The 72,089-nt window shown below is 45.4% G+C and overlaps 1 protein-coding gene across 1 annotated transcript; it reads right to left on the bottom strand.

The window, feature by feature from the left end:
* Positions 1-11,798: 11,798 nt before the first annotated feature.
* On the bottom strand, positions 11,799-16,195 carry LOC123071463 (cell division control protein 6 homolog). The gene is made up of 17 exons (XM_044495028.1): positions 15,901-16,195; positions 15,697-15,796; positions 15,387-15,610; positions 15,228-15,302; positions 15,032-15,138; positions 14,837-14,943; positions 14,653-14,712; positions 14,445-14,518; positions 14,294-14,344; positions 13,915-13,964; positions 13,688-13,748; positions 13,001-13,090; positions 12,843-12,908; positions 12,651-12,746; positions 12,466-12,555; positions 12,259-12,377; positions 11,799-12,154 (listed from the first exon to the last, which is right to left on the bottom strand). The coding sequence occupies exons 1-16, from the start codon at positions 16,102-16,104 to the stop codon at positions 12,333-12,335; spliced, it is 1,500 nt and encodes a 499-aa protein (XP_044350963.1). The 5' UTR covers positions 16,105-16,195; the 3' UTR covers positions 11,799-12,154; positions 12,259-12,332.
* Between the last annotated feature and the right edge of the window lie 55,894 nt (positions 16,196-72,089).

Here is a 72,089-nt window from a genome sequence, read left to right on the forward strand (position 1 = left end):
ATTTTGTTGAATTCTTCGAGGCACAATCCGTTGAAGAGGATATCACAAGCTTGAGTGTTGTATTGCAGCATCTTCAACTCTTCCGCGGTAGCTTCACGGTTCGGTTCTCTCCCATCAAAGAATTCACCTTGCAAGTCAATACACATAATAGCCCAAACAGCGGGGTTATGTCCAAGAATATGCATTTTCATCTTATGCTTCCAACTAGCAAAATTAGTACCATCAAAGTAAGGACCTCTACGGTGGTAATTTCCCTTGCTAGACGCCATACTCTCCTAGGTTGTGAAACCAAGGCTATGATCACCAAAAGCTATGGAAATCAAGGCAAATGGAGACCAAAGCTCTGATACCAATTGTAGGATCGAAAGTATGTATAGAGGGGGGTGATTAGACTACTTGACCAAATAAAAACTTAACCATTTAACAACTTAGCACAAGTCAAGCAATCTTAACACAATTCAAGCAAGCATGCAATGAGTATATAAGCAGCGGAAAGTAAAGCATGCAACTTGCAAGAATGTAAAGGGAAGGGTTTGGAGAGTGCAAACGCAATAGGAGACACGGATGTTTTTGGCGTGGTTCCGATAGGTGGTGCTATCGTACATCCACGTTGATGGAGACTTCAACCCACGAAGGGTAACGGCTGCGCGAGTCCACGGAGGGCTCCACCCATGAAGGGTCCACGAAGAAGCAACCTTGTCTATCCCACCATGGCCATCACCCACGAAGGACTTGCCTCACTAGGGTAGATCTTCACGAAGTAGGCGATCTCCTTGCCCTTACAAACTCCTTGGTTCAACTCCACAATCTTGTCGGAGGCTCCCAAGTGACACCTAACCAATCTTGGAGACACCACTCTCCAAAAGGTAATAGATGGTGTGTTGTTGATGAACTCCTTGCTCTTGTGCTTCAAATGATAGTCTCCCCAACACTCAACTCACTCTCGTAGGATTGGATTTGGTGGAAAGATGATTTGAGTGGAAAGCAACTTGGGGAAGGCTAGAGATCAAGATTCATATGGTAGGAATGGAATATCTTGGTCTCAACACATGAGTAGCTGGCTCTCTCTCAGAAAATGGCTAGTGGAAGTGTAGGCAAAATCTGATGGCTTCCCTCAAGAATGAGGAGAGGGTGGAGGGGTATATATAGCCTCCACACAAAATCTAACTGTTACACACATTACACCAAACTCGGTTGGACCGGATCAGAAATCTCGGTCGAACCGATTCAGTTCATATGTGACCGTTAGACAACTTCGATGGGACCGACATGTCATCTCGGTGGGACCGATATCACTAGGGTTAAGGCATAACATAATCTCAGTTGGACCGATTACACAAACTTGGTTGCACCAACTTTGGTAATAAACAAACCAGAGAATTGGTCACGCAAACTCGGTGGGACCAATTCGCTCGTCTCGGTGGGACCGAAGCATTACAAAAAGGAAACAGAGAGTTTGCATTGCAGACTCGGTGGGACCGATTGCTCATCTTGGTTGGACCGAAATGTTACGAAGGGAAATAGAGAGTTTGCAATCCCATCTCGGTTAGACCGAGATCCCTATCGGTGAGACCGAGAAGACTAGGGTTTCTGGCAGTGGCTATGTCAAAAGAACTCGATGGCGCCGGATGGATCAAATTGGTGGGGTCGAGTTTGACTTTAGGTTTGGGACATATGTGGATATGAGAAAGTGGTTGAGGGCTTTGGAGCATATCACTAAACATTTTGAGCAAGCAAGCAATTAAGCAACACCTGATCCCCTTTTAATAGTATTGGCTTTCCTATAGACTCAATGTGATCTTGGATCACTAAAATGGAAAATGTAGAGTCTTGGAGTTTAGAGCTTGAGCCAATCTTTTATCCTTAGCATTTTGAGGGGTCCACAATCCTTATCCGTGCCATGCCAATCATTAAACTTTCATAAAATATGTATCTTGAAATAGCATTAGTTGAATGAGTTATATGTTGTAAATCATTACCAAAACCACCCAGGGATAGTTTCACTTTCACAGCTCAATGACGTCCCTCGTACTCTTCATCCAGTTGAGGCCGAGGGTGAGTTCCATCAGCACGACGATGTGGCGACGATGATGACGATGCTACCGGCACAGGGCTTTGCCTAAGCTCCGCAACGGTATGATCGAGGTGTGTAACTGTGGAGGGGGAACCGCACACGGCTAAAAGAATAATTTTTGTGTCCTAGGGTGCCCCCCTGCCCTCGTATATAAAGGAGGGAGGAGGAGGAGGCCGGCCCTAGAGGGGCGTGCCAAGGGGGGGAGTCCTACTTGGACTCCCGGTCCAAGTAGGATTCGCCCCCCCCCCCCACCCCCCTTTCCATTCCAACTAGGAGAAGTGTGAATGGGGAAGAGGGAAGAAGGAAGGGGGCGCCGCCCCCTCCTAGTACAATTCGGACCAGCCCATGGGGGGGCACGGCCAACCCTTGAGGCTCTTCTCTCCTTTGCCGTATGGCCCATTAAGGCCCAATACTTCTCCCGGCGAATTCCCGTAACTCTCCGGTACTCCGAAAAATACCCAAATCACTCGGAACATTCTGATGTCCGAATATAGCCTTCCAATATATCAATCTTTATGTCTCAACCATTTCGAGACTCCTCGTCACGTCCATGATCTCATCCCGGACTTCGAACAAACTTCGGTCAACAAAATCACATAACTCATAATACATATCGTCATCGAACGTTAAGCGTGCGGACCCTACGAGTTCGAGAACTATTTAAACATGACCGAGACACGTCTCCGGTCAATAACAAATAGCGGAACCTGGATGTTCATATTGGTTCCTACATATTCTATGAAGATATTTATCAGTCAAACCGCATAACAACATACGTTGTTCCCTTTGTCATCGGTATGTTACTTGCCCGAGATTCGATCGTCGGTATCATCATACCTAGTTCAATCTCGTTACCGGCAAGTCTCTTTACTCGTTCCGTAATACTTCTTCTTGCAACTAACTCATTAGTCTCTATGCTTGCAAGGCTTATAGTGATGAGTATTACCAAGAGGGCCCAGGGATACCTCTCCAAAACACAGAGTGACAAATCCTAATCTCGATATATGCCAACCCAACAAACACCTTCGGAGACACCTGTAGAGCGCCTTTATAATCACCCTTTTACGTTGTGACGTTTGGCAGCACACAAAGTGTTCCTCCGGTATTTGGGAGTTGCATAATCTCATAGTATGAGGAACTTGTATAAGTCATGAAGAAAGCAGTAGCAATGGAACTGACACGATCATAATGCTAAGCTAACGGATGGGTCATGTCCATCACATTCTCCTAATGATGTGATCCTGTTCATCAAATGACAACACATGTCTATGGTTAGGAAACATAACCATCTTTGATTAATGAGCTAGTCAAGTAGAGGCATACTAGGGACTATAAGTTTGTCTATGTATTCACACATGTACTAAGTTTCTGGTTAATACAATTCTAGCATGAATAATAAACATTTATCTTGAATGAAGGAAATAAATAATAACTTTATTATTACCTCTAGGGCATATTTCCTTCAGTCTCCCACTTGCACTAGAGTCAATAATCTAGTTCACATTGTCATGTGATTTAACACGAATAGTTCACATCTGTATGTGATTAACACCCATGGTTCACATCGCCATGTGACCAACACCCAAAGGGTTTACTAGAGTCAATAATCTAGTTCACATCGCTATGTGATTAACACCCAAAGAGTACTAAGGTGTGATCTTGTTTTGCTTGTGAGAGAAGTTTAGTCAACGGGTTTGTCAAATTCAGAGCCGTGTGTATTTTGCAAATATTTTATGTCTACAATGCTCTGCATGGAGCTACTCTAGCTAATTGCTCCCACTTTCAATATGTATCCAGATTGAGACTTAGAGTCATCTGGATCGGTGTAAAAGCTTGCATCGATGTAACTCTTTACGACGAGCTCTTTTATCACCTCCATAATCGAGAAATATTTCCTTAGTCCTCACTAAGGATAATCTTGACTGTTGTCCAGTGATCTACTCCTGGATCAAAATTGTACTCCCTTGCCAATCTCAGGGCGGGGTACACAATAGGTCTGGTACACAGCACATCATACTTTATAGAACCTATGACTGTAGCATAGGGAATGACTTTCATTCTCTTTCTATTTTCTGTCGTGGTTGGGCTTTGAGTCTTGCTCAACTTTACACCTTGTAATACAACCAAGAACTTCTTCTTTGACTGGTCCATTTTGAACTCTTTCAAAATATTGTCAAGGTATTTACTCATTGAAAAATCTTATCAAGCGGCTTGATCTATCTCTATAGATCTTGATGCCCAATATGTAAGCAGCTTCACCGAGGTCTTTTATTGAAAATCTCTTTATTCAAGTATCCCTTTATAATATCCAAAAATTCTATATCATTTCCAATCAACAATATGTCATCCACATATAATATTAGAAATTCTATAGAGCTCCCACTCACTTTCTTGTAAATACAGACTTCACCACAAGTCTGTATAAAACCATATGCTTTGATCAAAAGCGTATATTCCAACTCCGAGATGCTTGCGCCAGTCCATTGATGGATTGCTGGAGCTTGCACATTTTGTTAGCACCCTTTGAATCGACAAAACCTTCTGGTTGTATCATATACAACACTTCTTCCAGAATTCCATTCAGGAATGCAGTTTTGACGTCCATCTGTCAAATTTCATAATCATAAAATGCGGCAAATGCTAACATGATTCGGACAGACTTAAGCATCGCTACAGTTGAGAAAATCTCATTGTAGTCAACACCTTGAACTTGTCGAAAACCTTTTGCGACAAGTTGAGCTTTGTAGATAGTAACACTACTATCAGCGTCCGTCTTCCTCTTGAAGATCCATTTATTTAATATGGCTTGCTGATCATCGAGCAAGTCAACCAAAGTCCACACTTTGTTCTCATACATGGATCCCATCTCAGATTTCATGGCCTTAATCCATTTCGCGGAATCTGGGCTCATCATCGCTTCCTCATAGTTCGTAGGTTCATCATGGTCTAGTAACATGACTTCCAGAATAGGATTACCGTACCACTCTAGTGTGGATCTTACTCTAGAAGACCTATGAAGTTTGGTAGTAACTTAATCTGTAGTTTAATGATCATCATCATTAACTTCCTCACTAATTGGTGTAGGAATCACTAGAACTGATTTCTGTGATGAACTACTTTCCAATAAGGGAGAAGGTACAATTACCTCATCAAGTTCTACTTTCCTCCCACTCACTTCTTTCGAGAGAAACTCCTTCTCTAGAAAGGATCCATTCTTAGCAACAAAGATTTTTGCCTTCAGATCTGTGATAGAAGGTGTACCCAACAGTTTCCTTTGGGTATCCTATGAAGTCGCACTTCTCCGATTTGGGTTTGAGCTTATCAGGTTGAAAAACTTTTTCACATAAGCATCGCAGCTCCAAATTTTAAGAAACGACAACTTTGGTTTCTTGCCAAACCATAGTTTATAAGGCGTCGTCTCAACGGATTTTGAGTGTGCCCTATTTAATGTGAATGCAGCTCTCTCTAATGCATAGCCCCAAAACAATATTGGTAAATCGGTAAGAGACATCATAAATCGCACCATATCCAATGAAGTTCGGTTATGACGTTCGGACACACCTCTACGATGTGGTGTTCTAGGTGGCGTGAGTTGTGAAACTATTCCACATTGTTTTAAATGAAGGCCAAACTCGTAACTCAAATATTTTCCTCCACGATCAGATCGCAGAAACTTTATTTTCTTGTTACGATGATTCTCCACTTCACTCTGAAATTCTTTGAACTTTTCAAATGTTTCAGACTTGTGCTTCATTAAGTAGATATACTCATATCTGCTCAAATCATCTTGTGAAGGTTAGAAAATAACGATACCCTCCATGAGCATCAACACTCACTGGACCGCATACATCGGTATGTATTATTTCCAATAAGTCACTAGCTCGTTCCATTGTTCCGGAGAACGGGGTTTCAGTCATCTTGCCCATAAGGCACGGTTCGCAAGCATCAAATGATTCATAATCAAGTGGTTCTAAAAGTCCATCTTTATGGAGTTTCTTCATGCACTTCACACCGATATGACCCAAACGGCAGTGCCACAAATATGTTGCACTATCATTATCAACTTTGCATCTTTTGGCATCAATATTATGAATATGTGTATTACTACGATCAAGATTCAATGAACCATCAACATTGGGTGTATGACCATAGAAGGTTTTATTCATGTAAACAGAATAACAATTTATTCTCCGTCTTAGATGAATAATCATATCGGAATAAACATGATCTAATCATATTTATGCTCAACGCAATCACCAAATAACATTTATTTAGGTTCTACACTAATCTCAAAAGTATAGGGGGTGTGCGATGATGATCATATCAATCTTGGAACCACTTCCAACACACATCGTCACTTCACCCTCAACTAGTCTCTGTTTATTCTGTAACTCCTGTTTCGAGTTACTAATCTTAGCAACTGAACAAGTTTTTTCAGGGGCTGCTATAAACACTAGTAAGGTACACATCAATAACTTGTATATCAAATATACCCTTGTTCACTTTGCCATCCTTCTTATCCACCAAAATATTCTGGGCATTTCCGCTTCCAGTGACCATTTCCATTGCAGTAGAAGCACTCACTTTTAGGCTTTGGTCCAGCTTTGGGCTTTTTCATGGGAGTGACAACTTGCTCGCCATTCTACTTGAAGTTCCCTTTCTTTCCCTTTGCCCTTTTCTTGAAACTAGTGGTCTTGTCAATCATCAACACTTGATGCTCTTTCTTCATTTCTACCTTCGTCGATTTCAGCATCACAAAGAGCTCGGGAATCGTTTTCGTCATCCCTTGCATACTATAGTTCATCACGAAGTTCTAGTAACTTGGTGATGGCGACTAGAGAACTCTGTCAATCACTGTCTTATCTGGAAGATTAACTCCCACTTGATTCAAGCGATTGTAGTACCCAGACAATCTGAGCACATGATCACTGCTTGAGCTATTCTCCTCCATCTTTTAGCTATAGGACTTGTTGGGGACTTCATATCTCTCAACTCGGGTATTTGCTTGAAATATTAACTTCAACTCTTGGAACATCTCATATGGTCCATGATGTTCAAAACGTCTTTGAAGTCCCGATTCTAAGCCTTAAAGCATGGTGCACTAAACTATCAAGTAGTCATCATATTGAGCTAGCCAAACCTTCATAACGTCTGCATCTGCTCTTGCAATAGGTCTATCACCTAGCGGTGCTTCAAGGACATAATTCTTCTGTGCAGCAATGAGGATAAACCTCAGATCACGGACCCAGTCCGCATCATTGCTACTATAATCTTTCAACATAGTTTTCTCTAGGAAAATATAAAAAACATAGGGAAACTATAACGCGAGCTATTGATCTACAACATAATTTGCAAAATACTATCAGGACTAAGTTCATGATAAATTAGAGTTCAACTAATCATATTACTTAAGAACTCCCACTTAGATAGACATCCCTCTAGTCATCTAAATGATCACGTGATCCAAATCAACTAAACCATGTCCAATCATCATGTGAGATGGAGTAGTTTTCAATGGTGAACATCACTATGTTGATCATATCTACTATATGATTCACGCTCGACCTTTCGGTCTCCAGTGTTCCGAGGCCATATCTGCATATGCTAGGCTCGTCAAGTTTAACCTGAGTATTCTGCGTGTGCAAAACTGGCTTGCACCCGTTGTATGTGAACGTAGAGCCTATCACACCCGATCATCACATGGTGTCTCAACACGAAGAACTATCGCAACAGTGCATACTCAGGGAGAACACTTATACCTTGAAATTTTAGAAAGGGATCATCTTATAACGCTACTGCCGAAGTAAGCAAAATAAGAAGCATAAAAGATAAACATCACATGTAATCAAAATGTGTGACATGATATGGCCATCATCATCTTGTGCCTTTGATATCCATCTCCAAAGTACCATCATGATCTCCATCATCTTGATCTTTATCAATGTGTCATCACATGGTTGTCTCGCCAACTATTGCTTTTGCAACTGTTGCTATCGCATAGCGATAAAGTAAAGCAATTATATGGCGCTTGCATCTTATGCAATAAAGAGACAACCATAAGGATCCTGCCAGTTGCCGATAACTTTAACAAAACATGATCATCTCATACAACAATTTATATATCATCACGTCTTGACCATATCACATCACAACATGCCCTACAAAAACAAGTTAGACGTCCTCTACTTGTTGTTTCAAGTTTTACGTGGCTGCTACGGGCTTAGCAAGAATCATTCTTACCTACGCATCAAAACCACAACGATTTTTCGTCAAGTGTGCTATTTTAACCTTCAACAAGGACCGGTCATAGCCACACTTGATTCAACTAAAGTTGGATAAACGGACACTCACCATCCACCTATGTGCAAAGCACGTCGGTAGAACCAGTCTCGTGTAAGCGTAAGCGTAATGTTGGTCTGAGCCGCTTCATCCAACAATACCGCCGAATCAAAGTATGACATGCTGGTAAGCAGTATGACTATTATCGCCCACAACTCTTTGTGTTCTACTCTTGCATATAACATCTAAGCATAGATCTGGCTTGGATGCCACTGTTGGGGAATGCGGTAATTTTAGAAAAAATCCTACGATCACGCAAGATCTATATATGTGATGCATAGAAACGAGAGGGGAGAGTGTGTCCACGTACCCCCGTAGACCGAAAGCGGAAGCGTTTAGTAAAGCGGTTGATGTAGTCGAACTTCTTCTTGATCCAACCGATCAAGCACCAAACGTACGGCACCTCCGCGTTCAGCACACGTTCAGCTCGATGACGTCCCTCATACTCTTGATCCAGTTTAGGCCGAGGGTGAGTTCTGTCAGCACGACGGTGTGGCGACTATGATGATGATGCTACCGGCGCAGGGCTTTGCCTAAGCTCCGCAACGGTATGATCGAGGTGTGTAACTATGGAGGGGGGCACCGCACACGGCTAAAAGAATAACTTGTGTGTCCTAGGGTGCCCCTGTCCCCGTATATAAAGGAGGGAGGAGGAGGAGGCCGGCCCTAGAGGGGGTGCGCCAAGGGGGGGAGTCCTACTTGGACTCTTGGTCCAAGTAGGATTCGCCCCCCCCCCTTCCTATTCCAACTAGGAGAAGTGGGAAGGGGGGAAGAGGGGAGAAGGAAGGGGGCGCTGCCCCCTCCTATTCCAATTCGGACCAGCCCATGGGGGGCGCACGGCCACCCCTTGAGGCTCTTCTCTCCTTTCCCGTATGGCCCATTAAGGCCGAATACTTCCCCCGGCGAATTCCCGTAACTCTCCGGTACTCTAAAAAATACCCGAATCACTCAGAACCTTTCGGATGTCCGAATATAGCCTTCCAATATATCAATCTTTATGTCTCGACCATTTCGAGACTCCTCGTCACGTCCATGATCTCATTCGGGACTCCAAACAAACTTCGGTCATCAAAATCACATAACTCATAATACATATCTTCATCGAACGTTAAGCGTGCGGACCCTACGGGTTTGAGAACTATGTAGACATGACCGAGACACGTCTCCGGTCAATAACCAATAGCGGAACCTGTATGCTCATATTGGTTTCTACGTATTCTACAAAGATCTTTATCGGTCAAACCGCATACGTTGTTCCCTTTGTCATCGGTATGTTACTTGCCCGAGATTAAATCGTCGGTATCATCATACCTAGTTCAACCTCGTTACCGGCAAGTCTCTTTACTCGTTACGTAATACTTCATCTCGCAACTAACTCATTAGTCACAATGCTTGCAAGGCTTATAGTGATGAGTATTACCGAGAGGGCCCAGGGATACCTCTCCGAAACACGGAGTGACAAATCCTAATCTCGATATATGCCAACCCAACAAACACCTTCGGAGACGCCTGTAGAGCACCTTTTTAATCACCCTTTTACGTTGTGACGTTTGGTAGCACACAAAGTGTTCCTCCGGTATTCGGGAGTTGCATAATCTCATAGTATGAGGAACTTGTATAAGTCATGAAGAAAGCAGTAGCAATGAAACTCACACGATCATAATGCTAAGCTAACGGGTGGGTCATGTCCATCACATCATTCTCCTAATGATGTGATCCCGTTCATCAAATGACAACACATGTCTATGGTTAGGAAACATAACCATCTTTGATTAACGAGCTAGTCAAGTAGAGGCATACTAGGGACTATAAGTTTTGTCTATGTATTCACACATGTACTAAGTTTCCGGTTAATACAATTCTAGCATGAATAATAAATATTTATCATGAATTAAGGAAATAAATAATAACTTTATTATTGCCTCTAGGGCATATTTCCTTCAACTATTGCTAGCAGCGTAGCATGTCGACCCGATCAACGATGAGTTGATGATTATCCCCCTCCCCCCCCCCCCTCCTATTAACTTGTGTTTCACTACAACAACACCCATATTGTTTGATTTAGCCATAGATGCCTTGGCTATGCTTTTGTATAATGCAAGAGTGGGATAATTTAAGGTCCATCTAGAGAAGAAATGGAAGGTGTTGTTTGCTGCAAAATGTTGATGACACCGTATTTTTATCCCAAGATGATTTTAGAAATAGTCCTAATTTAAAGTTCATATGGTATGCCTTTGAGTAAATATCCGGACTTAAAATCAACTTCCATAAGAGTGGCATGTATCTTTTTGGAAATGTTAAGCCTTCTGAATATACCAGAATTTTTACATGTCCACTGGGGAAATTCCTAATGAAATGTCTTGGTGCTCCTATAGATGAATCTAGAAAGAAACATGGAAATAAAATTGAGAATGTATTTGGATGCTAGCAACGGAAAGTGCTCTATATAGGAGTGAGATTAATCATCATTCGGTCTTATCTCTCTAACATGCCTTAAATATTATCCATTTCTATATATTACATGTTGGGCCTATAAAAAGAATTGATCTTGTAGAGACAAGCTTCTTTGGCACAAAGATCAGCAAAAAAGTATCATCTAGCTAGGTGGACAGAAAATTGGCAACATAAAGAACAGGGTGGTCTTAGGGTTGTAAATTTGAATATTATGATCAAGGCTTTGCTAGATAGTTGGATATGGAAGCTTGAGACTTTTTTACGAGGTGTGTCAAACTATCCTGCAAACAAAATCATTAAGAAAAAAATGCATTTCAAGGATTAAGACAAGGGAAATGGGGAGACTTATACAGCTCTAGTGGAAACTAGGAAATGGTTTTATCCCATTTGCACGTGTACTTTTGTTGATAGGAAAAGTACTCGATTTTGGGAGATTGGTGGACAGATGACATGCCTATCATAGAAACATATCCTAGATTATATTGGATTTGTTATAACAAAAATGCTTTTGTCACTAGCATTAAGGAATGTTTTTTATAATGTCCATTTTAGGAGAACATTGTAGGGAGATACTTTGCAACCAGAAAATCACTAACACGTGATGGTGTCTTCACAATTAATTCTATGTATTCCCTCCATCCCATAATATAAGATGTTTTTGCAAGCTAATATAGCCTACAAAAACATCTTATATTATGAGACAAAGGGAGTATGATCATGGTTTCAGTTAATGCTTTTTTTCTCAAGTTTCTCTAGAAAGTTGAATCAGGATTTTTTATGGCTGGTGTAGAAATAATGTTTTGGCCAAAGAAATTTGGTTAGAGGGGGGTAGTATGCCATAAAGTTGATCATGTATGCACTAAGTAATCTCCGAATTGGATTTAGAGTCCAACTGAATTAACTGAATTCAACGCTTGAGACAAACAAGATGAAAAGTCATTCCTCAGCAAAATTATGTTTATCTCACAGGGGAAAGCCACCTGAATAAAATTATCACTGATGTACAATTTCTCTAGCAACTTAAATTAAAAAAATGTCTCAGCTCTGCATTACTGCTCAGCTAAAATAAATTATTGGTACATCAATGGCTAACTACATGACCAATTGCTACAGATAAAACAAAAATGGAAACCAAGTAAATTCAATTATCTTTTGGAGGAACTGTATGACAACTAATAACTCTATCACATGTACACTTTCGGCAGTAAGAAAGAGTTCCTCCATAAATCAACCCTGGTAGCCAGCAGACGACTGACTGAAAAAGCTTGATACAATGAATGTGAGCACCTGATTCAACAAAATAAAGGCTGAATTGTAAGGAATCTATAGAAAGGGGAGCAGCATACTGCAGCTTATTGAATGCAGGAGGAATAGCAAAGTTTGAAATGCACCTGAGCCTTTTGGGCTTCTTAGTTTGACTTGTTTGCACTTCTTAAAGAAAATCCTGGGAAGCATGGTGCTCTCACTAAAATTTTGGTTGCTCAAGGCATTTCTCAAAGAATCGGCTACCCTGCACCATGAAAGAAACAGTAAGTACACCTGAAACAAAACAGCTGACATATTGGTGTAGTTACAGAAATAAGACCATCTTTCCACACCTTAAATGCAAAACTAATATCTGAAATGTCAATCTGAAGTGTTATTCTTCGAAGCTTATCTTCTTTGGATTGCCCTAACTTCAAGTATCCCTGCAATGCAACTCCATCAAACACTCAAAATATTTTGGTTTCTTTTTCTTCTAGTATTGATGATACATAATAAAGAACCATGGGTGTTTGCATACCTGATCGCTCAAAATCATGCACATGTTAGAAAATTCAAGCATCCCAACTGCTGGGACTTGGGTCGATCTACAAATTTCTATGTATGATTTGTTGAGCTGCAACAAGGCATTCATAGGCAACTTAGAACTTCATAATTATACAGGATGTGAAGACCAAGTGTGTTCATTCAGAATGCTATCAAGTAAATATACCTCTCCTAGAGTAGTAGCCTTTTTCCTGGAATGCTGAAAGGTATTTGCCAGTGCACACAGCACCATCTGTCCAACCAAGAAGGCATGAGTGAGAATGAGATTTCAGAAATGAAGCAAAATAGCTTAATTAGAAGATGAGATTATGAATCAGTCTTTACCTGTTGGTGTTGGGGAAGGCACAGTATGTTATTTACTACTGCTGGCTTGAAAACTTTCGACAAGGCAATGTCCATATGGTCAAATGTCACCTGGTAGAATTTATGTTAGATTGCAAGTAACACTGGAATGTGGGGTCTAAGAAGAGATAACATGTTTCTTTCATGGTGCAGGGTAGTTGTTTTGATCAGTATGTTAGATTGCAAGTAACAGCTGACATATTCCTGTACCTGATTTGATCTTCTTAAAGGAAAGTTGTTTTTTTGGCAAGAATGATCAAATCAGATACAGGAACACAGCGATAGCATGTTGTCTGTTCTGTAGCATTCTCTCAAAAAGGTAATTTAGTGCACTGAGGATTTAGAACACAGTGATAGCATGTTAAGATACATTCAAGCCTAGTAGTGGATGTTGTTTGAATATCAGTTGGTCATTTGGGAATTGGGAGGATAGACAGAATGAAGCAACATTCAAGATTCAAGCAGTCCAATTGGCCCCAACTGACATAAGCAGTCCACATTCATTTCAACATAACTGAAATGTAGAATGTGACCCAACAGATGAACTAATGGCAAAAATCAGATCATTGTGCATATGAGCTAGAGGTATGGTTTGGTGTAAAGACCACTTCATTTAAATTTAAACATTCAGCCAAAGCAAAAATAAACATGAGAAACCAAGAAACTTACAACTCCAGCTCCTTTATCAGAAGAATCTTGTAGTCCTGATTCAAATATTTCCACGGCACTCCTGGAATAGATAAAAGGACAAGCAACATTTCAATAACCTATACATAAGCACTAACCATATCCAGAACTCTTTCAACAATAGATATGATTTATATTTTCATCAGCTCTAATAATAAAGGTGGCAGATTGCAAAGTAATACTAGTGGTCTCCACTAGAAAGAAATTACCTGCAAACACCAAGAGCTTTTCTCATGTCTCCAGTGGCTGCAGCTACTTTCTGATAAAAGAATAAAGCAAAGTTAAAAACTCAGAATGTACATATTATCATCGGAGCATCAGCATCCTTAGCAGTCTAGCACCCTTAAATTAGGTGCTGAGATGTACACATCAGATTTCCTAAACCCCATTTAAGATCAGTTTACCATATCCCTTAGCAACACTTATAGGCACAAATACTTCCAATTTTGCTAGGTAATTTCACCTACCTTTAGTGTTCGGTTAGCATCTAGTAATGTGGATACTCTAAGCCATAGTCTGGTGTTGTCCTAAACAAAATTTATACTTGCTCACAAAAAGTACTGCCTCATTAAGGATAACTGGACTTACCCTAGCACAAAATTCTATCGCCATTGGCTCAAAGACATCATACTCAAGAACCTGTATAATTAACAACACTCAAAGTTACATACAGCAAAACAGTTTAAGTTGACAATTTATGGAACACCTGTAAGCTTGAATTAGTCATGTGGGAAAATACCTTTAACCTATGATTAATTATGTTGGATATTTGATCCTTGGAATAGGCTCGGAAAGTTATAACGAGTGGCTTGCCTGTAAATTAGTGTCATCATGCCAAAGAAATATTAGTTCCCTTCATGTTCGCATACATAACAACAAACACATGAGCAAGTAAATTGAAGGAGCCATTCAATTTTCTATACAGCAGATATAGTAAGAATGCTTACAATTTAAGGATTCAAGCTTTGGAAGAAACCGATCTGCTAGGTCTATTGCATTTGCAATTCCTGAAAAACATAATCGACCGTCAGTTAGCAAAACAGTACAAAATGCTGAGTAAGATTGTTTTCCTTTTCTTTTCCAGAGAGTTAAAAGTGTACATTGTAGGTGCGAGTATCACAGAAAACTAACCTATCAGTATGCATCTCGAGAACTGGAGGGTGGTAAGCATGAAAAGGTCATGTAGCACAGCCCGGTCTCTTGTTATCAAGTAGTCCATCTCATCCACAACGATCAATCTGGCAAGCGGTGAGATACAGTTCAGATAGCATGATCAAAATGGCAAGAAAAACCATTATCGTGCAAGCAGGTGCAGAAAGTTCTTACAGCATCCTCCTTGGAGCAGATTCTTTGTGTGAAAACATACGCTGCAGTTGCTGAAGTGGTGACAATTTGCCACTTGCCTTTTTCCGAGTCTGGAATTTTTCAAGTATCTGCATTGAAATCTCTATTAGTACTGCATGATCGATCAGCTTGGGGGTCAATAATTAGATTGAGCCAATAATTTAGCAACAATGAGTACCTTGCTAAAAATGTCAGATGTGTTTCCAAGGTTCGTGCAATTGATTGACAAATCATCAGGCGTCTCCATTCCCATCTACGCGCGAGACAAATGACCACAATTTGACAGAGTTTCCTTTTGAAACAGAGAAATTTGCTACATACTGAAACTGTAATATACCTCATCAGCCCAACGCGACACGCTCTGCTTGACCTTGCTGATCGACAGTGTCTTCCCTGTACCGGGGCACCCGCACACGTAAAGGCTCCCCGCCCTCTCCTGCTGGACACACGCCTTGCAGAACTCGAGCACGCGCCTTTGCTCATCGTCCCTGCAAACCAGACCGCACGAGGACGTCGTGGCCACGTGCAGCGCCTCCTTGACAGCCTGCATCTGCGCCGGATCTGCCGGGCACAGTGAATTTTTTTCCCCGTCAGAGCCAAACAAGGCAAGGCAGCGGGTGGCTGGAGTGAGATCTTAGAAAACTTGCCTCTTGGGTTCCACTTGGGCCTCTCCGCCGGGACGAGGTCGCCGTAGAGACGCTTCCGCGAGGACTTGGGCGACGCCGAGAGCATCTTCGGGGCGCCGAACTGCAAGGTCGAGCAGTTGGTGCACATTGTCAGGAGATGCGAAATGAAATTAACTGAAATGAAATGAAGCGGATCCGCGTGAGGCAGGGGGGCGGGGAACTTACATGGCCGGAGCCGGCGAGCGGGGACTTGTGGGGGGAGGTGAAATGGGGCGAATCGGGCGAATCGGCGGCGCGGCGAGCGGTCATGCGGCGCTTGGCCGCGCTGCTCGGGGTGGTGCCGGCGGCCGCCGGGGAAGGAGTGGCGGCCGTCGGGGAGGGGGTGGCCGCCGGGGCTGGACTCAGCGTGGCGCTGCGGAGCGTCGGCATCGGGAGAGAGTCGGGAATTGGCGGCTGGATTTGGCGGTGGGGGGATGTTTCGGAGGGAATTGGGGAGGAACTGGGCGGGGTTGAGGGGAGGGAAGAGGGTGGGAAGAAAAGGGCGCCTCCCGCGGCGGGAGGGGGCGCGTGAGCGCGCCAACTGGTTTTGGACTTCGCGCGGGAAGGGACGGCAGCGCCAGATTAGAACGCGCGCTGGCGGCTTCGGTTGTTTCTATTTTTGGCGAACGGAGGCGAGGCAATGATTCTTCAGAAATGGAAAAATATAGGGTTTCATTTTTTAGAAGGAAAATTGGTACCGTGTCGACTGAGTGGAGTCGTTATTACTTCTTTTTCTCGATCAAAATCGTTTTTACTTCTTCTTTTGGTCTTTTGAGAAACTACTTCGATCAGCCGCAGCAAAGCAGCGTTGGATACGTCGTTTCACACCGACGCCTACCGTCATTTTTCCGAATGTAGTAACAACGAACTGGCGACACAAACCTGGAAGTTTTGTGCGCCCGCGTCTCTAGAAAATTTAAATCTAAACTCTCACATGTAAATATAGAATGGACTATGTGTATTAGAATTTTTCTTCTTTGCCTATGAGCGCTGTATTGATTTTATAGTTTGATGAAGAAAACGGGGCGGTGAGCTACGATCAGCCGGAAGTTACTTTCTTCGCGCTTGCCCACGCATTCATGGTCCTACGTGCACCGGTCCTTATCTACAGGCCGCAACACCGTTCGTCCACACAATCCCCATCTCCATAGATTTTCCTCGTCTCCCTTTCTCTTTTTTGCCCTCCAGAACCCGTCCTCCTGCCTCACTTGCGTCACCGCATCTTTAGCTCTGGCGAGCCTCACCTCCGTCAGGCTCCCCTGTGCTACTTTTTTCTCTCTCCCCTTCCTACTCTCCGACACACCCTCTTACCGATGTAGCTACTGTTGGCCACGCAGGAGCTACGACCGACAGACGGAGGAGCTACATCCGGCCACGTCGGGAGCTGCAGCCGACGGACGGATGAGCTAAAAGTCGGGGAGCTACAAACCAATGATAGTCATGTTGGAACCAACACGCACGGGGCTGCAATCGGCGCACGCATATGCTGGAGCCAACCATCTCCGATGCCGGAACCAACGCTCCCCGTGTTGGAACCATACTATGGAAATGCTGGAACCGGCCATCTCGGGTGCTGGAACCGTGTCGTGGAAATGCCGGAACCAGCCATCTCCGGGAGTTACCACTGCAACTAGCTACAAGCCGGCTTATGACGAATCTGCAACGGCACCCCATTTTCTGGGACCGTGCAGCGCAATTTGCTGTGTAGGGCGACCACCAGAGTGTTGCCACCGCGCATGGGGGCAAAGCAACGGCCGGTGATGACGAGACTACCCACGGGTTGAAACATCGACGCCGAAAAAAATTGCTACGACCGGTGAATTTTTTTTGCTGTAATCGGCAACCCGAGGGTGAGTACATTCTTTTGCGAGCTCGGCGGCGGCGTGATACGACCAGTGCTACTAGAGCTACGATCGTCGCCATGGGGAGCTGCAACCGCAGGCGCACGCTGCTGCATGCACGAAGCCAGTGAGAAACGCGGGGGACAACGACGGCGACGACAACCGACAACAACAACGGCGATCGGCGGCGAGGGTAGCAAAAAGAGAGAACGCGTCGGGCAGAGCTTCATGGCCAGGCGTGTTGCTCCTCAATGGCGGTGATGGTGTCCTGGAGTAAGGGGTACTAACTTGTACATCCCACGGTCTATGGGATGGGCTTATGGCCCGCCGATTGCTAGAAGGAAGGACTACCAAAGCTATGAACCTCGGCGTGATCAAGATGGAAACCTCTGAAGACTTTGCGTACACTTCAAGGATTGTTCTATAGCCGCCATACTGGCAATCGACCATATGTGTAACCTAGGTACCCCCGATGCATATATAAGTAGACGGGTTTAGTCTTTAGAGGCACGATTACCAACCTTAGGGTTTAGAACACAGTCCTATGATCTCGAGGTAGATCATCTTGTACTGTGGACTTCATCACATAAATGCAATCAAAGTAGGATATAGGGTTTTACCTCTTCGAGAGGGTCAGAATCTGGGTAAGCATCGTCTCCCTTCGTACCCTATTACCATCGTTCCTAGACCTATAGCTCGGGACCCCCTACCCGAGATCCATCGGTTTTAGCACCGACATTGGTGGCCCATGCAGGTCCCATTGTGTCATCAAAAAGGGTCAATGCCTCATATTCAGATCAATAGCGACATTAGTTGCGGCGACATCTTTGTCCCCGACTAACTACTCGCGTTCGGCGGCATCGTCCTTATCGTTAATTCGGTCGGACACCTTGGCCATGTTGAAAGCTTCACCCCAGATCAGATCATCAGATTTCAGAGTTTGGAGTATACTGCCAACTCCCGTGGTGATGTCGCCCTCTCTAGTTGGGCGCCTGATCGGCTAGAGACTGGTGAGTAATATTTTTACACTCATCTACCTTAGTTTAAACCGATATATTTCATTCAGAAAAGAGATATTCACTCTGATATTCCTACTAATGACAAATGAATGCAAAGGATTCCACAAATCCTTTCTTTGATGTGTTTCTATAGTAAATGGGATAAAAAGGGAAGAAATCACGTGTGGAATGGAAAGGGAGAAAAATGGAGGAAAAGGGAATCAACATGAGGCATTTTTGCGAAAACGACACAAAAGACGACATTCCATACGGGCGCGCGCACCCTTATGAGCGCCTGTATGGCATGGAAACTGAGGTAGATCATCCACCTCAACAACTTTTATAAGGGAACCCCATCAAAATGTCAACAAGAGAGGTCGTGTAGAGCATCGACGATAGACAGAACATCATCATCTTCATCTTTATCCACGAACCCAAACCGCCGCCATTTCTGTCGGGACCCCGATCCTAAGTCACACCGTTCTAGCATGTAACTCATCATATCACTTTGCGGCCTCACGCACGGTATTGCCTTTGCTACAGCCTTACCTTGGCCGGGATTGTTTGCGTCTTTTCGCTCATGTATAAGGACTTAAAGGAACAATGTGTGACATTTCCCCGAAGGGACAGACACAGGAACAGAGAAGGATACATGACGGCCAATCCAAGTGTTCCGGAGCAGCAGCGAACTACTATGGCTGAGTGGAAGCACCAGGGAACATTTCCCTATACGAGAGTCAACGAAAGGCAAACAACTAAGTGTCGAACCCCACACATAGTTGTTAGGACAGAGAGTATATCGACCAGAGGGGGTGAATGGGAGATCCAAAAGTTCTTTAGAATGTTTAAACTGGTCCCAATCACGGCAGTGGAATTAAAGAACGATGGGTATGGGTGTAATAAAGCTCGCTACTAAGGAACAAATTCTTCAAGGTAAGTTGCAATAATAATTCGAGCATAAGATACAACAGGCTTAACGATGATAATGGTAATACAACATGCCAAAAGAACTAAGATCATGACGAAAGCAGGAGTAGAGTAGTGAAGGAAAACTATGACGAATAATATCTCAGCCTACGAATGACATAGAACTCTGTGAGAGATATGATGAAGGATATGCAACAAAGAGTATCGAATCAGATAATGGTCATCACAGAGCACACATAATATCATCCAAAAGTATTGCAGTGAAGGAGAATAGAACCAGTAGTGCTTGATGGCGACAGAGAGATTTGGTAGACCAGTTCACCCTTCTGCCAAAGGGCTATGTCTGGTTGGAGGGGATGTGACTTAACACGGAAGATAAACTCTCTTCACCCTATTCTCCTTCAACGCCGAGCTGGTCAGACTCAGGTTGATTTCACTCATGGTAGATCCTTGTCGGCGATTGATACGTTCATTTTGCATCATGTTTTGCTACTGTTATTTATAATGTTTTTATGTATACTAATGTTTTTGGGAGTAATTCTAATGTCTTTTCTCTCATAATATGCAAGGGTTACACAAAGAGGGAGAATGCCGACAGCTGGAATTCTAGACCTGAAACGACACGTGAGAGCCACCTATTCTGCACAACTCCAAATAAGCTGAAACTTCATGGAGGTTTTTTATGGAATATTTAAGAATTATTGGAGCAAATAACTACCAGAGGGGGCCCACTAGGTGGGCACAAACCACCTAGGCGTCCCAGGGAGCCTAGACGTACCCTGGTGGTTTGTGCCCTTCTCGGCCCACCTCCGGTGCCCATCTTCTAGTATATATGTCATTTTGACCTAGAAAAAATTAGGGGAGGACTTTCAAGATGAAGCGTCACCGTCTCGAGGCGGAACTTGGGCAGGAGCACTTTTGCCCTCTGGTAGAGCGATTCCATGGCGGAACTTCCCTCCGGGAGGGGGAAATCATTGTCATCGTCATCACCAACAAGTCTCCCATCTTGGGGAGGGAAATCTCCATCAACATCATCAACAACACCATCTCCTCTCAAACCCTAGTTCACCTCTTGTGTTCAATCTTTGTATCGGAACCTCGGATTAGTGCTTGTGGGTGACTAGTAGTGTTGATTACATCGTGTAGTTCATTACTATATGGTTCATTTGGTGGAAGATTATATGTTCAGATCCATTATGCTATTTAATACCCCTCTGATGTTTAGCATGATTATCATTTGTGAGTAGTTACTTTTGTTCTTAAGGTCATGGGAGAAATCTTGTTGCAAGTAATCATGTGAACTTGATATGTGTTTGATATTTTGATGATATGTATGTTGTGACTCCCTTAGCGGTGTCATGTGAACGTAGACTACATGGCACTTCACCTTATTAGGTCCTAAGGGAACATTATGGAGTAGTTATTAGATGATGGGTTGCGAGAGTGACAGAAGCTTAAACCCTAGTTTATGCGCTACTTCGTAAGGGGCTGATTTGGATCCAAAAGTTCAATGCTATGGTTAGATTTTATCTTAGTACTTTTCTCGTAGTTGAGGATGCTTGTGAGGAGGTTAATTATAAGTAGGAGATTTGTTCAAGTAAAGAACATTACCTAAGCACTGGTCCACCCACATATCAAATTATCAAAGTAGCGGACACGAACCAAACCAACATGATGAAAGTGACTAGATGAAATTTCCGTGCACCCTCAAGAACGCTTTGCTTATTATAAGAGACCATTTTGGCCTGTCCTTTGCCTCAAAAGTATTGGGCTACCTTGCTGCACTTTTGTTACCACTACCGTTAATTGCTCATTACAAATTATCTTGATATCAAACTACTCCTTACTTATAATTTCAGTGCTTGCAGAGAATACCTTGCTGAAAACCATTTGTCATTTCCTTCTGCTCCTCGTTGGGTTCGACACTCTTACTTATCAAAAGGACTATGATTGATCCCCTATACTTGTGGGTCATCAGCAATCTCCAAACCTTCGGTTGGCCTTCATGAACCACAATCACTCTTGGTTGCTGAAGATCAGGCTCGGTGAAGACAACAACTCTTCAACACTCGAAGCCGAAACCTATCCGTCTAGAGAGTGCGCAGCTCTCAAGAGTAATAGGTATAAGAACTCTCACTCATAACTACTATGATTCTAAACCACTGTCTAAGCTTGGGTGTTTTTTCTCTCGGTGGATCTTAAACCCAAATCACCCGGAGAGGGGTTGCTCAAATCAATTTTCTCAGAAATCTCAAGCAGAGTAGCCAATGGACAATGTTGGAGCGGGGTGGCTATTTATAGCCACGGCCTTCCCATATGGGAAATGACCATTTTGGACACAAGGTCCAACCAATGGCCAACCGACATGTTTGCAATGGTCAGATTTTGGAGCAACAATAACATTACTTGAGGAACAAGTAATGCTAACTCCTCGATCCGAGACAAATCTCTCGTAGCGAAGAAGAACACAGTCTCTTGCTGACAAGCATTTGCTCGGAGCACAAAGAGATTTCCCTCGCAACTTTCATAGGTTTTGGCTAAGCATCATAGCGGATCTAAGCATCAAGAACCTATACCTATCTTAATAGTACAGAGGTCCTATGACTCAAAAGAATGAAAGAAGAACAACAAAAAGAATACTACGTCTTCACTTTGTCTTTGACTTCCATCACTGCAGTCAATTTCTTCAGACGCCAGTACTGAATCAAAATGCTTTGCTTTAGTGGAATTTTCGAGGGGTCGATTTCTTGACATCAATCTTCTCGACTATGTGACATCAACATTCATAGCTCATTCATCTCTTCAACGCAGATATGCTTCGGTGAAGTTCCTCAAACTCAGCACCTAAGACAACATTCTCTTCGATTGTGTATGGACTTTTCTCTCTGTATGCACTAGCAAACAAGTTGGTCCATACCTATTTTCTGTCAACAATCTCCAAAACACAAGGTAGGTAGATATTGCACCAACCTCCCCCTTTTTGGACAATTGTTGACAAAACATATCACATCGAGGGATAGATAATGAATGTAATGTAATGCGAAGAATAAAGAAAGGCAAGAGATAAATATGAAGATAAAATTACTCTCCCCCAAGATATGCTTCGAATCATGAAGAACTGAAGGGAGATAGAATTATTCTTCATATGAGTGTCATCAAATATATGAGTAAATGCTTGACTTCTTTCAATGCACTCAACGGTGTCTGAGATGACTCTTGTCACACAAAACTTCAAAAATAATTAGTTTTAAGATAAGCTTCGAAAGATTAGTGACTAGGGATATAGCATGAAGGTCTTCCCAGAACACAATTTGAATCCACACGAGACATAAATTTTCCTGCATGATTGATATTCGATATACTCAGAGCAAGAAAACAGTGAGAAAATATTGCTTGGAGTGAATATGCTTCAGATGCGGTTTCCCTGTCACATAGAAGATAAAGAGATAATAGCGAGGGAAAACACTTTGTGAGTAAGTCACATGCACTACAAAAAAAAGACACATCTGTGACATTTTGGGCCGAACGAAATTTTTTCTATCATACTTATGACACTTCTATGATGATAATTGTGACAAATCCCGGTATCATCATAGATGTGGTGGGCTCCTACTTCTATGATAGAAAATGGGCTTTTCGTCCTGGGTGGGCCGGAGACGCAGCTGCATGACATTCTTTGGTCTGTGCATGACGGAAAAAACCGTGGTAGAAGTGAGTGCGAGGAAAATATCAGGGAGTTCCCGATTGCGATGGGTGGTCGGGGGCCGAGCGATGCGCGTTTATCGGCATTGGGCTCTAACTAAACCCGAGCGAGGCGTTTGCCTAACTGAACCCGAGCGATTGCACTTCAGGCTACGCGTTACTAAACTCGAGCGATCGAGCGATTCCTTCGCTACTGTTGCTAACTGAAGCCGATCGATGCTGCCTCTGGATGAAGAGTGAGCATTTTTGGGGGGATTTGGATGAACAGTTCCCGGTGGGGGTTGGATGAACAGGACCCCATGATGTTGCCGCTGGATGAACAGGACCCCGATTGATTGAGCAGGTTGGGTGTGGATGAACAGGCCCCCATGATGTTGCCGCTGGATGAACAGGACCCCGATTGATTGAGCAGGTTGGGTGTGGATGAACAGGACCCCATGGAGGGAAGGTTGAATAGTAACCGATGGAGGGCTGGTTGAACAGTAGTCGGTGGAGGGCTGGATGAACAGTAGCCCGTGGAGGGGTGGTTGAACAGGACCCCGTGGAGAGGGCTGGTTGAACAGTAGCCGGTGGAGGAGCGCACGGTGGAGGTTGGATGAACAGCAGCCCGTGGATGAACAGTCGGAGGTGGAGGCTGGAGGAGGTCGATGGTGGATGAACAGTAGGCCATGGAGGCTGGAGGAGGTCGACGGTGGAGATGAACAGTATCTCGTGGAGTCCCGTTTTCGGTACGCCACACCCCTCCCGATGAACAGGACCCCGTTTCGACTGTAGCACTCCAACACAAGTCTGTTTCCTCCGTTTTGCGGTACGCCACACCCCTCCCGATCAACAAGACCCCGTTTTGACCGTAGGAGGTTCAACAGAAGTCCGTTTCCTCCATTTTCCGGTACGCCAGACCCCTCCTGATGAACAAGATCCCGTTTCAACCGTGGACGGTCGAACACAAGGCCGTTTCATCCGTTCTGCAGTACGCCAGGCCTCCTTTCCATCGGTTGTTCCATCCAAGCCCTCCCGATGAACACGACAATGCATTCCGTTCTGACCCAGCCGGTTGGCTCCCAATGAACACGAAGACGACATAGTTTATATGTTCCGACCCAGCCATGTACACGAGCCCTGGCCGTATGTATGCGCGAGTAGGCGTTCAAGACCCCGCCCGTATGAACGTACGTGGCCGTATTTTATTTCTTGCACCCTGGCCGTTGTACGTACATGTACATGCCACGTGCGCGCCTCTACTATGACACGTGCGCGGAGAATAACAAGTTGATCTTGCCTAGGTATTCCTTAAAAAAAGTATAGGTGGGGGCACTGCATGTCCTTTCAGCTTGTAGCTCTTCCGCCATTAGGGCGTCGAAGTGCGGTCGCACCTGCTCTATGGTGAACACGGCATGAACTGACTTGGACAGTGGCGCCGGCTCCTGGTCGGAAGCTACTTCCATCGTCTGATTGTTATCGCTCAGCTCGGTGAGCTCGCTGGCAAGCCAGCATGTCCGGCTGCTGATCCACCCGCTGCCAAGCACGAGTCTGACTGCCCTGGTCCACCCAGACCGCCTCCCTTGCCCGCACGCGCTTTCGCCTGAAACGGTCAGCGCCGCCCGCCCCGCTTCCCAGTGTAGGTGATTGCTCCACCTTCAAACGACACAAGTGTCGTCCGTCCGTCCGTCTGCCGCCCACATTAATGATAAGCGGTTACCGAGACGGCTACTCTAGCGCCACATGTCCGTCCCTCCGCCACCCACCATTGCTATATAAACTGTTGCGTCGGCCATAGTCGCAGTCATCCGCCTCCATTCCCTTTCTCCTGTCCACACCACTACTGTCCATCATGGCTTCCTCACGCTCCAGCGCTCTTCGGGATGGGCGGACGACGGAACACAAGGAGTTGGCAGCCATTGCGGCCGACTGGCTGGCTGGCAGGCAGCCGGAGAACGATGACGTACCAATGGAGAACATGGTAGTCGACGATCCGGCGCCACCCCCCTCCTCCATGCCATCCTCGCCAATGCATTGCACCATGACCATCGGTGAGGCCCGTGCCCAATACATGGACACGATGAGGCAGAAGCGTGAGGAGCAGTTCCAGGAGGCGCAGGCCGCCGCCGCCTACAACCACCATCTCCTCCAGGAGCACCTGTAGGCGGAGGAGCAGATCACTGCGGAGTGGGCGGAGCAGGAGGCGTTGCTCGACTCGTACCGCTCCACCCGCGAGGTCTGCCTCGAGCGCTGGCGGTACCGCATGCGCGTGGTGGAGGCTGCGGCTGCCTACAAAGTGGGCGATGAAGCGGGCGAGGCGCTATTTGGCGAGACTGAGGACGAGGCAGAGGGCAATGTCGGCTCTGACCAGTCCCCGTTTTGCTGGCGTCGATGAGGCCCTGCTCCGCCGTGGCCCCACGGCGCCAACAACAAGGCAGAGGACACCGCCGGCTCCGTTGAGGCCCCGTCCTGCCAACAATGAGGCAGAGGACATCGCCGACTCAACCGAGGCCCCACCCTGCCAGGAACGAGGGGGAGGATTTCCCCTGCTCCACTGAGGCGCCGCCCCGCCGACAACGAGACAGAGGACATAGCCGGCTCCGCTGAGGCCCTGCCCCACCAACAACGAGGCAGAGGACATCGCTGGCTCAGACGAGGCCCCACCCTGCCGGCAACGAGGGGGAGGATTTCCCCTGATCCACCGAGGCGCCGTTCCACCGGCAATGAGATAGAGGATATTGCCGGCTCTGTCGAGGCCCCGCCCCGCTGCCAACGAGGCCCGCCACATAGAAAACAAGGAAGAGTAGAACATGGTAGGTCGCCGCCGCTCGGGTCCAAGTAAGGCCATCGCTGCTACCCTCCGGTTGAAGCCAAGCTAGGCGGGTTGACCATTGACAGCCGATTAGCTTCTTGGCGGCGACATGGAGTCGGAGAGCTATGTTGGAGAAGGACGCTGCTTCTACTTAACTGCTGGTGCAGTTGGCTGACTGACACATGGGCCCAACAGTGTAAGTGCATCTAGTGCCCCTTAGTGATTTTGGTGTATTGAAGACTTATAGGTTAAGAGACTGACGCGTTTGTAAGTGTACACAAGTCTATAAGTCTATGAGGAGTTTGATATTTACAGAGAAAGTCGACCCCTAAGAATGAAGTTCTTCAACTGAAGACTTTGGATTTCTGAAGACTTTGAAAGTGAAGAAATTGGTGTGACCTTGAAGACTTGGTAATCATTCGAGGAACATGAAGCGTGAATACTCTTGTTTTTACTATTTCGTTTTCTCTTTCTTGAGTCATAGGAAACACCATACTGTTAAAGGGGGTCGAGGAAATACTAAGGAAAAATTTCCATGTGATGCTCAACTCAAATCCTACACCTACCAAACCCTTCGAGTGAGGCCAATGGAAATCTCTAACAATTCAGTCATATTCTTCAGTGACAGAGACAAAGTTCTTCTGGTCTCTGAGGAATTTGTTCTGACTGAGGAGTTAGGAATTCGCCAGTGCGGATTGCCTACAAAGTGAGGAACTTGATAGCCCTGAGGTATTTGAGAGTCAAATATTCCGACCGTTGCTGTGCTACGCGCCAGCTGTCCCAAAATATCTACCCACCTAATGGTCATATCAAACAAGGGCATTTATGTCTTATCATGTCGGGCTGCTCCCCGGCTATAAATAGCCGACCCCTACAACCACTAGTTGGTTGGCCGCTCCGAGAGAAACTGACACTTGTCATTTGAGAGCAACCCATCCTCCGAGGACTTTGAGCGAAAATCATCAAGTGAGGAAAACCAAAACCCAAACCTACAAAACCCCAAAGTGATTGAGCATCACTGAAAAGATTGATCCTGCGTGGATCCGATGCTTGTTTCCTTTGAAGACTGTGCTTCTTCCAGACGGTTAGGCGTCAAGGTCTAGAGCATCCAAGAGGAATTGTGGATCGCCGAGTGACCGAGTTTGTGAAGGTCCGGCAGTCACCTGAAGACTTACCACGAGTGATTGGGCGAGGTCTGTGTGACTTTAGCTCAAGGAGAATACGGTGAGGACTGTGTGTCCGGGACTGGGTGTCCTCGAGTTTAAATACTCAGTCGCTCCAACCAGATGTACAACTGAGACAACAGTTGGAACTGGTCTACCAAATCATTGTCTTGACCGAGCTTACTGGTTCTATTTCCTCAACTATTTCATTTCCTCATCTCTGTTGTTGTGTGCTTGTTCATATCTATTTGAAGACTTTGACTGAAGACTTTCTCAATTTCCTCAGTTCAATTTCTTCAGTCTGTCCGTCTTCATCTTGTGTTATCCTGTGTTTACGCTTTCCGTACTCTATGCTTGTCTTCATTTCATCATGATGACTATGTGTGTGTTCTGCTATGTTTACTTTTGAGTACTTATTCTGCTGCAAGTAGTTCTTCATTTAGGAATTTCCTCACCACCAAATTCCTAAGTGAATAATTCATAAAAATCGCCTATTCAACCCCCCTCTAGTCGATATAACGCACTTTCAAACAGGCATCTGGGCCACATGTCAGTTTTGCAACTGCACCTACAGTTAAGTCACTGAAGCTCAGTCCGCTGGAGAAGAAGCTTCTGTTCGGCTCAGCCGCACATAGGTGGATAGCTTTGGTTAATTAATTATACCTCCAGTGCACCCGTTTTTAGTTGAAGAATGTATGCAATGTAATGAAATTTGGCATGTTTATATGAAATCCGACAATGTATGAATGAATTTAGTTCGATTACTTCGAATTCTTGTATCACTTGCATTGGATGAACATGCAAAACAATACGTACTAGCATTATTCCCAGGGTGATCACCTCGTTTGCAGTAGTTTCACATGTACTCCCTCCGGTCCTTTTTAGTCTACATACAAGTTTTGTCTGCAGTCAAAGTATCTCTACTTTGACCAATCTTATAGAAAAAGTATGAACTTTCACAATGTGCGGAGTAAAAAGGAACAAAGGGAGTACAAAGAGTTTGAGCTGCTTTTTAGCGTTCATGTACATTGCAATCAAACACACAGGTCTAGCAATTCATATAGAACATTCAAAACAATTCATGATTATGTATCTCAGCGATTCACATTTCAGAGCCAATATTTACTTCACAACTAAAGAATAAAGAAAAATTGATGGACGCTGCTGACAGCAAAGGGCATCCCATTCGAAAATATCAAATGCATGTCTTCTTGCTAACATCAATGAGCAAAATTTGACAAGGTTGTCCCATTCCAAAATATCAAATGCTTACGATTGTGGAATGGGTAGGGTTTTCCATCAGTTCGGACATTGACTTGGCACCTCGTGCTAAATAAACCAGCTGTTCTTTTTGTGCAGTTCCACCAAAATCAACCAAATTCGCGCATAGCTTGTATGATTTCGCCCTTATATGTTGCAACGCCTTGAACTTATCGGCACCTCCTTTCTTGTGGTGGAAATGAATGATTCGATGTATTCATGAACATTTTGTGCAGTTCCCATTGAAATCAAGCTGAGCACCCCTGTTTGCACAAATACAAAAAAGTGATTAGTATAAAGCAAACTGTACTATGAATTGACAGTTTTGAATAGGCACCTACATGGTCCATGTAGATCACACTTCTAGAAAAATGGAACTCACTAGAAAGAATCCTAGAACAACATTGTACTCGCGCATCACAGCAAAAAAATGGACATTTGTCAGTCCCTCTGAGCTGAAGTTAGTTTGGTCTTGTGGGGACTAATGTAACCATCCTTCAACTGCTCCTTCTGATGAGAAGATAGACAGGGCTTCTTCATTCTGGCATAATCGGAACTAGTCACTTCACATACTCCATATTCTTGTTCAGAGGAAGATGATCCTGTTGTGCAAAGATAAGAGGACTACTAAATGCTAGCATCCTTGTTTGCTCGAAAAAAAGGAAAGGAAATATTTAAAACATCACAGATGAAGCACTTCTCAAGGACAATACCACTTTTTCATGACAGTATCTAAACAGTAGCACAACACCAACAGAGATGACAAAGCTCAATCATATGGACGAAATCAGTGGGCGAGTACCAACCTTTGTAAGGAGGCTTATTGTGTAGAGCATACAGATGAAGCACTTATCCGGAACCATCTGTTGCTATCTACGGTGGTGGCCATGCTTACTATATACTCCTCGATTAGTTTAATGTTTCCAACATCTTCTTGTGCAGTTCCACTAAAATATATGGTATCTTCAAAGAAGAACCATGTTTGCACAAGTAGAGATAATTATGTATTACATTAAGAGTGGCATCAAATCAGTGGCAAAACAATTGCTCATTCCAGCCATAGCAATAAATTAAGATGCAAAACTATATCATTACTTGTGTCATCACAGTTCCAGTGCTTCATTACAGCACCGGGAGTTGATTTTTGTTTTTCTTCCGCTTGTTCTTCCCCTTCATCACTTGATTCAATAATAGACAAGCTTCGTCTTCAATGTAAGATTTGGCATGTCAATTAGGGAGCACAAGTATAGTACTAAACTTATTTTTCTAATGAAAATGGCAAAATACAGGCCAACCGTTGTGAAATATCCTTATCTTACCTCAATGGGATATTACGATGCACATACAGATTGGAAGTCTTGTCTCCATTTGTGCAGTTCACTAAAATCAAGCAACATTATCATACAAGTAGCACAACATATGAAAGCACACTGCAGAATCATGTGAAAGAAGGCTAGTACTGACCTCTGATGATGCGGAATTCAAACAACTCACAAGAAGAAGATCTGAACCAAATTTGCCAACACGGATAGGAAGTAAGATCTCCTCTTGTGCAGTTCCACTAAGATCAAGCAATCAAGCAACGTTGTCGGTGTGACATTTTGGTTGAACTGCACAAAACACGCTTAAAACAAAAGTGTTTTGTGCAGTGCAACAAAAGGTCACAATGGCAACGAGGTGAAGTAGATAACCCTATTTACACAGAGGTGCAAAGGAAACAATTAGTGGTCAATAACGGTGGATGAAACAGAAGCCAACAAAAAGAAGTATCTACCTTATCTAAATGGGAAAGAAAGCAAGACAGTAACATTTCTCAAACAGTGGCATTGATTAATATTAACATAGAGATTATATTAACAATAAAATTCGTTAAACATGTAATTTGCTTTTAACTGTTGCATTGCATCAATTTTCCAGTGGCATTATTAGAGGGTGTTTGTTTACAGGGACATTTTGGTGTAGGGACTAAAAAAACTCTATGTCAGTCCCATCTAAACCAAACAGGAGGGACTTTTAGGGACTAAAAGTGGGCATTTGGGTCTAAAGAAAGAAGACCCCGAGTGTCGTGGAATTGTCACATCAGATGTCCTAAGGAACGGACTTCGTCATGGAGCCATCGCAACTAGGAAGCCTGAAGGGGTTAATCGGGACAAGAGACACGGGGTTTATACTGGTTCGGCCCCTTACGATGAAGGTAAAAGCCTACGATCCAGTTTTGGGTGGGATTGCTTATGTCTCGAGCACCAGGGAGCAAATCGCTTGACCTAGCTCTTGAGTTGTTGTTACTTGCCCTGAACCGCTGCCGGGTCGTCCCTTTATATATAGAGAGGTTGACGCCCAGCGGCTCTACAGAGTCCCGGCCGGCTTATAAACAGTATCCGGCTCGGTCTCTTAATATGTCTTGCCTTAAAATACAAATCACACCTATACGGCGTTTATCACTACGGGCCTTAAGTCGCCTATGGGCCTTGGGCCCTTACTAAGCCGTCGTCTTCAACCTTGAGCTTGGGCTTCAAGAATACTTATAGGTATAACCCGGCCCCTCCTGGCGGGTCATACCTAATAGTTATATCCCCAACATTAGGCCCCAGATTGATTTGAACTGGTTCATGTCAATCTTTGATACTTAGGAAAAGTCTTCTACTCCTTGCCTTATGAAATTTCCTGTAACCAGCCATGACATCATCCTTCGAATTTGCGGTAACCCGCCATGACATCACCTGTCATAAATGCTCCTTCTGATGAGTAATGTAACCATCCTTCAACTGCTCCTTCTGATGAGAAGATAGACATGGCTTCTTCATCCTGGCATAATCGGAACTAGTCACTTCACACACTCCATATTCTTCTTCAGAGGAGGATGATCCTGTTGTGCAAAGACAAGAGGACAACTAAATGCTAGCATCCCTGTTTGCTCAAAAAAAAGGAAAGGAAATATTTAAAACAACATAGATGAAGCACTTCTCAAGGACAATACCACTTTCTCATGATAGTATCTAAACAATAGCACAACACCAATAGAGATGACAAAGCTCAGTCATATGGATGAAATCCGTGGGCGAGTACCAACCTTTGTCAGGAGGCTTACTGTGTAGAGCATACAGATCAAGCACTTCTCCAGAACCATCTGTTGCTATCTATTGTGGTTGCCATGCTTACTATATACTCCTCGATTAGTTTAATGTTTCCAACATCTTCTTGTGCAGTTCCACTAAAATGTATGGTATCTTCAAGAAGATCCACGTTTGCACAAGTAGATATAATTACATATTAAATTAAGAGTGGCATCAAATTAGTGGCAAAAGAATTGCTCGTTCCAGCCATAGCAATAAATTAAGATGCAAAACTATATCATTACCTGTGTCATCATAGTTCTAGTGCTTCATTACAGCACCGGGGGTTGATTTTTGTTTTTCTTCTGCTTGTTCTTCCCCTTCATCACTTGGTTCAATAACAGACAAGCTTCGCCTTCAATGTAAGATTTGGCATGTCAATTAGGGAGCACAAGTATAGCACTAAAAATGACATTAATTTTCTGATGAAAGTGGCAAAATATAGGCCAACAATTGTGAAATATCCTTATCTTACCTCAATGGGATATTACGGTGCACATACAGATTGGAAGTCTTGTCTCCATTTGTGTAGTTCACTAAAATCAAGCAACATTACCATACAAGTAGCACAACATATGAAAGCACACTGCACAATCATGTGAAAGAAGGCTAGTACTGATCTCTCATGACGCAAAATTCAAATAACTCACAAGAAGAAGATATGAACCAAATTTGCCAACACGGATAGGAAGTAAGATCTCCTATTGTGTAGTTCTAAGATCAAGCAATCAAGCAACGTTGTCGGTGTGACATTTTGGTTGAACTGCACAAAACACTCTTAAAACAAAAGTGTTTTGTGCAGTGTAACAAAAGGTCATAATAGCAACAAGGTGAAGTAGATAACCCTGTTTATACAGAGGTGCAAAGGAAACAACTAGTGGTCAATAATGGTGGATGGCATAGAAGCCAACAAAAAGAAGCATCTAACTTATCTAAATGGGAAAGAAAGCAAGACAGTATCATTTCTCAAATGGTGGCATTGATTAATATTAATTGAGAGATTATATTAACAATAAAATTTGTTAAACATGTAATTTGCTTTTAACTGTGGCATTGCATCGATTTTCCAGCGACATTATTAGAGGGTGTTTGTTTACAGGGACATTTTGGTGTAGGGACTAAAAAAACTCCGTGTCAGTCCCATCTAAACCAAACAGGAGGGACTTTTAGGGACTAAAAGTGGGCATTTGGGACTAAAGAAAGAAGACCCCGAGGGAGAGTCTTTTTGGGACTTTTTCTAACAGTTGCCCCTGCCCCGCATCACACCTTGTCTCTATTAGTTCATCACTTCTTTTTTGACTGGAAACTGTGAGGCAACAACCCCACAACATTTTATTAAAACCCCACCAACAAAATACAAAAGATTCTGGTAAAAAGAGCTAGAAGAAGTACTTACCTACATGCCTATGTACATAAATACATGCTAATTACATATTTACAGGGAAAGCACAGCCAACTAGGGCAAGGCATCAATCCAGTGTAACAACAAAGGCTTCAAGGTAGACTTGAATCTGTGGGACAGTAGGGTAATATCATGGATAAAGCTCCTCTTCCATGCTACAAAGGTGGGCCTCTCATGTCTGGAAATTCTTCCATTCCTTAAGAATCAGATGTTCCAGGTAGCCAGATAAACAACTTCTTTGAAGAAAGGCTACCAAAGCTTCTCCTTGCAGCAATAAGACACTCAGATGGAGAAAGACCAGCAAGCCATTGGATTTGTAGATAATTCCAGATCCTTATACTGAATTGACAAATGAAAAAAAGATGGTCTTTGTCCTCATGAGCTTGGGCATGACATAAGGGACATGAATTGTCCTCCTGAGGCGATCTCCAATGCCTCCTGACCAGCAAATCTCTGGTATTAAGCCTGTCATTGAGCATTAACCATGCAAATACCTTGATTTTCATTGTTGACCTACTTTCCCGAATCCATTTAGCAGGTGCATCTGTAGGAAGATGAGCATGCATCAAAGTATAGTAACTTTTGGAAGAAAATTTCCCTTTCCCCGGTGTCCAAGACCAAAGATCATTAATGCTCTCATCAGCATTGAGCTCCAAAAGGCCAGATTGTACAATGATCATTTCCTCCATTGCTTCAGGAGACAAGGGAAGATGGAAAAGCTCAGACATATCCAGAGTATTAATAACCTCTCTCGCAGAAACCTTATCATCAATGGCAAAAGAGAAAAGGCTGGGGAATTTTTTCCTGAGTGGAACAGATGATCCTAAAAACATCCAAGCATCAGAAGAGAAAAGGGCAGAATCTCCCAAATTTATAGTAACCACAGAATGCATCCTGAAAGCTTCATTTATTTTCATGATGTCCCTCCACCAATAAGAACCACATAACACTGTTCCATGGGGCACAACTCCATCATAATATGTATTCCAAATGAGGGAGACCAAAGGGATGCCTACCTTATTATAGAACTTATGAAGATGCTTGGTGAGGAGAGCTCTGTTCTGGATGCCAAGATTAAAAATTCCCATGCCTCCTTTATCTTTAGGCCTGCAAACTAGAGGCCAAGCTGCTAAAGACTGTCTGGGAGTGTCAGTATTCCCTCTCCAAAGACACTGCCTGTGACACCCGGATAATCTTGCTAAAATAATCCCACGCTAATCAAGCCACGTCATCCCGATTACCGATGCTAAACGTCCGTTAGTTCAAACCGCGTCAAATTAAAATTTAAAATAAAGACAAACAACAAAAGTTTTGAAATATTAAAACTAAATTGTTTGGGTTGTGTCAAATAATGCATAGGTAATTATGGTGGAGAAACCACATTTTTATAAAAGGTTTAAATGCACTTAAGTAATTAAAGTAGTAGGTAAAACAATTAAATAAATGCATTTTGGATTTTATAAAATACTATACTATTTTGTCCAGGGTTAAAACCTTTTGTGGCAGTAGTTATAATTGTAACTCTATTTTAGGTGTGGGTTTCACTTTTTGTAAAACTATAAAATATTACATAAGTAAAAGAAAACAGAAACAAGAGAATAAATAAATAAAAGAAAATACGAAAATAGAAAACTGTTACTAAACTAAAACAAAGGAGAAGCCCCCCCCCCTCTGGGCCGTGGCCCAACTGGGCCAACCCCCAGGCCCAGCTGGCCCACCCCCTCCCCTCCATAGCCCCCCACCAGGGGAGAAACCCTAACCGGTCCCCCCACTACCACCACGCACTTCCCCCACCACTCGCTCGCCCACCCCCCCGCCCCACTCCCTCGATCCAGATCGGGATCGGGGTGACCACGCCCTTGCTCCCGACGCCGCCCATCGCCGCGCCACCGCGCCTCCAGCCCCGCCGAGCCGGCGCCCCCATCGCTCGATGCCGTCGCTCGTCTCCCTCCTCCACGGAGCCCCTCCCCGCAGCCATCGCCCGGCGCTGCCTTGCCGTCGTCCTCCTCGCCCCTCCACTTCCTCGTGCGACGCCCGCCTGGCGCCGCGGCCTCGCCTCATCGTCGACCCCGATGCCGCCGCCGTTCGACCCCGACGGACGCCTCGCCCTCCTCCTGAAGCTCGCCGCCTCGTTGCGTCACCCAGACCCGAGCCGGCGCCCCGCCACCTCGCCCCGAAGTCACCCCGCCGCCTCGACCACGCCTCCCCACCGGACTGCCTCCTCGCCTACGACGCCGCCGTCCCCGTCCCCCACCTCGAGCACCATTGCCACGTGCCCTACGCTCCGATGTGAGCCCCTCGCCAACCCCCCCCCCTCGTCTCCGTCGTCGAACGTGGCCGCCGCTCCCTGTTGTGGAGGCTGCCTGGCCGTGCTCCCGTGCTTCCCTGCGCCGTCCCGCGGTCGCCCCGTCTTGGTCCGCCGTGGCCGTGCCGCCCCGCTCTCGCTTGCTGCCCGCGTCGGGTGTGGCCGCCAGACCGCGCGTCCCTGGCCACGCCCGCCAGGCCCCGCGCCTCGCCGCCCCAGTCATCGCGGCTCCGACCGGCCGCGCCATGGCCGCCGGCGCGCGCCCCCCTGGGCGCCCGAGTGCTCCCCGCCCCTGGTGGCCTCGGGCACGCACGCCCGCACCCGTCGCCCGCTAGGCCACTAGGGACTATGACACCGGGGCCCCATGCCCCTGTTAAAAAAAAACGAAAATTAAAAGAAATGAAAATATAATTAATAAAATCATTAATTAGTTAATTAATTAATTAGTAAAATAATTAAGTTAATTAATCATGTTTAGATTAATCTAATCAATTAGTCAATTTAATTAAGCAGTAATCAATCAGCTAAACCCTACTTAAACTAAAAAGTGTATGACATGCGGGACCCACACGTAGTTGACTCAGTCAACTGCGCAGTTGACTGCTGACGTCAGCATGTTGTCATGCTGACGTCATCTTTTACTATTCTGGATAATGTTGAGATAAATAATTAAATAAATCCTGAAAATGATTTAAATCTTTTAAAATTAATAGAAAATAAACCGTAGCTCTGATGAAAAAACTTTGTACATGAAAGTTGCTCAGAACGACGAGACGATTCCGGATACGTAGTTCGTTCGTCCGCCACACACCCCTAACCTATCGAACTCGCAACTTTTCCCCTCCGGTTCATCTGTCCGAAAACGCGAAACACCGGGAATACTTTCCCGGATGTTTCCCCCTTTCGTCGGTATCACCTACTATCGCGATTGGGCACACCTAGCATCGATACTTGTCATGTCATGCATCGATATGCATTTGTTTGCATTGTATTCATTGTTTCTTCCCCCTCTTCTCTCCGGTAGACTACGAGACCGACGCTGCTGCTGCCCAGTTCGACTACGGAGTTGACGACCCCTCCTTCTTGCCAGAGCAACCAGGCAAGCCCCCCCCTTGATCACCAGATATCGCCTATTCTACTCTATACTGCTTGCATTAGAGTAGTGTAGCATGTTACTGCTTTCCGTTGATCCTATTCTGATGCATAGCCTGACATTGTTGCTACACCTGTTGATACCTTACCCGCAATCCTAAATGCTTAGTATAGGATGCTAGTTTATCATCATTGGCCCTACATTCTTGTCAGTCTGCCTTGCTATACTATTGGGCCGTGATCACTCGGGAGGTGATCACGGGTATATACTATACATACATACATACTATACAGATGGTGACTAAAGTCGGGTCAGCTCGAAGAGTACCCGCGAGTGATTCACGGATTGGGGGCTGAAAGGACCTTTGTCCCGACGGCCCTCTGTGTGGATCTTTGTGGCGGAGCGACAGGGCAGGTTGAGACCGCCTAGGAGAGAGGTGGGCCTGGCCCTGTTCGGCGTTCGCGGACACTTAACACGCTTAACGAGATCTTGGTATTTGATCTGAGTCTGGCTACGAGCCTATACGCACTAACCATCTACGTGGGAGTAGTTATGGGTATCCCGACGTCGTGGTATCAGCCGAAGCACTTCAGACGTCAGCGACGGAGCGGCGCGCGCCGAATTGGACTAGAACGCCACTAGGCTAGGTCTGCTTTCGGCCGCGTACGCAACGTGCAGGTGTGCTATGGGCGATGGGCCCAGACCCCTGTGCGCTTAGGTTTAGACCGGCGTGCTGGCCTCTCTGTTTTGCCTAGGTGGGGCTGCGACGTGTTGATCTTCCGAGGCCGGGCATGACCCAGGAAAGTGTGTCCGGCCAAATGGGATCGAGCGTGTTGGGTTATGTGGTGCACCCCTGCAGGGAAGTTAATCTATTCGAATAGCTGTGATCTTCGGTAACAGGACGACTTGGAGTTGTACCTTGACCTTATGACAACTAGAACCGGATACTTAATAAAACACACCCTTCCAAGTGCCAGATACAACCGATGGTCGCTCTCCCTCAGGGATATGAGGAGGGGATCGCCGGGTAGGATTATGCTATGAGATGCTACCGGAGATGCTACTTGGGGATGCTACTTGGAGGACTTCAATCTACTCTCTTCTACTTGATGCAAGACGGTGGCTGCGAGAAGCGTAGTCTTCGACAGGACTAGTTATCCCCCTCTTATTCTGGCATTCTGCAGTTCAGTCCACTGATATGGCCTCCTTACACATATACTCATGCATATGTAGTGTAGTTCCTTGCTTGCGAGTACTTTGGATGAGTACTCACGGTTGCTTTCTCCCCCCTTTTCCCCCCTTTCCTTTCTTTCTGGTTGTCGCAACCAGATGCTGGAGTCCAGGAGCCAGACGCCACCGTCGACGACGACCCCTACTACACCGGAGGTGCCTACTACTACGTGCTGCCCGCTGACGACGACCTGGAGTAGTTAGGAGGATCCCAGGCAGGAGGCCTGCGCCTCTTTCGATCTGTATCCCAGTTTGTGCTGGCCTTCTTAAGGCAACTTGTTTAACTTATGTCTGTACTCAGATATTGTTGCTTCCGCTGACTCGTCTATGATCGAGCGCTTGTATTCGAGCCCTTGAGGCCCCTGGCTTGTATTATGATGCTTGTATGACTTATTTATGTTTTAGAGTTGTGTTGTGATATCTTCCCGTGAGTCCCTGATCCTGATCGTACACGTTTGCGTGCATGTTTAATGTACGATTGAATCGGGGGCGTCACACTGCCTCACTATTCTTTCAAGTTGCTTGATAATTCCATCTGGCAGGCATAAACTGCACAAAAAATATATGGGCAGAGAGGACAAAACTGATTGTAGTAATTGCAATCTAGCTCCTTGGTTTAGTAAGCATGAACTAGCAGACATCCTTCTTTCAACTCTATCCATCACAGTGATTAAATCTTGAATCCGTGGTTTGGTGGTGCCAACAGGTAGCCCAAGATATGTAAATGGAAGAGTTCCAACCTAACAACCAAACACAACAGCCAACCTTACAGTTTCAGCTTCATCCACATTTATAGGCAAAATACATGACTTATGAAAATTAACTCTGAGACCAGTGGAAGCATGAAAGTCTTGCAGCATTTCTTTGAGAGCTAAAAGCTGGGATTCCTCAGCAGGCACAATGAGCAGAGTAACATGGTCTACTCATTACTAGGGGGTAACATGGTCTTTTAGCATGTCATTTAATAACCCCTAGTCCATGTTTAGTCCCTAGAACCAAGCAGGTAGATACTAGGGAGTTTTTAACCAAACAAGGCCTTAGATTAACAACAGCTAAAGATTTGCACGGGACAGTGGATGCACCAGCACCATGTGCATCTACCGATGTATGAAGGGGTGATGCACAGTCTGTTGCAACAAAGAACAAACAACCAAGGAGCATATTTGTGTTGGTACCAGTTTTGTTATCTTTAGACACCTTTCCCTATGTGAGCGCAGCAAATCTAGTCCTGCTCAAACTCTACAGCCTTGTCCCCCCCCCCAAAAAAAGATCAGTTCATTACAGATGTGCGTACTGCGTTTGTCATTGTTTTCCCTTTTCGACCAACGTAGGTGTTGGATAGCCAGTTTGTACTAGTACTTTCCCCCTTCCTTTCCTCTTTGAACCACGTCCTAGATTCATGCTATACAACTTTCCCCACTATTTCCCCCCGTTCCTTTCCTCTTTGAACCACATCTTAGATTCATGCTATACAACTTTTGCCACAACTTTCCCCCCTTCCTTTCCTTTTTGAACCACGTCCTAGATTCATGCTATACAACTTTCCCCACTACTTTCCCCTATTCCTTTCCTCTTTGAACCACGTCCTAGATTCATGCTATACAACTTTCCCCACTACTTTCCTATTTGATCCAACACCTAGATTCGAGTGCAGAAGCAGAAAAAGCCCACATGCATCTAGAGCAATGCATGTGGAATAAGTAAATTATACCTTAAGGTTCTTGGGGCGTGGTTCGGTGGGCGACCGGAGGCCGTTCAGCCCACACTATGTACGACGGCAAAGAAGAAGGGGTCGAAGGCCCTCCCGCGCCGCTGCTGGGTGAAAGAGAACAACTGTGCTGGTAGTGGATTCCCTCCCTCGCCGATGGCGACAGTGTTAAACCTCCTTCCCTTCCCGGCGGACGGATCCTGCCGGCTCTTTGACCAGCAGTGAGGGGAGAGAGAGAGAGGCCAACGAAGTCTTGCTTAGATCTGGAGAGGGTGAGAGAGTGTGAAGAGAGCAACTACAAGCGCTGAGGCTCCATCGTGTATATATATACTGGAGAGAGAGTGTGAACAGTGCAAAGGCTAGAAAACAAGCACCGAGGCTGTAGCGTATACGTGATGAGGTGATTATACAGTCACTACGAGATTGTATAGCTCCGTATCCATCCATTTTGACCAGTCAATGAATCCTCCTGGAACCGCCCCAGATCACTTTCTCTCTCTGTCATGCGGGGACTACCTGTGATTGGGTGGAAGAAAGAAGTCGAACAAAAACAAAATTATGCTCAAGTGTAGTTATCGAACCCGAGACCTCAAGTTTGATGAGCGAATAGGCTAAACAGCTACACTACCCTCCCGTTATGTTCAACGAGAGGAAAATAATATTTTATACATTCCTGCATTCATGTGACAAGCATGTCGTGTTTTTTTTGCGCGGGAGTCATTGGGATTTAAATCATAATCGTCATGTGGCTTTGGTGGTAAGACTATCCACAGTGGGAGTAACATAGGTGGTAACATAACACATCGACCTACTCTATTCTATGAACCTGTGCGTGCGTGTGCATGCGTGTGTGTGTGTGTGTGTTTAACAACATGTGTGTGTGTGTGTGTGTGTGTTTAACAACATGTGTGTGTTAGAGAGAGCGACACATCGACCTACTCCTACAAAGAGATGGTGTGTAGTGTACGATTTAGCCGTGAGAGTCGGTGCATCCTCTCGTTTCCGGGTGTCCGGTCGGGACAGGCGGACAGCTGCCACGCCCGCTCCTGACTAGCCTGGCCCACCCAAAGCCCCTCCATCGCCCGCGCGCGCTTCTTGCCCAAAACGATCAGCGCCGCTCCAAAGAATCGGTGTCGCATTCATGCCCGGGCAGAGCAGACTCGTCCTCTCACTGGCGCCTACGTTGAAGGGAGAAGCGAATTCAAGAGTGATGGTTGCTTCATCCGTCCAACTTACTGTTGGATCTATGTGATTTGACGACTCATTGGTCATTATTACTGAGGTGGTAGGACTGCTGGATGTCCCACGCTTTCGGCGAAAGGAGGTACTACTAGATTACAATTTTCTCCATTCTTACAGCGGAGGAGTGCGACAGCAGTGAAAACGCGCAGGCTCAGTGATTACATGGCCCACCTCACACTATCACCATATTTTCTGGACACCGTGCGACACCTAACTCTTTACATAGTACTAGTATAGTGCGTACCATAATTTATCAGCGAGATAAATTATTACAATGCTATGAAGCTTCCAGCTTCTATTTCATGTATCTTGCGTCCAAGGTTGCCCGTTGCAACATTTCATCAAATACAAAGGAGACTAGCATGCTATTGCATCTCAATGATTGATAGATCATAGCCAATATGTACTCCCTCCGTTCCAAAATAAGTGTCTCAACTTTATGCAAACTTTATTACAAAGTTGTACTACTACTAAAGTTGACACTTATTTTGGAACAGAGACAGCTAAAGAAAAAAATGATCCATGCAGTCCCTAGCCCTTGAACCGTAAACCCTAACCAGACTTTAATTTGCTGGTAACGTTGGAGCTTCCCAAGAAATGAAGTTTGCAACCCTTTGACCATCAGATCATTTTGTGCAGTTTCACCAAAATCGAGATGAGCATTCCTGTGGCAAAGAAATTGAAGAAGCATGATTAGAATAAGATTACTGGTACTAGTTGATGAGACATAACCTCATCACAAATACAGTACATAGAAGCCAGTAGAGGTATGTGCGGGACAAAGAACTAGAGAAATATCCACATGGAGTGATGTGGGCAGCTGGAGCAGTGGTGCAAGCCGTCTGTAAAGGGAGTTGTACTTGAGGGATGTCGAGACGTAGCTCAACCTAGAGGAGGGCGGCGGGAGGCGGCAACTGCCCACGTCGCGGTAGTGAGCAAGGGAGAAGGCAACCTCACCGGCTTTGTGAGAGAGAACAGTGGGGACCCCTGATCGGGACATGCCGACAGCGACCGCATCTACATTAAGCATCCACCCCTTCCCCCGGCGGAAGTGATCTACCGGGATGTTAGAGATGTGGCCACAGTCATTTTGTGCGAGAGAGTGTGAAGAGAGCAACCCCAACAAGCAACCGTGTAGGCTCGTCCTGACTATGTATATAGTGGAGCGGTTTCCTTTTCTCTCCATATGAACCTATTTATATTGCATATGTGCCATTGAAGAAAAAAAACTTTGTTTATAAATGACGCGACACCTACTACTCGTTCTCCTATAAACCTTGCACTTGGCATCTCCAAAATATTAACCTTGCGATTGGCTCTTCGCCTCTTCGGGAAGTCAAGCAATAATGGTACTGCAGTATATATTGTTCTAGCTATATGAGACCGAATGAATTGCTGCATGTCCACCACGTGGGCGAGGGTCGAGGGGCGAGGGAGAGTGCATACTATTACGTCTGTTTCAATATGGACTACATACGGAGCAAAAATGAGTGAATCTACACTCTAAAATACGTCTATATACGTCTATATGCAAAATGTATTTTTTATAGTGGCCTCATATAAGTAAATGGAGCGAGTAGTAAAGGACATATATTCCAAACAATATGATAATCTATCTAACCAAGGTAGGGACGAGGAGTAAATGGAGGGAGTAGTAAAAATTTCTCCTCGTCTTGGGAGCCACCGCGCGTGTGGGCGAGGGAGCGTAGTAAGCAAGCTTCATCTCATCCTGCGAGCCACCGCGCCCGTGGGCGGGGGAGACGGCATACTAAGAAAGCTTCTCATCATTTTGCGAGTTGATGGGACACATCAAAAGTACTCCAATGTATAGAGCCTTGCCTCTAAGGTAGGCCCCACATGGTTTGCCTATTTTTTAACATAACACATCGAGTCACAATTTGTTTGTTCACCCGTGGTAGACGATCCTCCCTCCATCAAGTGGACAACCAGTACACGTGTCAAATTACCATGTGGGCTGCCTTTTCGTAGAGAAATGAGCTCCACCGTGTACCCGCGCAAGTGTGGTAGGGAAAGAGACGAGAGTACGTGCGTTGTGCATGCATCTCTTCTCTTCGTGCACGTCCCCCACCTACATGGGTGTGTGTAAGAGAGATACAAACCTAAATAGATGGTGTGTGCATTCGTGAGTGTTTTTTGTTTGGGGGGTGGGATTTCGTGAATGTATTGGGAATATGTGTCGATGACATCTCAAATAAAATTTTGCATGCAATGTGTGTGAAATGGAGGCCTATCCATATCATATATAGAGGGTCGGGTGATCCACGAGAAGAGAGGGACTGGTCATAGATATTGATAGAGTCGAAGAGAGGATCAAGTGGGTGGGTGCGAGATTGATGAAGAGAGTCATCGAATTTGTGTGTGTGCAAGTCAAAGATATAGGGCGACTGACCTACCAGAATGTCAGAGGGCACATGTCAAGTTTGTGTGTGGCAGGGAGACATGACGAGAGAGCTCGATGTATCAGTGTGTGTGTGTGGGGGGGGGAGGCAGAGGCCTAACTAGAGAGGTAGAACGACTCGTATATGTGTTGAGAAGGAGAGACCCAACTATGTCTTGAGGGAGATCGGTCGACATCCATACATAACTGAAGGACGGAAAATAGGATGAGACAGAGAGAGAGAGAGAGAGAAGAGATAGAGAGGGAGGGAGATGGGTAGAGTGCTGGATGGCTGATGGAGTTGCTTCTCGAATATGGTGGGAGAGGCCTACTAGACAAACTAAGGGTAGAACTGTAATATTATCAATAAGAGTGGGGATGTGTTTCTATGTGTGCCTATGTGTGATAGATCTCTCGGGACGCATGCATGGATGATGAAGGGGAACCATGTGTTTGGTAAGAAAACCTAACTAGATCGGTAGTTCAATTGTTGTTTGTCGGAGGAAGGGAGAGACATAACTAATGAGGTAGATCCATCGACGCATGGGGAAAACGAGTTATAAGGACCTAGCTAGCTATATGTATAGTGGGAGATCGGTGGGTGTACATCCATTTGTTAGAGGCAAATAAGGCCCAGCGAGATGGATAGACAAAGACAATGGAGCTAGGAGGTGGTGCGAGAGGCCGAGCTACTAGCTAGATAGGGGGAGGAGTGTGTGGTTGTGAGATCGATGAAAAGAGGGGCGAGAGTTTACACATGTGTGGGACCGTATGAGAGACACGAGGCATGGACACAGGAAGGAGGAGATGGAAGGTGCGTGTGTATGTTGTAGGCAGACATCGCTGGAGAGGTTTATTGATCGGTGTGTGCGGAAATGAGTTGTGGAGACTGTGGGAGAACGACCTAAAGAAAAAAAATGAATGTGCGTGATGGATGGAATGCTGAGGGAGGGGGAGGGTGAGGAGGGCGTGTGCATGCACGAGAGAAAGTTAGTGCTAGCTACAAAGGTTAGAGGATTGTGTGGGTGTAAGAGACTAACAAAGATCTTAATTTGATATGAAAGTGGATTCATATATTTGAATAGGAGATCATAGTGTTATAAACATATGCATGCATGAATATAGTGGTGATACGAGTGCTGTGGTTTTGCACATGTTATACCACAATGTGATAATGCATGGTGTTTGCAACTCACACCTAAATGTCGAACAATCTAAACCATACTATACATTGAACAATCTCACATTTTATTTGAATTTGTGATAATGTGTGGCGTTTGCAGCTTACAACTAAATACCGAATAATCTAAACAATACCATATATCAAACAATCTCACATTTCATTTGAATTTGTGGTAATGTGTGGTGTTTGCAACTCACATCTAAATACTTGTAGGCGTAGGGGGCGGGGCACCATACATTATGTGATAAATACATTATACATATGAGGCGTGGTTTAGATTATGAAGATCCAGCTAGAGCTTGAAATGTACTGTGATTTGAAATAAACATAAAAGTGGATTCAAAAAATCAAGTTCGAGTTCATATAGTACACATAGTTCATATCTAACTCGAGAGTAATCATGTGGTGTGCTGTGAAGATAATAACAAACGATGGTTTAACTTGACAATAATGATGATTGTAGATCTTATTAAAATAGAGAAACGAATTCAAATGGTTTGACTTCACAACAATCATTATTGTAGATCTTATTCAGATACAGAAACGATTTCAAATTTAGTTCATATTGAAGCGGTAGTATATACGTTTGGAATGCACTAAAACATTCATTTGAGTAGTAGGTTGCATGCATTATACATGTAGTGAAATATTTTAATTGAACATAACATGAATTCAAACTTTTGAATGACATTTGTAGTGCAAATTGATTTGGTACAATACACAGGACTAGACTCTCTTGTGTGTTGCGAATTGATTTGTTTTTGTTTTTTCGTCAACGGAAGTGCAAATTGATTTGGTACAGTACATGTTAGGCTTGTCCGGAAACTTCAACCAGCGCTTGTTAGCCCAAAATATTGAAGATATATCTTTGTCTTGTTGTGCTCCGACAACTCCCTCCATCTCAACCCACGCCTTGCTATTCCAAAATTACAACGCACACGAAAACTCCCACCTCGTCTGAAATCCCAACATGCGAAATGCCCGTGATACCCCTGAACCGAAAGAACCGCCTCAAATCGGTGGGGGTACTTTCGTAACTTACCCCATATTTCGGACAAGTGCGTCCCTACGCCATGGTTCCCCACTCCCATCCCATCCGCCTAAACAGATGGCGTGTGCATTCGTGAGTGTTTTTTGTTTGGGGGTGTGATTTCGTGAATGTATTTGTGGGAATATGTGTCGATGACATCTCAAACAAAAAATTTCATGCAATGTGTGTGAAATGGAGGCCTATCCATATCATATATAGAGGGTTGGGCGATCCACGAGAAGAGAGGGAGGGGTCATAGATATTGATAGAGTCGAAGAGAGGATCAAGTGGGTGGGTGCGAGATCGATGAAGAGAGCCATCGGATTTGTGTGTGTGCAAGTCAAAGATATAGGGCGACTGACCTACCGAAATGTCAGAGGGCACAAGTCAAGTTTGTGTGTGGCAGGGAGACATGACTAGAGCGCTCGATGTATCGGTGTGTGTGTGGGGGGGGAGGTAGAGGCCTAACTAGAGAGGTAGAACGACTCGTATATGTGTTGAGAAGGAGAGACACAACTATGTCTTGAGGGAGATCGGTTTTCATCCATACATAACTGAAGGACGGGAAATAGGATGAGACAGAGAGAGAGAGAGAGAGAGGAGAGAGAGAGAGGGAGGGAGATGGGTAGAGTGCTGGATGGGTGATGGAGTTGCTTCTCGAAGATGGTGGGAGAGGCCTACTAGACAAACTGAGGGTAGAACTGTAATATTATCAATAAGAGTGGGGATGTGTTTCTGTGTGTGTGTGTGTGTGTGATAGATCTGTCGGGACGCATGCATGGATGATGAAGGGGAACCATGTGTTTGGTAAGCAAACCTAACTAGATTGGTAGTTCAATTGTTGTTTGTCGGAGGAAGGGAGAGACATAACTAATGGGGTAGATCCATCGACGTGTGGGAAAAAATGAGTTATAAGGACCTAGCCAGCTATATGTATAGTGGGAGATCGGTGGGTGTACGTCCATTTGTTAGAGGCAAATAAGGCCCAGCGAGACGGATAAACATAGACAATGGAGCTAGGAGGTGGTGTGAGAGGCCGAGCTACTAGCTAGATAAGGGGAGGAGTGTGCGGTTGTGAGATCGGTGAAAAGAGGGGCGAGAGTTTACACGTGTGTGGGACCGTATGAGAGACACGCGGCATGGACACAGGAAGGAGGAGATGGAAGGTGCGTGTGTATGTTGTAGGCAAACATCGCTGGAGAGGTTTATCGATCGGTGTGTGTCGGAAAGGAGTTGTGGAGGCTGTGGGAGAACGACCTAAAGAAAAAAAATGAATATGCATGATGGATAGAATGCTGAGGGAGGGGGAGGGCGAGGAGGGTGTGTGCATGCACGGGAGAAAGTTAGTGCTAGCTACAAAGGTTATAGGATTGTGTGGGTGTAAGAGACTAACATAGATCATAATTTGATATGAAAGTGGATTCATATATTTGAATAGGAGTTCATAGTGTTATAAACATATGCATGCATGAATATAGCGGTGATACGAGTGCTGTGGTTTTGCACATGTTATACCACGATGTGATAATGCATGGCGTTTGCAACTCACACCTAAATGTCGAACAATCTAAACCATACTATACATTGAACAATCTCACATTTTATTTGAATTTGTGATAATGTGTAGTGTTTGCAGCTTACAGCTAAATATCGAACAATCTAAACAATATTATATATCAAACAATCTCACATTTCATTTGAATTTGTGGTAATGTGTGGTGTTTGCAACTCACATCTAAATACTTGTAGGCGTAGGGGGCGGGGCACCATACATTATGTGATAAACACATTATACATATGAGGCATGGTTTAGATTATGAAGATCTAGCTAGAGCTTGAAATGTACTGTGATCTGAAATCAACATAAAGTGGATTCAAAAAATCGAGTTTGAGTTCATATAGTACACATAGTTCATATCCAACTCAAGAGTAATCATGTGGTGTGCTGTGAAGATAATACACAAACAATGGTTTAACTTGACAATAATGATGATTGTAGATCTTATTAAAATAGAGAAACAAATTCAAATGGTTTGACTTCACAACAATCATTATTGTAGATCTTATTCAAATACAGAAACGATTTCAAATTTAGTTCATATTGAAGCGGTAGTATATACGTTTGGAATGCACTAAAACGTTCATTTGAGTAGTAGGTTGCATGCATTATATACGTAGCGAAATATTTTAATTGAACATAACATGAATTCAAAGTTTTGAATGACATTTGTAGTGCGAATTGACTTGGTACAATACACAGGACTAGACTCTCTTGTGTGCTGTGAATTGATTTCTTTTTGTTTTTTCGTCAACGGAAGTGCAAATTGATTTGGTACAGTACACGTTAGGCTTGTCCGGAAACTTCAACCCACGCTTGTTAGCCCAAAATATTGAAGATATATCTTTGTCTTGTTGTGCTCCGACAAGTCCCTCCATCTCAACCCGCGCCTTGCTATTCCAAAATTTCAGCGCGTGCGAAAACTCCCACCTCCTGTGAAATCCCGACATGCGAAATGCCCGTGATACCCTTGAACCGAAAGAACCGCCTCAAATCGGTGGGGGTATTTTTGTGACTTACCCCACATTTCGGACAAGCGTGTCCCTAAGCCATGGTTCCCCACTCTCGTCCCATCCGCCCACCCATTTGTACACCGAGGCCGCAAAAGCCCGCGAAGCCCCACACCCTCCTCCGTCCGCCACCAGCCGGAGCCTCTTCCCCGACGACGTTGTCCACAACACCACCTCGACGTCCCTCATCCACCATACCGGATGAGGATCCGTCATCGATCTTGTCGTCCTGCCGGTTCATCCACCCTGTCCTCCACCTCCAAGGAGCTGGCCCGATGTTCCCCTCGTCTTTCGCGCCACCTCCATTCCCACACCGCCATCTTCACATGCACCACCGGGAGCAGCATCATCATTGTTTCCTTGGATGAAGTTGCGGCCTAATTGGCACCACCAAAGGGGTTGTACACTAATTGCCGCATTTTCTTCTTGATTCGATCTCACAGTGCTGCCGGCGCTCGGTCTCGAGCCGACACAGTGCGACTCCATCCATGGCGGCGTCGCCGGCCACTTCCTTCACAACATCGCTCTCTCGGCGGCGGCGTCCACATCAGTAGGAGCTACTGCTGCTTTAGCTCTTGCTCGCGCTGCTGCTCTGCTCTTGCTCTTGGTCCCCTGTCTGGTCTGCTCTTGCTATTGCTCTTGCTCTTGCTGGTGCTCTCGCTCTGGCTCTTGCTTGCGATGCTGCTCCGATTTAGCTACACTTCAGTCGACTGAATCGACTTTTGGGTCAGTCGATTTTTAGGGGGTGGGGGGCTCGCCGGAGTTAAGGAAGAACCAGCCACAGCAGGGAGGGGGGCTCGCCAGAGAGGTACCCCACTATCTATCTTAGGGTTCAGGGCGGGGGTGGGGGTCACCGGCGGTGGTGGGGCGGTGACGTGGGGATCGCCGAAGAAAAATCTCGGCACGGGGGGTCCTAGAGGGATGGCCAGGGCGCCGGCGGACCGGCGGTGGGGAGTGTTCTCGGGGCAGGTGAGGGAGTCCTGGATAAGGGGGTATCCGGACAGCCAGACTATATACATCGGCCGGACTATAGAAGCGTCAAGATACAAGACTCAAGACTTCGGCTCGTGTCCGTATGGGACTCTCCTTTGCGTGGAAGACAAGCTTGGCGATCCGGATATTATGTTTCCTTCCTTGTAAACCGACTCCATGTAAACCCTAGCTCTCCGGTGTCTATATAAACTGGAGAGCATGGTCCTTAGAAGGCCGATCACAATTACAATCATACCATCATAGGCTAGCTCTTAGGGTTTAGCCTCTAGGATCTCGTGGTAGATCTACTCTTGTATTCCACATATCTTCAATATTAATCAAGCAGGAAGTAGGGTTTTACCTCCATCGAGAGGGCCCAAACCTGGGTAAACATTGTGTCCCTTGCTTCCTGTTACCATCAACCTAAGACGCACAGATCGAGACCCCTACTCGAGATCCGCCAGTTTTGACACCGACAGCGGCCAGCGGGGGTGGGGGGGAGGGGCGGCTATTTGGCCGGTGGTGGCTGGCGGCTCAGGGGGTGGAGGTTGAAGATGAACTGCATGCCCTTGATTTCGTATCCAACGGCTGGAAAATCGGCTGACCAGAGATGAAAAAGTTAGTCGACTGATGTGTAGCCTCACCTCTAGTGCGTTCAGTTTCGACAGTAAAATTCAGTTTCGACAGCAAAATTCAGTTTCAATAGTTAAGTTCAGTTTTGACAATTAAATTCAGTTTCCACAGTTAAGTTCAGATATGAACAGGTGATGTATTTTACATGTAGCACTTTATGGTTATGTATTTTACGTCATCTATTGGATATGTTATTAGAATTCCACTCAGGTTAACATTGTCTCTCTTGTCCTACTTCAACCTCGGCGTCGTACAACTCACCGGAGCTGCTCCAACGATGAAACCCTCCATCACAGCGGAGCAGTACCCCGGGCTCCATCTCAAGATGCCTAAGATCTTCTTCTCCTCCTCCGACAGCCAAGTCAGCTGAATCATCCTCACCGACCAACCCAATCTTGCTGAGATCGACATGGCTTCGCCAAAGAGGTTGTACACTTGTTGCATCTCTTTTTTACTCTACATGTTATATGTATTGTCCACTGAGCACACGCAGTAACGTGAAATACGATTAGTTTCTCCTACTATATGACAAGTAGTGAGGTACTAGGCAACTTAGCTATCCGCGATGGACTCTCTTGAACGCCATCATTATTTATCTCTGCGCATTTGAGTTGTGCATTTGTCGATGGGCCTGGGAGTTGAGCTAGTAGGGCAGTGGCCTGGGTCCAAAGTAGTAGAAGTAGCACAAAAACATTTTTTGAGTGTAGGCTTTTTCTTGCTCAAGCCTGCCTACTAGAATCGCCAATGCTTGAAAGGAAAAGTGAAGGAAAAACATAGGAATTGGAAAGTTTCCTATGGTACTACTATTCATGCATTTGGTTCAAAGGAATGGAGCAAAGGAAAACTGTAGGATTTTTTCCTTTTGTGTCTCCTTGAAGGAAAACCCGTAGGAATTTTAATATCCACTTGTCCTCCTTTTCAAAATCCTATTCATGAAGCACAAGACTAAGAGGTAGTAGCATAATAGCATTATAACTGTACATTTTCTTGTGGTTTGAGTTAATCTCACCATGCTTCTTTACATCCTGTGATCTTACAATTCTTGTGAACCAAACTCCCTGATTGGCAGAAATCCTGTGTTTTTAAATTCTCTATTTTGCACGTGCATTCCTATCCTATTACTGTGTATTTCCTATCTTTGCGTTGTTAGAATCCTCCAATTCAAACGAGCCCTTACAGAATTACTTCTCTTACAGATAGTTGTCAAATAAAACCTTGCATGGTTTGTCCCACTCCTGCTGCGTCGTCGTCCACCCCAGCTCAGCTGCTCCAACGACACAAGGGTCCAACATAGCAGGGATCCAGCCTCCAGACTGTCTTTCGCTGCCTCAGATCTTCTTGCCCGCTGCCGGCAGCCATGAAAACTGCATTACCATCATCAACCGAGTAGATGACCTCGAGGACTACACGGGTCCGCAAGAGAGGTCACACTCTTTCGTGTGTGCTTACGTTATGCATCTCTTAATTTTACGTGCTACTTTATCATCATGTTCATCGATTAGACTCTGAGTCAGCTCCAAACTAACGGTCAAACTTGAGTTTTTAAATGGTTGTGGGGTACATATCGGGGCCGCAATCAGTAGTATCTATCTACTATCTGGTTAATCTCTGGTGTCTACTATGAGTTTCATGTTGGGTGGGAAACAAACAGTAAAGAAGCCATTATTTGTATTTTTTTAACTAAAGCCATTATCTGCCCGCTATCGTTGGTTTTGGGTCTATCCACAGGTTGCTACCATCACTCTGGATTTTTGGATGCACTCCTTACATAATCTCACTATGTTTTATTCCTATGCATGTCAGTTATTGTACACAATGGAACTGAACATGTAGAGCAAAAGATACGAGCCTTGCATGGCAATAAAATTTCATGCATACGTTGCTCCATGGTAGGCGCAAAGGCAGGCCCACTCCACCCATTTCAGATTGTAATCGAGAGGAAGATATCTGTTCTGAGGGGGATTTAGAAGGAGAAGACCACTCCTATTTACCCCTTGAGGTCTTTGCTCTAACTTGGCATGCTGATGTTGGTTATATCATGCATATGGTGCCTTGCATTGCTTACTTTATACATCAAATATGTCATCTGCTTAGTTTAGACATGCTTTATGTGAATGCCATCTGTTTAGTTTATTCATCGTTTATGTGAATTATGCAATGCCATCTTGTTTAGCCAGGCATCATATACGTGAATTTTGCAATGCCATCCTGCTTAGCCAGTCATCTTATATGTGAATTATATCAGGCCAACCTTTTTTCCATTACATATTACATTTGTCAACAATGTTAGTACATTCAACTACTCTTCGTGTGCATCAACCATTTGACACAGTGATGGACAATTTTGGAGTGAAAACAAGGTCTTCAGAGCAGACTATGCTATCTGACGAAGCGCATATCTCGCTGGTTACGGATAGCTCCTCAGAGGAGGATTTAGAGATAGATGACCAGTCCTATCCCCCCCAAGGTGTATGCTCTAACTTGGCAGGGTTATGTTGCTCATATCATGTGTATGGTGTCTTGCATTACCATGTCATTTGATTAGTTTAGACATGCTTTGTGTGAATGCCACCTGTTTAGTGTCTAATTACCATATATGTGAATTATGCATTGCCATCTTGTTGCAAGACATTATATATGTGAATCATGCAATGTTATCTTGTTGCAAAGGCATTATATATGCGAATTATGGAATGCCATGCTGTTTAGCCAATCATCATGTATGTGAATTATATCATGCTATCATTTTTTTGTATTGCATGTTCCATTTGTCGACAATGTTTGTATATTCAACTACTCTTCCTGTGCATCCGCCATTTCAAGCAGTGATGGAAGTATTTGGAGTGAAAACAAGGTATCCAGAGCAGACAATGCTACCTGCTGAAGCAGACATCTTGCTGGTTACAGAGAGCTCCTCAGAGGAGGATTCAGAGACTGATGACCAGTCCTATTTCCCCCCTGAGGTCTATGCTCAAACTTGGCATGGTTATATTACCCATGTCATGCATGTTGTCTTGCATTGCTTAGTTTTTACATCATATATGGATTGCCATCTTCTTACTTGCTTACTATATAAATCATATATTTGAATTATATCATGCCATCATGTTTACATACACAACATCTATCTGAATTATGGCATGGCAACCCATTTAATAAAGGCATCATATAGTTATATCATCTCATCCTGTTTAGTGTTTACAGTCATCATATTTTAAATTATGTCATTTCTATCCATGAATTATATCATGCTATCATGTTTCCATAGGCGGCATGTATGTGAATTATGGCATTCCAACCTATTTAATAAACACATTATATAGTTATATCATGTCATCCTGTTTACATAGTCATCATATTTTGAACTATGTCTTTCCATCTTTTTTAGTTAGCCATCATAATGTGAAATTGTGTCATGCTATCCTGTTTAGTTAGCCATCATATATGTGAAATTGTGTCATGCTATCCTGTTTGGTTAGACAACATAAATGTGAATTATTTCATGCCCTCTTTTATTTCCCACTATCCATTGCACCTGTCTATCATACAATATATGTACTTTCAATTGCTTTTCTTGTTTATCAACCATTTGAATTGGATAGGGTGATGGCAGTATCTAAGGGAGTAACAACACGGTCTTTAGAAAAGATAGTGCTACCAGTTGATGCAGATAGAACCACGGTTGTACTTGCCCAAGAACCAGCCCCACCATACATAACCCAGACTCTCGCAGATTGCACCCCTACCCAGTTGGACAGAAAACCAACTACACCCCTTCTAACCCCAACCTTAGTAGATAGTAACCTAGTTCCAGTTGGCACAACACAGTCTCCACCATAGAGCACTCAAACATGAGCAGTTAGTAAGGGAACTGCAGTGCCCAAAGCACGAGGACCACCACTCCGAATCCCAACTCAACGCTTAAAGGAGAAGAAGATTTGTTCTCAGGTCAGGTTCTGTAGCTATGGTTCATACTCCTCTACTCTTGCATCACTGTATTTACTCATACCAACTATTTTCAAATTTGAAGGATGGAATTGAAACTCCAATGGCGCAACAGGTATGTTTTAAACCTGTTTCTTTAACTGGTTTGTGTTGTAACTTGCTCTATGTTGATTTCAGTTTCAATTGAATAAACAGTTATGTTCTCATGTCATGCACATTACAAGTGTTGTTATTGCTCTATAGTTTCCCACACTTATATTCTGTCTATTCTGCTTTGTCTTGAACAAATATTATTTGAACTGTGTCTCTATCTTGATTTGGCAACAAAAACTAGAATGATATAGACCATAAAGTGACCATGGTACATAGATATATGTTTGTTTCATGTTGTTATCCTGTCCACTTTACAACTGAACTGATTTATCAAAATGAGTTTCATATACAACATGCTAAACATGTGATGTGTCTGCTTGTTTCTCTTTTAGAATGCGGACAAAATATTGGAGAACAATACCCCGTTATGCAATGGTAAAGGAAGTAATGCAGATAAGGTTCAAGATAGTGAAACATCCATGTTGGTCTCCAAGAAAGCTGATAAAAACTATCTTGACGACAGTGAGAGAACCCAAAAGTGCTGTCTTGATGTAGTGTTCGAGTTGAAAGACATCGATCAGATGTGCTGAGACAGGAAGCTGAAGGACCGAGGAAGTCCCTGCAAAATTCAGATGCATACTTTCTGGTGCAACAGCAAGCGCTGGAGGATTTAAGCACCAAACAAGAGAAAGGTAATAAGCTTGCTAAGCATCTTGCCAACATTATGGGTACCCAGGATATTGTTTCTTGAGATCTTCTGAAGTGGTTTCAGTTTTGGACTTCTTTTGCTGCGGCGTTTATTTGCACTAGTCGCCAACTTTGACAACCAGTGTATATGATATGCTGCTTTGTTCCCTATATTTGCACTGGTGGCGAACTTTGATGCCTAGTGGATGTAATATGTGTAATAGCCGTGATAGCCTAGCGTAAGTTGCTTGCTTATTTATTTCCTTGTTGTCTTGTTTATTTGTTTGCTTGTAGTGAGTGCAGTTCTTTTTCCACAGTTTGCTAGTGGCCGCAATAACCTATTTTTTATAACTAGGCCACAATAACCATGGGCTACATATTTACTGTAGTGACATTGGGCCTCCTACGGGCCGTAGAAACAATGGGCCTTCTATGGGCCGTAGAAACAATGGGCCTTCTACGGGCCATAGAAACAATGGGCCTTCTACAGACCGTAGACACAATGGGCCTTCTACGGGCCGTATCATCAATGGGCCTTCTACGGGCTATATAATCGATTGGCCAAACATGGGCCAATAACAGACCGCATTATGGCCATAAACGGGCTAGAGTTGGAATCGTCCGTTCATGGGCCGACCATAACGGGCCGTTGTTAATCGGCCGTATTTGATGACGCTATGAAAATGGCACAATGTATTAACATGCCACAAACGGGTCGACTGTAGCCACGGGCTGAATTTGGCCCACAAGCAGAAAATTACAGTAACATGCCATAAGTAACCGAATGCTGGAAATGAGCCCAAGAATAAATGGGCCCTCAGAAGGCCGAAAGATAACATGGGCTGGAAACGGCCCAATGGAATAATGGGCCATTAATGGGTATAAAGTGATATAGTATTCATTACAGACCAGTTTCACCACGAGCCGTTAATGGGTCTAAAGTGATACACTATTCATTACGGGCCAGTTTCACCACGGGCCATTAATGGGGCAAGAGTTACAAAGGGTCTCATATGGGTCAGAAGTTAAAACGGTCTGGAATCATATTGTACGACCCAAATGACTCTACTGGGCCTAATTCAGATAGGTCGTAACGGGCCTTGGGTTAGCGGGCTGTAAATGGGCTATATGCAAACAAGCCGTTAACAGGCTTACCGTGGGCCGGCCCGCCACCTTTTGACCAAGTCAAACGGGCCGGCCTTTTCATAGGAATGGGCCTCTGTTGGGCCGTGCCACGTGTCAACGTATCATAGGCGCCTTCGGTCCAATGAGTGGATGACATCTGTCCCAATGGTGAGCGGACACGTGTTTCCTCCAGCCAATGATGATTTTCCATGTGGAAAATCCCCATTGGTCCGGGCTGTTAACGGGTTATCGGATCCAAAACCGGACCCGATAGCTTAAAGGTGAGCCGTTACGGTGGATGCCACGTGTAGGTCACCCTTGACGAAAGCACTTCCATGACGTGCGATTTATCGTCATGGAAGTGGACACTTCCGTGATGATACTTTTGGTAATGTCATGGAACACTTCTATGACAGCACATGTATGACTATCTTGATTCTATCATAAATCGTCATGGATGTACATGCATGACAGAAAACGTGACCTACTATGAAAAACACGTATCATGACGGAAGTGTATTTTTTTGTAGTGATGTCATTCACTTGTAAGGCATAATAATTTAGACTAACATTCTCTTCCTGCAAGGTTAGATAATGAAAGGCATCAATCAGAGCATATCCAACCACACGAGTCGTAAATTGTTTAGTACTCGAAGTACTTTCTCCCTTTTGATGGTTTCTTGTTCTTCTTTGAGAGGTGAATATGTTTCCTGTCAAATGGATAATTATCGAAGATAATCGTTCATGGGGCAACACATTCGGTGGTACCTACAAATAGATAGTATGAAGCAAATAACATTGCAGGCGGGGGTTATTAACATTAGATGTCGACCGAGTTTTTCAACACCACAAGCGGTGCGATAAGTTCACGAGGCAAATTGTTCGATGGAAAAACAAAATGTGAATGAAAACACCCTGCAAGAACCTCGTTGATCTGTCACTCGATGTTATTATCCCCCTTTTTGTCAATAAGTGTAGAAAAGGAATGAGAACACATACGAGGAACTACTCCGAGGGAGAACCCTCAAAATCAGAACTGAAACCACTCAAAGAACCAGAATCTGAAGAATGCGAAATGGTCGAGGCAGAAGCAGAAGTGCCAGTCTAGGTTCTGGAAGATTTGGAGCGACGAACATCTGGCTTGTAGATAAGAGTACCGACTGTATCTACAATTTCATCATCATGACTGACAAACAACAGATCCGTTGAAGCTGAACATCGTGGGAGCACTTGAGTTTGTCTTCATATGCATGGAACTGCAAGCAAGTCCAGATATTTATAATCTTTCAGAATGCCCTTCTTGGCTAAGTCCTTCCAAGAATAATACTTTCTTAATAAAGTCCATGATTGCTTCTTAGCTTCCTTCTCATGAAGAAGAATCAGATGAGTTTAATTATGAAGCAAATTCAGCTCTGTCATTATTTCCACCTTCTCCTTTCTGTCCATCTTGATATGGCTTTCTAGTGTCTACTGAGTGTGAATGAAAATCTCATAAAGATATGGATTTTCTTCACGAGGGATTACAACCGTGGCTTCCTTGATCTTCTGTGCACTTACAGACGCAGATGCATTTGCAGAAGTGTCAACTGGTTCCTTCCCTTCTCCACTTTCTTTCACAATGTGCAAGGTGTCACAAACTAAAGGCATGAACACTTTCAGAATGTAAGCCCAGAAGAATTTCTCATTGGTGAGCTACTCGATCGCAGACATGATCCATGGAGCATAAGACTTCAAATACTAAGGGCTATATGTTGCACATGCAAGGTTTCGAATGAATAGATCAAGAATATCAAACTCGATTCCTTGAGATATGGCCACAAGAGCATTTCCCATGATGCCTTCGATGGAGTTGGGCATGTTTGTTGGCGTGACAGTATTACACAAAATGTGAAACGGAACTTTGTTGTCATAAGCCAACTTCTTTGGATCAACATCAACGCATTCATCACAAACCATGGTGGGATCCATCCGTATGTGGAGATGTGTTGCAGATACTTCCCAAAGATGCAGCATGTGTTCTCTATCATTCTCAAAGTCACATTAAGGAATATTCATCAATGCAAGAAAATGATCTGCCGTACATTTAATCCTTTCTCTGCCAGTCATCCATTCAAGCGTCCAGGTAGAGGTATTTCTAAGCTCTAAGCTCTACCGAGCTCCAGGTAGAGGTATTTCCAATCGTGATTAAAGTGCATGAATCCCTTCAGTAGAGCATGGTCAATATGCTCAATTGCATGATGGAAGTAGGGCATCTTCTCAAGTTCAGTGAAGTCTAATATCTTGTGGTTGAAAATACTGTGCTTGCCGAACAATATCCGAGCATAATATATAGCTTGTTCTTCAATCCAAAACCTCGGTGACAATGAAGTTCTTTCTCCTTCGTAAGGGCTGACCCCAAAGAATGCAAGCTTCAAGGAATGAAGTTGTTAATTGAATGCGAGGCCATTGGGGCCATACTTAGCTGGAAACAACAGAAAGGATTCCTGTTTTTTTTCGATATTCTTCATCATTGATTTCCATCGGTTGAACATCATCAGAAGCTTGCTCATTCTCATCAATGGGCTTAACCGGGGCAAATGGCCTTTTTGCTTTCTCTGGAGTAGATGACATGGGAGCACTAGTATGTCCTTCAACTTTATTTGCTGGAACTCCTTCAACTACTTTATCATTCTCAGGCACTAGGGCCTTTTCTTTCGGTGAACTCTCAGAAGCAGGGGGTGTCGGTGTCAGAACCAGCGGATCTCGGGTAGGGGGTCCCGAACTGTGCGTCTAAGGCTGATGGTAACAGGAGACTGGGGACACAATGTTTACCCAGGTTCGGGCCCTCTCGATGGAGGTAATACCCTACTTCCTGCTTGATTGATCTTGATGATATGAGTATTACAAGAGTTTATCTACCACGAGATCGTAGAGACTAAACCCTAGAAGCTAGCCTATGATTCTGATTGTGTTGTTGTCCTATGGACTAAACCCTCCGGTTTATATAGACACTGGAGGGGGCTAGGGTTACACAAAGTCAGTTACGGAGAAGGAGATCTATCATCCGAATCGCCAAGCTTGCCTTCCACGCAAAGGAGAGTCCCATGCGGACACGGGATGAAGTCTTCAATCTTGTATCTTCATAGTCCAATAGTCCGGCCAAAGTATATAGTCCGGTTGTCCGGATACCCCCTTATCCAGGACTCCCTCAGTAGCCCCTGAACTAGGCTTCAATGACGATGAGTCTAGCATGCAGATTGTCTTCGGCATTGCAAGGCGGGTTCCATCTCCGAATACTCCATAGAAGGTTGTGAACACAAGGATCGTGTCCAGCTCTGCAAAATAATTTCCGCGCACCACCGTAGAGAGCATAGTACTTTACAAATCCAATCCACTGACAAATTTTTCGCAGCGTGTTCTCACGCCACGGCCTGGTTTAATACGAACTGTTTTTCTCAATCTGCCACGATACACACAGCAGGGCGGTTTTATTGGCATGTCTTGTCGAAGCAGAGATCGTGTCCCCCTTATTACGGGATTCTCATCAATACGGGTGCGGGTAACCCTACCACGCCTGTTGGTATGACTCCGCGTCTTTAAGCAAGTCCCAAATGGCTACGCCGAGGACGCTTGATATTCTTCCCCTTTATAGAGGGGTCGAGGCCTATCCCTCTATCTTCACGCTTGCGCCTTCCCGCACTTCGAGTTCCAACACCCAAAGCTCAAGCTTAAGCACTTCGGATCTCCAATCATGTCTGGATCCGACCTTCAAGGCTAGTGGATGGCCTCCTCTGTCACAGAGGAGGACATTGCGAAGCTTAGGGGGGGGGCGTTTATCTGACCGCCGACATCAAGCACAGGCTTCCTGTTGTAGGGCAAGTCATCCCTACTCCCGAACCCAACGAGAGTGTCGTATTTGTCTCACTTCCTTCGAGGCTTGGGTTTTACTCTTGATCCCTTCGTGAGGGGGCTCATGTTCTATTACGAGCTAGATTTTCACGATCTAGCTCTGGATTCCCTCCTCCACATCTCGTCGTTTATCGTCGTGTGTGAAGCCTTCCTCCACACCACCCCCACTTCGTCCTATGGCTCAAGACCTTCAATGTGAAGCCGAAGGAGATCGAGGGGCGACACACGGAGTGCGCAGGCGTCACAATAAGCAGAAACGCCGATGTTCCATGGCCAGAAGGTTCCTTCCCGGAGGTGCCTGATCTGTGGCAACAGAGGTGGTTTTACATCACAGCTCCCTGAGGCACAAAGTGGGCGGCCGCCCTTGCCTTCCGCTTGGGCCCTCCGCCTCAATTGGCGTTGTGGGCCAACGTGGGACTGGACTGGGGGCCTGCTAACAATGTACCGATGCTGCAGAGCCATATTTGGGAACTTCTTGAGAGGGACATCAGTCTTGTCAAAATAATCCAGGTAATGCTAGTTCAGCGGGCCCTGCCATGCAAATGGCGTCCTCTCCGGATGTGGGAGTTCAATCCAGAAGGTCCGCAAACCCTTCAGCACTTCTTCGGCATGATGCTCGAAGGGATGTATAAGTTGTTCTTCGGGCCACGAGTAAAGTGCCCGGACACCATCGAGGATGCGGGCCTGAGTCGCAACTGCCCAGATACCCAAGTAAGTAACCCTATAACCAAACACTTCGTTTATATTTATCATAACATCATTCTGAAAAACTGTCCGTGGCCAGGATTGGCTCAGCAAGGCGGAGAGAATCAGGTGTCCGCCCCCACTTCCCGAAGGCTTGCCCAGTTCGGCAATAGCCAGGATGCTTAAACGGGCACTAAGTCAAGTGCCATCAAGGAAAGATGAAGGGAAGGGTGAGCTTCACACATTGTACATCCAAACCGGGGGAATGAATGTCTCCACGAAGGAGGATAATCGGGGAGGCGAATCCAAGGCTTCCTCCCCCCGCGGGAAGAAAAGGGCTGCCTCCGAAAACTTGGAGACGGAGGCGTCTAAGCAAGGGAAGAAAACTTCACCAGGGAGCCCAGCCCCGAAGGGCGTCCTCACCGCATCGTGCCCGCAAACGGGCCAGCCCTCCACCGAGCTGTAAGTTAATAAACAAGAAGCTTATTGCTTTTTCCTTTGAGAGTAATAACCATGATCTATTTTTTGCAGTTCGGCTAGTAGCTCGTCTCAACAGGGTTCATCTTCGGGGGATCTTCTTCCGGAGATGATGGAGAGTGAAACCCCACCTGCCTCTCCGCCCCATGGGGCAGGCGACCCTGAGGTGTCATCATGGAGGAGTTCAGATCCGCTGAGGCCAGAAGCTAACGCTTCGGCCGCCCCAAGCCCAACGTGTTCGGCTCCCATGGAGGTCAATGAGAAGGGTTCGGGAGAGTCCGGTGCCCGACCGAACATACTGACGGGCCTCCTAGAGCAAGCTGCTCTCTCAGAGGAGCATCATACACTAATGGGTACGGTGTTGGAGAAAATTTCCTCCGCCACAAGCGGGTTGAATGAAGCTTTTGGAAGCTTGCTCATAGGCTTTGAGGTACGCAATGAAACACGTGATTTTTGGTTTGCACCGCACATGATAGATGTGCTCTGTATAGATAGTAGCCCCTGAGTCTCTGGTTGCCAGCCCTAGGCGGTGAACGGAGGATCACACTCCCAGTTAATGATCGCACTGCATTTATGCGCAGGTTGCTAAGGGTCCGACAGGAAACCGGACTACTGAAGTCACCGAATTGAGGCAAAAGATTGATGTAGTGGATGCCGACATCACGCTTATAAACAAGTGATTTGACGAGTCACAGAGTATGTGCTCGTTTTTCCTTATTTGTTCAAGAAATATTAAAGGAGCATAATGTTAATATGATATGCTGTGGCTGCAGGCGGAGCTGCTGCCGTGGAGGCCCTGAGGGCGGAACTTGCTTTAGCCAAGGAACAGACCAGGGCTAGCAATGCGGCTGCCCTAAAGGCGGCCGAAGATTTAAGAGCCGAACAGGCTGCTCATCGCCGAAGCGAAGATAAGATAGCCAAAATGGTTGTTGAGCTGAGGGACGCCGCTTACCGATACGAGCTTCTCGAGAAGGAGAATCAGGCAAAGGCGGCTGACCTAAAGAAGGCCCTGAATGCGGCCAAGGAGACGCGTACTGAGCTTAGAGCTGCGCGGGAGGAGCTTTGACAGGCCGGAGACATCGCGGCTGGAAGCCCTTATTTGTTGCGGATGAAGTTTGGAGACCCCAAGTATGCTCCTCTGGATCAACTTATGAGTGATGCGGACGCGTATGTGGATATGGCGAAAAGCGTGGCTGATGCGACCAAGTTCTACAAGGATCAAAAAGATAATGACATAAAGAGACTGTATTGGTCACAATTTAATGCTCCGACGCTCTCGCTGCCATTGAGGGAGAGGATGGCTGCCATGGCCGAGCTCCACAGGTTGTCCGCTTGCCATGAGGTCGGTAATGGACCATCTATGGCCAAAGGGACCAAGACCGGTCAATTATTTTGGTTTAGTGCAACAATTCCTTGGCGTTGTATCAAAAATCGATGTCGTGAGGAGGACAACTTGCATAGAGGGTGCGCGGATGGCTCTCGCCCGTGTCAAGACGTATTGGGCGGATATGGAGGCCACTAGCATTGCAACCCAGAGTCCGGCAGGAATCCAGGACCCAGCCGAGCACTATTTTGAGCAGGTCATAGAAGGTGCCCGTATAATAGAGGCTCAGTGCTCGAAGGATGTCGTGTTCGAGTGACAAGTAGATTGTGAAAACAATTCTATCTTAATTTTAAGGGCTGTGTTTATACTTTCGCCCAAAAGTATTATAATGCCTCCTATGCGGCTGTTTATATATGAATATAACCTGAAAGTTAGCAGTCGTCGGCTTCAGCCCCCACGCACATGATGCGGGGGTGTTTGTGAAAATGCGCGCAATCTCACTTGATCCAACGTCTTGGTCCATTAAGGAGGTGATCGCACATTGAACTAGGCAACCAGACTATATAGCTGTAACACTTTCACTTAGCCATAGGAGTGTGACGGCGGGGCTACTATATAGCCCCTGGTACGAACATGTGCAATCAGATATGGACGCGTATGTACATGACCGGGAAACGACCCTTCGTTAATGCGGAGGAATCCTAAAGATTCCGATAAGTCCTCGAGTGGTTGACCAGTCTCTCGCTTTATCATGACAGTCAGTTTTCGGCTTTGTCTACTGAGGTGCTTATCCGGGATAACCAGGGCACAATCATAGTAGTTCTCCTTTGGCCGCCTTAGCCGATAGGACGGAACATAAGGCAGCAAACCCAGGAGCCGGGCAAACCCAACATTTGACCAAAGACATGATTCGGAGTTGATGCATATAAGGCCAAACTCGTGATGCCGAACACTCCCGAAGGTATTCAGACTTTATAGCATATAATGGGCTGAGTAACTCCCTTGATTATGAACCCTATATTTTCCAGGTACGTGCATTGATCTATCGTGGCGAAATGCCAATAACGCCAGTATCTCATATGGGTGTATTGAATACCCGTGGGATGTCGAGCAACAAGAGACAGTAAAGAAGGTTTACACAGGGGCTTAATCTAAAGAGAAACCTTTGAGCGGGGCCCTGCTGCACGTCCGCGCCTTTGTCTCCGTTGTGTCGTATCCTGGAAGGGTATCGCACGATTAGTATCTGTAAAAGAGGAAAGCTCATGTAAAAGAGTCTAATGTAATCGTGCTGAAGTTGGTTAATCCCGATTGATAATGAAAATGCAATATACTGTTGTATGAATAAAGTCAAGCTGAACTGTGGGCTTTGTTACATGTTTGTACCCCCTAGTGCCTCCTATGGGGGGATATCTATGGGCCCCAACGCAGGTTTATCTGGGCTATTGCCATAGGTGGCGTACCGGACTCGTCTAACCGTGTCCATGGACGACCGATCCTCTGTTTTGGTAGGAGGGGCCGCTTAGTGTTCGGCTGCTAGGGCCGCCATGTATTCCTACGCACGTAATGAACACTCTGTGCTTCCGCTGACTGTAATGACGCCACGTGGACCGGGCATCTTGAGTTTGAGGTAGGCGTAGTGCGGTACTGCGTTGAAGCGAGTGAAAGTTATTCTTCCGAGCAGTGCGTGATAGCCGCTTCAGAAGGGAGCGATGTCGAAGAGTAGTTCTTCGCTTCTGAAATTGTCGGGGGAACCGAATACAACCTCTAACATGAGGGAGCCCGTGCAGCGGGCTTAAACGCATGGTATTACTCCTTTAAAGGTAGTGTTGCTTTGGCTTATTCTTGACGGGTCTATCCCCATCTTGCGGACAATATCCTGATATATCAGGTTTAGACTACTGCCGCCGTCCATAAGGACTCGAGTGAGATGGTATCCATGAATTATTGTGTCAAGCACCAAGGCAGCCAATCCTCCGTGCCGGATACTGGCCAGGTGGTCCATGTGATCATAAGTGATCGGGCAGGCCTCTCAGGGGTTGGACTTGGAGGCAACGAACTTGATTTCTGGTGGGAATTTTTTCTGTCCCCCAGTGTTCGGCTGGCGAGGCTCATCCTCATCTTCACTTGGCGTTTCCCTTCCCTTGTGTTCGGCGTTTAACTTGCCGGCCTGCTTGAAGATCCAACATTCTCTGTGAGTATGATTTGCAGGTTTTTCGGGGGTGCCATGGATTTGGCACAATCTGTCCAGGACTTTATTCAGGCCGGACAGTCCCTCTTTGTTGCCTTTAAATGGCTTCTTTCTTTGACCGGGTTGAGAGCCCCTGAATCCGGTGTTGACCGCGGTGCTGTCCGGACTTTCTTCATTGCTCCAACGCTTGTTCTTATTGCGCCGTGGCTTCCCGTTGCCATCCCGAATTTCGGATGTGCCTGGGTCGCTGGTGCCTCTACGGGCCAACCAGTTGTCCTCACCCGCGCAAAAGCGGGTCATAAGGTTTGTTAAGGCCGCCATTGTCCTAGGCTTTTCTTGTCTGAGGTGTCTGGCAAGCCATTCTTCCCGGATACTATGCTTGAAGGCCGCTAAGGCTCCGGCATTCGGACAGTCAACAATTTGATTCTTCTTAGTGAGAAATCTATTCCAAAGCTTATGGGCTGACTCTCCGGGCTGTTGTATTATATGACTTAAATCGTCTGCATCCAGAGGTCGGACATAGGTCCCTTGAAAGTTGGCCCTGAAAGCATCCTCAAGTTCCTCCCAACTTCCAATTGAGTTTTCGGGGAGGCTTTTAAACCAATGCCGAGCTGGTCCTTTCAACTTGATGGGAAGGTATTTGATGGCGTGGAGATCGTCCCCATGAGCCATGTGGATGTGAAGGATAAAATCTTCAATCCAGACCCCATGGTCTGTTGTTCCGTCGTATGCCTCTATGTTCACGGGTTTGAATCCCTGTGGAAATTCGTGATCCAGCACCTCGTCGGTGCAACACAGGGGGTGTGCAACCCCTCTGTATTTGGACATGTCACGTCATGCTATCAAAGGTTGTTGTGTCCGGGTTTGATTCTGAACTAGTATTTGATTAGTATGATCATTTTGGTGACCATAATCTTGCGTCGGAACGCGTCCTCTAGATCCATAGATGGACCTAGTCGCGCCAGCCTTTTTGTCCAGGAGCTCACATAAATCATGTGATGGCTTGTGTGCGACGTCAGTGGCTGCTCTATCGCGGCCGTGAGGTGGTCGTTCCGTCTGATAGGCCGTATTATTCTTTGGCGGGATGGGCTCTGCAGCCTCATCGTCGAATTCGGACAGCAGCTTGCATTTTGGGTAGCTCTTTGTGTGGCGATCGTCGCCACATTTACCTTCACTGTCTAGCACCTTATTCCATCTTCGGTTGAGCGTATCCTACGCGGCTTTAAGCCTTTGCTTCTTCTTATATAAGCTCCTCGTCGTGGCCATAAGTCTTCTGCGGCAATCATCTTGTTCTCGACGTTTTTCCGGGATGATGAATGCATCGTCAACCGGACTGTCCTCCTCTCCGGAGGCAGTTTGATGAGTTCGGACCTCGGGATCATTGTGATCGGGCGTCTGTTCAGCGTGGTCTAGCTCTTCTTGCTCCATCGCTAGGCTCATATTGTTACCTTTGGAGTCGACCGGAGTCTCATTTTTCTTTGCACTGTTATCGCTATTTTTACTGTGACTGGACATAGAGCGGCACCTGCACCGTCGTTTTGGTTTTTGTCCCGGGGGTTTATCCTCCGTTGTGTCCTTTTTGTCACCGTTGTCCTCCTTAGGCGTGTCCACCATGTAGATATCATATGATGAAGTGGCGGTCCAGCGCCCCGTGGGTGGTGGTTCCAAATCGTCCCCTGCATCGACGTCCATGCCATCGATGTTGTTGGAGTCTAAGTCAAGCATGTCTGTTAGGTCATCGCCAGTGGCTATGAAGTGGGTGGTGGGTGGGTCGTGAATTTCTTCGTCGTCCGCATCCCATTCAAGCCGGACATAGTTCGTCCAAGAGTCTTCTGATAAAGAGAGAGACCTTAGAGAGTTTAGCATGTCGCCAAAGGGCGAGTGCTGAAAGATATCCGCATCGGTGATCTTCATGATCGGAGCCCAATCAAATTCGATGGGCATGGATGCACGCGGTCCGGAACCTACGACCGAAGAAAAGTCCGGGGTCCCGGAGACACAGATTTCCTTAGAAGCGGAGTCTGTGTTCGGCTCCAGCACCGATAAGTGTGCGGCCTCCATGGCGGGGTCCATCCACCCGTCCTCGGATGGCATGATCTTCTCTGGATCGAAGTCCGGAGCTGTAGCAGGCGCGATATCCCAAATACTGTCCGACGATAGATCTAAGTCATGCACGCCGTGATCGTTTGGCGCTCCTGACGTGGGCCCAAGTCCATCGAAGATCAAGTCTCCGGGGATGTCAGCAGTGTAGTTCAGGTTCCCGAACCTGACCTGATGGCCAGGGGCATAGCTGTCGATCTGCTCCAGATGGCCAAGCGAGTTGGCCCGCAGTGCGAAGCCGTCGAACACGAAGATCTATCCGGGGAGAAAAGTCTCACCCTGGGCATTGTTGAAGGTTAGGGGAGCCATCGAGCCTTACAGCAACGACATAGAGGAACTCTCAATGAAAGCACCAATGTCGGTGTCAGAACCGGCGGATCTCGGGTAGGGGGTCCCGAACTGTGCGTCTAAGGCTGATGGTAACAGGAGACTTGGGACACGATGTTTACCCAGGTTCGGGCCCTCTCGATGGAGGTAATACCCTACTTCCTGCTTGATTGATCTTGATGGTATGAGTATTACAAGAGTTGATCTACCACGAGATCGTAGAGGCTAAACCCTAGAAGCTAGCCTATGATTCTGATTGTGTTGTTGTCCTACGGACTAAACCCTCCGGTTTATATAGACACCGTAGGGGGCTAGGGTTACATAGAGTCGGTTACAGAGAAGGAGATTTATCATCCGAATCGCCAAGCTTGCCTTCCACGCAAAGGAGAGTCCCATCCGGACATGGGACGAAGTCTTCAATCTTGTATCTTCATAGTCCAATAGTCTGGCCAAAGTATATAGTCCGGCTGTCTGGATACCCCCTTATCCAGGACTCCCTCAGGGGGAACAACAACTTCTTTGGTTTGCAGAGGTAAAACTGGTGGTATAACTTGGTGGGGCAAAACTGGTGGTGCAGCTACTTGAGCTTCTTCCTCGTGAGCCATGGGCTCTTCATCTTTCTTCTCTTCCTGTTCTGGCTGCGAAGCCACTGAACCAGGAGTGAGATCAACCTCCATCTGGGTAGGGGCACCAAATGAGGAGACCTGCATGGTATTTCCTGGGACGCAACTTGCTCCCCCTCAACCTTATCATCCTCCTTGATGAGTCCGGAGGGCTCAGCTTGACTTTCCTTCAAAGGTGATGAAGTTGCCTTTTCCATCTCAATCTCTTCGTCAACTCTTTCTCCATGGGATTGCTGATCAGGCACGACATTCTCTTCAGTAGGATTGTCCACAAAGATATCCATCACATCCAATTCTTGTGCAACTGAGGTAGGAATGATAACTACCGCAGGCACAACTTGTTGCTTGGTTTCTTCCTCAAGACGAGGAGATGGTGGTATTTGTTGAAGTGGGACACTCGAGTCAATAGGTGCATTAGTAGCTACATGTTGGATATGGTGATCCTTGATTGCCTTCGGCTTGTTGGCTCTTGCTTGAGCTCTCTAACGCTTCTCTTCCTTTTCTCTTTGCCGAGCAAGATCTGCTTGACATTTAATCTCATCCTTTCTATGATCGCAAAGCTGAGAAACGTCCATCTTCATCTTGGAGTGCCATTCAATCTTGTAGTTCCTCGTGATAGTGAGGGCTTTGGTGATCTCAAGAATTCCCTTCTTCACATCTTTCATTTCAGACTCAGATTTAGCATCCCTCCTCATTTTCTCAAGGAGCTTCGTGTCCACGACAGCTTGATTGAGATCATTGGTGATTTCTTTCAGCTCAGAGAAGTGCTTTGCTACCATCTTGGTAACATCTTCAAGCAGGCCCAAGCTGCTCAACTCAGCTAGATTTTCATCATAGGAAGCACCTTCAATGATGTCAAACATAAGAACAAAATAATATTCCTCTATGGAAGCATGAACAATTGTCTTGGCCTTCTTGGCTGCAGCAACACCTTTTTCATCAGGCAACAACTTTCTCTTTGCTGTAGCAGCAGCCGAGCCAGAAGGTTTATCTGATGGAATGGGAGCAAGCCTTGGTGAATATCTCAATGGTGGCAAAACCTTTGCTGGAGAAGCAGTTTGGTATGGCTTATCAAGCAGTGATCTTTGACCACACATGTCAGGACCTTGATCCTAAGTCACACCGATCTAGCATGTAACAAATCATATCACTTTGCGGCCTCATGCACGGTATTCCCACGGGTGCCACCTTACCTAGCCCGGTACCATTTTGCGCCTTTTGGCTCACGTATATGATAGTGTTGCTAGCATCCATATGACAAAGAACCCGGGCCGACATGACTAGTCGTAAACCCAAGGTGGCGCTAACTTACAGGGACAAGCATACACGACCAAACAACAAACGTGTCGATCAACAACGTATGAACCCAAGCCGTAGCAAGCTACAATGACTTAAAGGAACAATGCGTGACATTTCTCCGAAGGGACAAACACAGGAATGAAGAAGGACACATGCCGACCAGCCTAAGTGTTCCGGAGCAGTAGCAAGCTACCATGGGTCAGTGGACGCACTAGGAGACATTTCCCGGTAAGAGAGGCTACCAAGAAAAAACAACTAGGTTGTCGGATCCCACACATACCAAGCATTTCAATAACATACACACAATATGCTCGATATGTGCAAATACAACATGGCATCACAACAAAACTCTATGACTCAAAGTATTTATTCAATAGGCTTCGAGGAGCCAAGTATTACAAACATGGGTCTCATGACCCAACATTTAGAGCATACAAACAACGGAAGCATCACATGTCTGAGTACAGACAACTACAAATGAAAAGGGCTGAGAAGCCTGACTATCTACAAGATCCTGCCAAGGGCACACGATCGTAGCTGAGGTAACAAGCTAACGTCGAAGTCCATGTGGTACTACTAGCGATACTGAAGTCTCTATGCAAAAACATAAATTAAGCAAACATGAGTACAAATGTACCCAGCAAGACTTACATTATAACTAACTACATATGTATCAATATCAATAAAGGGGTGGTGGAGTTTAACTGCAGCAAACCCGCTTTGACTCGGTGGCTATCCTGAACTATGACTGCAAGTAACTCTTTTGAGGTGGCGCACACGAGTCCACATATTCACCATAGCAATATACCACTATGGATCCGCTCCCGTCTCCCTACAAGAACGCCATCCACAGCACTCACGCTTATCTTGCGCATTTTAGAGTATCCACTTTCACTTGTCTATGAACTGTATAGGCAACCCAGAGGTCCTTTACCGTGAACGCGGCTATTCGAATAGATGATGTTAACCCTGCAGGGGTGTACTTCTTCACACACGCTCTTGCCACTTACCGCCACGTACACGTCATGTATCTCGACAACCTTCAAGCGGAAGCCTGGCAAGGGTGTCGGCCACGACCTGACTAACCACACAAGTCTCTAGTCTAGGTTTATCGCCTATTCAGGTTCCATTCGCAGGGAGGCCGACCGAAGTTTCCGCATACGGCCCCGAATGATGTGAGCAGGGTTCCCGAGGCACCAAACGGGCGTCCCTGTACACCGTCCCACATGCCTACCGCATCACAACCCACCCCTCGGGTCAGCGCTGCGCACGTCCACCAGCATACTTCAAACACCAGAAACTACTTGCAACTCTTGACAGAGGACATGGGGGTTAATAAGTCGAGAGGGGCACTTAAGCATTCCAATGCGTGGTCGTAACTCGTCATGGATCACAAACACATAACTCAGTTCCTGAGGACGGTTTCAATGAGACAACCCACCATGTACTCCTACATGGCCTCTCACTGCTACCTTTACCAAATCGTGTTCACACACTTAGCTCACACACAGTAGGACATGTTCATCGCTATTCCAATTCACCCCCGATGAATCAGACCTGACTCAACTCTAAGCAGTAGCAGGCATGAAAACAAGCATGGATGAGTAGGAACATCAGGGCTCAAACAACTCCTACTCATGCTAGTGGGTTTCATCTATTTATTGTGGCAATGGCACGTCATGCAGAGGAAAGGGGTTCAACTACTGCAATATGTAACAGTTGAATCATTGTTGTCCTAATGCAGTAAAAGAGAGCATAAGCGAGAGAGTGGGATTGATTGTATCGGAATGAACAAGGGTTTTTTGCTTGCCTGACACTTCTGAAGATAGTATAGTTCTTCATCGGTGTCATTGATCTCATCATCGGAACCACGTCTACCGAGAGGGAACAATTCCCGGCAATAGAGAAGGAACACAATCAATGCAACGCAACAATATGATGCATGATCATGACATGGCAAAAAGTGTGTGTTGGGCTAATGCAACTACAAATAGGGTGGTTTGAGTTATTTTGAACCAAAGGTTCAACTCCAAACTCAAAGTATGAATTCAAATAGTGCATTATCATGTTTTGATCTAAATAGCAATGTTAGGTTGTTTAAACATGCATGAAACCAGCACAGATGGATAGATTGGATGCTTCGGATCATTTTTCATATATAACTTATTTCATTTGGAGCTACGGTTTAATTTCTATGATTTTTAGAAGTTTGGAGTATTTTCTAAAAATAATAGATCATTTAAGATTTACTTAAATTTCAGAAAACATTTACTGCGTCATGCATGCGTCAGCAGTCAACAGCGCCCAACCAGGGTCAAACCTGACAGTGGGCCCCACATGTCAGTGTCCTAGCTAATTAACAGAGATTGTTAGTGCTAATTTAATCCTAACTAAAAGTGTCAGTGGGGCATGGGCCCACATGTAAGTGATCTAGAGGGTCATTAGATTAGTGCCTAATGACATTTTCGCCGGAGTTAGGCCGCCAGCGAGGTGCCGCGGCGGCAGGGTGCTTCGGAAAACCTGTGTGCTGCATCGTTTGAGGCGGGGTTTGCTCCTACGTGTTCCTGGGAGCGAGCTGCGTCGACGAGAGATGGTGCCGGAGCTGCGGTGGCTAGGATCAATGGTGGCGACCAAAACGGTGGCGGCCGGAGTTCGGACAGGTTTGGTTTGGCACTAGGGGGGCACAACAGGTCGAACGGGTGGACGCGCCGGCTCCTGGGAGAGTGCTGAGCACGGGGCGATGCTCAAGCGCAAGCTTCAGTGGCTGCAGCGGCAGCGGCGACATGGCCGACGTCGAGGAGCTCTTAGGGACGATGCCTAGAGGATGCGAGGGACGACACGGCAAGGGGAAAATTGGTTCAGTGGCTCACCGCAGAGGTTCAGGGATGATTAGCGGACTCGGGGACGCACCAGAGTGGGAGCACGGTCGTCAGCGATCTCGGTGACCCGAGGAGGAAGAAGTCATCGAAGACGGCACTCCGGGGCTCTTCCCGTTGCGTGGCTCGGTGGAGACGGTGTAGGGATCGACGGTGGAGCTCGAGGTCATGTCGGAGAGGCATGGGGGAGGCTGTGGTCACGGTGGTGTTCGTCCGCGATCTCGGCGCGCACGGGCAGAGAGAAGAGAGGGAGCAGAGGAGAGGATGAGGGCGAGGGGGAGGCGGCAGGGCAGGTGGGCTCGATCTGGACGCAAGGGGTAGCTTATCCCCTCGTCTAGGCATCCGCAGAAGCAGGAGGTGGCCGTCGGTGGCCGTGCGCATTGCGGGCACACGCCCCTCGTCCTACTGGTGAGAGGTAGAAGACGGTCCAGCCCCTGGTGGGTTGGGCCGGTTCAGCTGGGCCGACTACAGGTAGGCAGCCCAAGTAAGTCTGCTCTGTTCTGTTTTATTTATTTCTGTTTTGTGTTCTTTTTTAATAATTCTTTTGCCACTGAATTCAAATTTAAACAAATTGAACACCGTGCCAAAACTCCCCTGGATATTTTTATGTCACTTAATGGACTTCTCCACATATACATAAAATATCACAAGGCATTTGAAACTATAATCATTATATATTATGAATATAAATTCAAATTCAAATACAATAATGATTTGAATTCAGTGCCCAAAATATTCCAAAAAAATGTTCACTATTTTTGGTTTGGACCCAAGGCCTTGCCAAAATTACCAAACATTGATGGAAGCATTTTGGGTTCATTGAATGCATTTTTTAAGCTGGACCTATTTGGATTTCAAAGTGCTAGGGTTTGATCACCCCCATTTCAAGTTTCCAATAAATTTAGACATGATGCATGGATGATTATGCAACTACTATACTCAGGTATTCTAGGGCTGTGACAACTCACCTCCACTAAAGAAGAATCTCGCCCCGAGATTCAAGACATTAGGTAAGGGAATAGGTGGTCACAAAACTATGACAATCTTCATGATCCATTTGCACTTCTCGAAGATGTTGATTAATTGCTTAGAATTGATCTTGATGTCTTTGCTTTTGAGAACTTCACCCAGGACGACAGTGAGAAGAAAGGAAAACTCTAAGGAGTCGATCTTCTGAAAG

This window comes from Triticum aestivum, chromosome 3B (assembly GCF_018294505.1).
Source record: "Triticum aestivum cultivar Chinese Spring chromosome 3B, IWGSC CS RefSeq v2.1, whole genome shotgun sequence".
NCBI classification, from domain to species: Eukaryota; Viridiplantae; Streptophyta; class Magnoliopsida; order Poales; family Poaceae; genus Triticum; species Triticum aestivum.

Bases quoted from the DNA above. Each gene is read 5' to 3' on its own strand.
- LOC123071463 (XM_044495028.1), bottom strand. From the start codon at position 16,104: ATGCCGACGCTCCGCAGCGCCACGCTGAGTCCAGCCCCGGCGGCCACC. The intron at 15,611-15,696 runs GCAAGTTTTCTA...TGTGCCCGGCAG, and splicing joins GCCCAAGTGGAACCCAAGAG to ATCCGGCGCAGATGCAGGCT. The intron at 14,519-14,652 runs GTAAGCATTCTT...ACTAATTTACAG, and splicing joins AAAGCTTGAATCCTTAAATT to GCAAGCCACTCGTTATAACT.